General features: G+C 43.5%; 1 protein-coding gene across 1 annotated transcript; it reads right to left on the minus strand.

Annotated features, from left to right (window-relative positions):
* Positions 1-10,061: 10,061 nt before the first annotated feature.
* Positions 10,062-59,232, minus strand: DIO2 (iodothyronine deiodinase 2). The gene is made up of 2 exons (XM_082275295.1): positions 59,001-59,232; positions 10,062-11,710 (listed from the first exon to the last, which is right to left on the minus strand). The coding sequence occupies exons 1-2, from the start codon at positions 59,220-59,222 to the stop codon at positions 11,132-11,134; spliced, it is 801 nt and encodes a 266-aa protein (XP_082131421.1). The 5' UTR covers positions 59,223-59,232; the 3' UTR covers positions 10,062-11,131.
* Positions 59,233-72,089: the final 12,857 nt, after the last annotated feature.

Raw genomic sequence — 72,089 nt, forward strand, 5'->3', positions numbered from 1 at the left:
ATAGTTCTAAGTGTAATTTCTTTCTGCTGCTTTGTTCCTCTATCAGCATGAATCACTTCTTATGTTTTCCTGACACAAAGAGAAAAAAGGTGAAAAGGGAGGGAGCTCCAGCACACAGCCTGTGATTGACAGCCTCAGCTACATTCCTGTGTGCTCTGTGAAGGGGATGTGTCCCTTTCCTCCAATCCGCTCTCTGCAGTGTGTTATTTCAGCTCTCTACCCCCCATTTTATAAATGCACAGAGAAGCTGTAAACATTCTGGCCTTTTGAACTGTAGAGAAGAGAAGACTGCAGATAAATAGGTACAGAAAGAAGGATTTGTTTCATCTCTGTGTATTGCAAGTCCAGTCCCTTCAATGGGCTTATGTGAGGGTTTACAACCACTTTAAAGAGAGCACCCATACAGGATATAAATATGAGCGCTGCCATTGGAATTGTTTATTTTTAAAGATGGCCATTCTGCGATTGACATCCTTATCCTTGCTGTCCTGTCACTGACCTAGGACAAGTTTGGAGACAATGAAGAGTTGAGACATCTGACCTGCTTCATTTTGTTACATTAGTCAGATACCGAAACAAGGATGAGGATGACTGCTTTTAGGCTGAACATTAGAGCAGCGGTAGCTTTTATAGGTCTGCCTTGACAGATTCCACCTCCTGTAGTTTAGTCATCTGTGTAGATGGGGGGGGGAGGGGAAAAAATAAATCACACACACACTGATTTGTTGGGGGACCCCCACTGATTTTTATTAAAATACATGTAAAAACATTGGCTAACTGATACTTCTTAAAGCACCGTACTGTGGAGAGTTTGGGTTTCAGTTCTGCTTGTTAGCAATTTGTGGGGAACATGAGTGGGTTAGACAGGTTATCTGGCGCTGAGGCGGGCAGAGGGCATCTGGCCAAGAGCGGCAGCGATGTGACCCCATCCAGCCACCAACAGAGAGCATATCTCTTTCAATGGTGTCCTTCATACCTACATCACTGCCCCTCTGTTTATAAAGGCCAATGACTGGTAGTTACGGAGCCCTCTCAGGTCATTGTAGTCTGTTACCCTCTCATGTTCCACCTTCTGTGTAGATCATTTCTGTATCTTGTGGACTGGCAATGGAAGTGCCGTACAGGACCACCCTGAGCCCTGCTTGCCAGGGGCATATTGTCGGTGCAATTATATAACAGAGAAGTCTAGTGGTACTGAGCTTAAATGCAGAGAATAAATTGAGAAGGGCCTTTTCTTTTTCTACAGCTAGTTTGAAAAATACTTATAAAAAATATATAAAAATATGCACATGTCAAATAGATAAAGTTTAGAGTGAAAACAGTTTGAATAAAAAACAAACCACTAATCCAGAACCATGAGCTCAGAAAATGGTGGACGATGTCGCATCATCCTGCAGACTTGCTAACAAGACACTTTTGGTCATCACAGCGTAACTGGTTCAAGTGACATCAGAGTGTTGTATAAAATGGTAACAAAATCTGTCCATGTAATACACACATTATTTCCAACTCTTCACATCATAATAAAAATAATAAAATCTGTGAGGTGCAGCCCCAGGATCCAGGGAGTGTTAATCCACTTTAGACTCCTGCCCTGCGTGCCAGCAGGCGCAGACAGAGTGGGGATTTCCCCGGGACGCTGAAAGGGAATGATTAAGATGTGGAGCAATGTGAGTTACTGAAGATTTGCAAGTGAGGTTTGGCTGTTGGGTTTATCAATAACAATCTGACTTGTCGTTTTGCTACAGTATGACAGTATATCAATACAGTACATAATATATGGTACAGTATGTCAATAAGGCAGCAGTGGAACTGTGCACACTGATTTTAGTCCTCATGCTGGAGGGGACCTGTCCTCAGCATACAGATAAAGTGCAGCACTCTTTTCCAGGGTGGATAACTTGCACGCAGCGTTGTGTACAATAAATGTATTTCGTACGAGAATCTGCAGTGTTCATGGTTTTTCAAGACAGTAATGAAATAGGCCATAGTAGTGAGGGTCACAGAGCTGTAATGATGTGTAAAGTACAGAAGCCAATCAGACTCTGCACATTAACAATTGAGAACGACTGCAAAAAATGATTACAAATAGAACTCATTCCCTTGCTAAAGGGACCCTGTCAAGTCCAACAAAGTAGATAATAATAAGTAAGCCTATGGCTCCTTTCACACTTGTGGGACCTGAAAGTCCAGCGATTTTTATCGCCATTTTGACTGGACTTGAAGCAATGCCTGTGTAATCTTGAGGTCTGTGGCCCTCAAGTTGCATCAAAGTCAGACCAAAGTAGTGCAGGGACTACTTTGACATCACTGTGACTTGAAGTTGCACAGATATGAACAGTACTCATTGGAAATCATGGGGTACGACTTTGCAGTCCCAAGTGTGAAAGGGGCCTACATCTAATTTTCTGTTTTTTGGCATCATGCTTTAGGACTGGTTTACATCACAATTTTTGCATTCTAGAAGCATTTTTACATATGTGTTTTTGATGCGTTCCAATGCATTTTTTTCTTTTTTAACACTTGTAAAAATCTCAAGACAATGTGCATTTTTAAACTTTTCTGTTTTGTTTACATACATTTTACTGCGTTCCAGATGCATTCCATACAGAAAAGAATGCAGCAGATTCTAATTTTGTTGAATGCACTTGAACTGACTGCACTAGTGTGAACTAGGAACAGTGGAATACATTAAAAAACTGTACATGCGTTTATTATGCAGATGAAAAACGCATGGTACTGCATCTGTTGTGAACCAGCCCTTTTCATGTCTTGCTAATCTACTCCAAAGTTTCTTAGAGAGATCCTGCGTGGCACTTCTTCTTGCAGGCTGACAACGCTAAAGCCTAGTACACACTGCAATTTTTTTGTTTTTTTTCGTTCAACCTAGCGGGCTGAACAAAAAAAAAACTGACCGCTCAGGTTGGAGCCGTTGTACTAACAATTTCGATGTTAGAACAGTGATCTTCTCTGCTGGGCTATTGTGTCAGTCAGCCAGTTTTTGGGTCATTCCTCTTCTGAACGGCCAGGTTCTGTCAGACCGGCTGCAGTACACAGGCGACAAATGTCGGCCAGTTTCTATTGAAACGGCCAATGCCGCTCGACATTTGGCCCATGTGTAAGGGGCTTAAACCACTGTCTCTCAGTAAAAAGTCGATGCGTCAGTAATTATCAGATGAACCTTCATACAAATATTTGTAGGTAAATTGTCATCAGTACATTTGTTGATTTTAGAAATGTCATTTGAAAGCGCTGCAAACCTCCTCGTCTCGGGTCTCCCGCCGAGTGTCCACCAAAACAAACCACTTGTTTTAGGGGCATTTGTGCAGGCTCGCTCCTGAGAAAGCTCTGAATTTCCATTGACACACACACAGTGCGACTCGGCCCCACTCCCTCCTTACTGGCTGTGACTGACAGCAATGGGAGACAATTGCACCCCCTGCCCTCTCTGAGCCAATGAGGAGTAAGAGAGCCGACAGAGCAGCTGCTTTTGTGCACATTGCAGGATCCAGAATGGGCTCTGGTATAAGAGGGGGGGGGGGCGACTTTTTACCTTTAATGTAGAGAATGCATTAAGGTAAAAAGCATTCAACCTTTAGAACCACTTTAACAAAAACCGAATTCCCCGTTAGAAATGTGTTCGTTTGAAAAATATATCCTGCCCTTTAAAATTTTCCTATCACTTCTAGTGTATGGACAGTTTTAGTATCTGCGTTGTTAGCCCTCTGTGTGTGCTCCTTCAGTTGTCTAGCGTGCGTATAGAACTTATATGCAGCTCAGTGGCTAAATTATGCACCTTACGGGGGGGGGGGGCTGACAATACTGTCGCTGATTGGGAGGCAGTGGCTTAGCTTTTTTTTTTTTTTTTTAGGCCTGCAACAGAAAATGCTTGTAGGATCGCCAGGAAAAAACTTTGTAACAAACATGCTGAAAAATAGATTTTGGGTTTGCATACTATTTAACTTTGGTTGAGATTAACAATGCCTAATTTGTAAAAAAAACTTTTTGAGTTTTTTTTTTTTTTTTTATACATTAGATTTAATTTAAGGCCACAAATTTAGAGCAGTAACCTATAATAATAGGTGAGCATGGCTTGCTATGGTCATTAAACATTTATACAAATGGGACTTTGATGGTACACAAACTTCCAATCTTGTAAAAGTAATAAAAATAAAAATATACCTCATAAAAACCTTTAAATTTGTTTATAAGGCTGGTAATGTTTATCGCACACAGAGATATCCTACATGCAATGCTGAATATTCTACACATTAAGGGCCAGTTCACACCAGAATACGGTATGGCAAACCCGTGTTCCATGCACGTTTCCCGCACCACTTTCAAAATGCACTGCAGTAGTGATCTGCAGTGGATGTTAATATATAAAGCAATTAACACCACAATTGCAATACAATTACCATGCAGTGAATTTCCAAAAGGAATGCATGCACTACTTTTTGGTGTGGTGCGATTTGAGCCCATTCAAAATGAATGGGTTAAAATTGCACCGCACAGAACTGCATGTGAATTGCACAGGTGTGAACCGAACCCTAATAACATAATACAACTGCATATACTGCATCATTCTTTACTGGATGTGTAACAGCTCTACACAATTTGTGACCAACATTCCACTTTTTCAGAAGAATGGAATTATGTGCAGACCATAGGGATAAAGCCTTCACTCAAAAAGTTAATGTGTAAACGTGCTCCGCCGATGCTGAATTGGGCAGCCAAATAGAGGCCACAAGGGATGTTTCTTAGTGCCTTGATGATGTACACTGTCTGTCTTTTATCTGTTTATTCTATACCACCCTCATTGGCCACTGTCTCAAATAGCATCCAGTTCACCCTGTGTATGAATATTCCGACAGTGAGGGTGTTCAATTAGGTCTACATCTGTCTGGATATTCCCATGGGGATGGGGTGGATATACTGTGTGGTTTAATATTAATGTTGCGCTGTTTCTCCTAGGCCACTGTTAACATTGTGACTTCCAAAAATTGGGCTAACTTCCACAGATAAGAAGAGTCCTATACCTCTTGTGAGCTTTTTGTATCTTTCACATGAAGTGTCCTCCTCACTTCATTGAATACCAGCCTAAATGTCATATAGAGCTCAGAAATGTAGTGGTGCACCGAAATGAAAATTCCGGTGCCAAAACTGAAACCGACAATTCAGGATGAAAAAAAAATGGGACTGTTTTTCAAAATGTTTTTTTTTTTTTTTAAATGTAATTAATGTGGGTGGCCTTTTTGCATTTAAATCAATAGGACGCGATTTTGCATTCAAGTCAATGGTACGCAATTTTGCATTGAAGTTAATGTGACACAGCATGTCATTATCGGCACTTTTTTTTTTCTTTCCGGCAAAACGTCTCTAACCCTATTTTTGCCTGATAATTTTCGTCAGCCTATGAATCTGTGCATCCCTACCAAAATGCGTAAAGAACTGTTTCACTTCCTGTAAAGAATGATGCAATATATTCAGTTAAATTAAATTACAAGCTGTGTACGTTATATAGCCCCTTTTCTATGTATAAATATTTGTTAAAAGTGGCAGGAATGGTGGTCCAAAGAGGGTATAAGCTCATGGAAAGGATTTAGGAATTGATGCCAGTTCTAGTTGGGTAGAATTGTGTGGCTTGCTACAAGCTGCCCTCTAATTGTTCTAGGTTTTGACTCTGCTTTGTCGCATGCATCCTATCTTTGTGAAACTTTTGTTTGAAAAGGTAAAACCAATTGGCACATAATGACCCCCCCCCCCCCCCCCCGTTAGCTTTCCTTCATATATTGTGGGATCTGGACTGTGGAAATAAATAAAAGTTGAGCCGTTGCTAATGATTGCTATAGACAAGTGTAACCGTTCAATTTAGTTCACTTTTCATATGTCGGGCCCTAAACATTTTCTCATTATCCAGTATATAAATTGTGAAAATTGCTTTATACCCAACATGATATGAATGAATGAATCTGCCATTAATACATTTGTCTGCTTGATGTGATAACTGAGACATTCTTACAACACAGGCTTCCAAACGGCATCTTATAAGATGAGGGCGACAATTGCTTAGCATGTACGCCATGCAGGTTTGTTGAGTTTGTGAGTTTGGAGTGTCATCATTGCGTCTGCACTGGAAAAAGTACATTTAAAGTTTTTTAACATGTTTAATATAAATACCTTTTCCAGTGCAAAGGATCACAAATGCCTGAATGTACCTGAGTAAAAATACACAAAACACCTCTGACAAGCTGAGTACACAATTTAAAGGGCCCCTCTATCCAAAACCTTTCCGTATTTGGTAGGTCCAATTCCCCTGGCCTTTTATCTCTTCTTAACCAGTGGAGTCACATCAAGAGTCTAAAGCTGGATACACACTATACAATTTTCTTTAAAATTTTTCCTTTAGATCTACCAAAACCATATAATATGAGGTCAGACCTAAACACTCTCAATTTATATGCAATCAGGCAGACCCTTGCACTAAATAGTTGAAGGTAAATCTAAAGAAAATCTACCAACAACAGTTGTATAGTGTGTAACCAGCTTTAGGCTGGCTATACACAGAGCAAATTTCTTTCCTGCAACCATGGGCAGGGGAAGCTGTCCCCGCTGGGAGAAGACAGTGATTATCGCTAGTGGCTGTAGCAGCCGCTTGATAATGGCAGGAGAGTCTGGCAGGCTGGCTGTACCCAAGTTGATTGATCGGTCAGCTTGGTACACCCATCTTGTGCCCATTAACGGTTCGAATCTCAGCAGCTTCCTGCTGAACTGGCTGAAATTCGAACCGTGTATGACCGGCATAACTCAGCTTTTCTTAACTTTTTTTTAACACTGTGGAACTCTGTAAAAAGCCTTCAGGTCTCAGGGAACCCCTGCTAATATTTGATTTAACTACAACTCACAATACATCGACCTGATGGTGAGTGGAAAAATTGTTCCTTATATTGATGGGAAAAATTGCCCCCTTTTACAGATAACTAAAAAGATTATTTATCCAAGTGATTATTTAAAAGCAATTGCTCATTACTTAAGGAAATTCTAGCGGGTAAGAAAGTTTGGTATAAGTTCTTAAGTTTGTAAAATAAAATGGAAAAATTCCAAAAGAGAGAGATGTTTACAGTTTATTGCAGGTGAAACAAACAATTAAAAACTCACCACCAAAGGCCCTGGGATGGACTGTTTTACATGCTTGGGGGATATTGAACCATTTTCCACCAAAAACAGAAATAACAGCTTCATATGGACAGACCCTTTAATTTGTGGTATTGCCTGACAAAGAGTGTTCATAGAATGCCAGCAAGGAAAAGGAATGCTTAAAGCCCAATTATGGGCAATTTTTTTTTGCTATTTCCCATGAAGTAGGGCTGTGCCCACATGGCATGAGTTAACAGCTCGTATTGTCTAGAGGTGTACGCAGTACCTATACTCACCTGATCTCCCAGAAAACTGCACTCCCCCACATCCAAAGGTGGACTGTTCCCCACTTCTTCACGTCCAGAGCCAGTCTATGGGCGTGAAAACATCAGGAACAGTCCACCGCGCAAGACCGCTGGACTGTGGTGGGCAGGAGCCAAAGGGATGGCTCTTGTGCTGAAAGGATTGGAGGATTAGGTGAATATATCTCGGTTCTCCAAACCCTTAGACCAAAATGAGCAGTTCGGGCACAGCCCCACTGCATGTTAAAAAAAAAAAAATGCGTGGAGTTGGGGTTTAAATTTTATACACTGCTTTTCTCACAGAGATTTATGAATTCACTCAATGGCTCTTAAGATGATCTGAAAACAGAATGAACGAGCTGTATGTTCTATGACCCCAGCACTTTCTCTCTGCAAACCACAGGGTCCCACTCCTGTCCCTGACTTTCTGTAATCTTGTTACATTGTGCCATTGAAAAGTCTGTGAGCTCAGTGTATGACATGTGTGGAGAGCTGTGAGAACAGTGTGAATACAGGAGCAGATCAGTGAGACAAACATATTATCAATCTCCTGAGAGTTTGTTTTTGCAATTTGCCTACAGAATTCCTTCAGCCTTTGTTTTAAGACCTTTGCCAGTGCTACCTGGGCTTTGCAACTGTATACATGGTCCTTCTAACTGAAACTTCCTGCACGTAGAACACATTCTTTTCCTTTTAACGTAATTTCTAAACCTTACTATTAAACAAAAACACTTTCATAAATATTCTCTGTGGCACTTTAAGGTCTACTGTGTTTGATGATTTGATTTTGCCTCCTTTGATAACATCAGTGTTTCCTAAACTTCCTTGCAACTTTTCTGGTGTTTTACATTGGAGAATAGTTAAAGGATGAGAGTGTTACAATACTTGAATGTGTCCAGTCAAATTTAATTTTTTATAGCAAAGGGTCAGAGGGCAAAGCCAACACATTTTGGAGGCTCAGAACTCCCCTCTTTATCACAAATGCTGGCAGTGATTCAAATTAATACTTGACAAACGTTGCACAATATAAGGATAGGGAGATAATGATTAAGGTAGCAAGTCTTACACCCAGTCTGAATTAATATCTTCCTATCCATCAATTGTGCAACTGTTGCCTGGTATTATTTTGACTCTCTGCCAACATTCAAGCCTTGGTGGAGTTTGGAGCCCCTGGAATGTGTTGGCTCTATCCTCTGATCTCTGTTATAAAGAAAAAAAACGTATACTGGATTTGTTTGTTTTATGGCGCTCTCACCCTTTTTGCTCTAGACAGGTAACCTCAGGGATACCCGAGTAACAAATAGCTGCCTCTAAAACTTGGATTCCAAGTTTGATTTTTGCTTACTCTGGAGTCCAGCACTCTACCAGCACTTTTTCTGTCAAACCGGTGATCATATCGATGCAGTTTGAAGCTATCGCTGATTAAAGTCACCAAGCCAACAATTTACTATTAACTTTACCTTCAGAAGTCTGCATGGCTACATTGACTTCATCCTTTTTTTTTCTTTTGACTGTCAGTTTATTGTATTATTTTATAATGGAGAACCAGTGGCGAATTGGGAAAGGAGGGTTGATTTCATTGTGTCTGGGCGGATTTGATATGCATAAAATGTTGTAGGACCCTCTATCTATGGCATTTCTTCTGCAAAGGTGCTCCATCCTTGGCTGTTGTAATGTAGCAGAACTCCAGAACAGAACAAGATCATCCACAGGGCAACTGAAGCAGAAACCTAGGGCCAAGTGGATACTGGTGAGGTGGGGGGCAGTGCCAAATTACAACCTCCCCTCTTCTGTAGTAAACTAAGGGAGCACAGTTAACCTGTAATAGCACATAGAGCACCGCTCAAAAGCTAAGCGATGAGCTGACTGAGTCCTCAGAGGTAGGTGTGTCGGCATGTGTGTTTTACTTATGCTTCACTGTTGAATGCATTGTCTGTTAAGAAGCTGCACTCCCAACTCAATCACAATGTAGATGTGGATATGAAACGGCCTCGGACAGCTCTCCTTCGCAGGCCGCACCCTACTGATGCGTTTCGTCCTGCCCATAGAGGTCTCTATGACTAAGCCTCGGAAGGGTAAGGAGTAATGCATCAGAAGGCATGGATTGCGAAGAAGAGCTGTCTGAGGCCGTTCTATATTTACATGTACTCTGCTGTTGGACTGGGAATACAGCTTCTTAACCGACAATTCATTCATCATTAGGGGAGCACAGCTGGTCAGTCTGTCACCTCACAAGGAAAATCTTCATGTATGCATTTGGTGGTCTGATGAGGCTGTGCTATTACAGACAAGGCAGATGGGGTAAAACAAGAAAAGGGGGATTGGGGGTGGGGTTCAAAATTGATACCTTGCCTAGGGCCCATTCTGCCTTAACTATTCTCTGATTCTGAGCACACAAATTTCTCCATTATATATATTTTTTAATTTTTAGACTAGTGGGGCCATGAAGCCCAATCTTGGTTAGCTATATCCATTTTCATGGGATTAGTTCAGTGGGTGCCAAGAGCTGCCCTGCTAATAAATCTATCTATATTTATTGTAATTTCCTTTTGACTGGAAATAACAAACCCAGTTCCTATATGTGCCCAATAATCTTTCATATTTTTTATGCAGAATATAATACTAATCTAGAGGCTAGTTTGGGGGCTTTTTACGTTTCATTGTAAGTCATCCTGATTAGATTCTGTGAAGGAGTTTGTGTGTAATTCTAGATGGACAGAGTTGTTGTAGGTGACCTTATGGCTGTAGACTGGTCCTTCATCTATAAACAAGGACTGTGCCAGACCATCCAGATTGTACAGTGCTGGGAAGGCTTTTGTTTTGGGGTGTGCCCTGTAGACCGCATTAGACCTCTAATGGAGTGTTAGCGTTTTTTTGTCAGAATCTTGCCTAGAGCATGTATCTAATTGGTGCCACAGTTGTCACCGCACTGGCCTAGGTAACCTTGAGAGGCATATTTATGATAGCATTTATGTTCCTCTGGGTTCACACATGAAAACATTTACAGGTCATGAGTGAACTCTACTGCAGCTAACATAATTAGAACCTGCAGACCTTTTTTTTTTCTGCTGGAATAGCAGAGGACATCCTTGTTGAGGTAACTGTGTCATTCCTGGATCTACAGCAACAGACATCCTGCAGAATCATAACACAATAAATAACATGCGCTACACCTGATCACTGAAAAAACTGGAATAAATATGCAACAGAGGGGGTATGTGGACTGCACGTTCCTCTTCAAACTTGATGTCATCTCCCTACAAACGTTTCCCAGGAACAGCAGGAATTCCAACAGCTGTCAGATGTGAGCTCTGTTGCTTTGTTAAGATTTTTGAAACGATTGTGACTTTTCCCTTCTTATTTGTATGTATTTTTTTGTGTGTGTGGCTCATCGCCGTGCAGCTTTTACCACACCCTCATCTTCCAAAATTCAGCCTAGATTCTGCTGTGTATTGTTTTTAAAAGAGTGAAAACACAGCGGTTTGAGGTCTGCCAGAAACAAGGGTCACAGTGAGGATAATTTCACACATCTGGGTTGTGGCTTCTTGCAGTAAACGTATTGTGGTTATTTTCCTGCCTTTTGGTCCTTTTTAAAGTTTCCTTCTGAACATCCATAACTTTAAGTTCTTCTATAGTCCCGTGTATGTACTATAAACAAAAATAGACTGGTTTTCTGTCTTATTCCTTCCTCATCAGTCATTTCTCTGTGCCAGTTTGTCTCCACTTCCTGCTTTCGTTCCAAATGTGAGTTCCAACCATTGCCTTACTTCCTGGAGGTTGTAGAAGAATGGCCCTTTACCTCCAAGGTACACAATTTTCTGCCTCTGTACAATGCAAACTCTTTCAAAGGAGACCCCATAGGCCACGTTGGTGTTGTTGTCCATTGAGTCTGCAACCACCTGGCACTGTGGGGGGAGGGAATATTGCTCAAGAAGCTTGTTGGCAGCAGCACAACGATCTTCTTGGTTCCTGTGCTTCTTTACTTCATAAGAGGAGATGCCAGGAGCCGCCCAGCCGTCTGAGGGATGAGCCTCATCGATATAGACCAACAGGAAGTCGGCTACACCAGAGAACTCTTCCACCATCTTGCTGAAGGCTGGCAACTGGCTTATGAAGGGAGGTCAGGTGGCTGATCCAAAGTTGACAACAAGAGGGCGCTCTGAGCTGGCAAAGTCTAGAAGGTGACATGGCGTGCCAGGCTTTCCTGAAGAGCTGTTTTTGTCAGTAACGTGAATAACATTCGAATTTGGAGCATCGCCTCCTAGCTTCACCTAAAGAGAAATATAAAAAAAAATGTTTTTACTTACATTTTACAAAATGTACCCTGCAAAAATGACTATTGCTGTTTATGGTAAATCTTTTTTAATTGGCAAGGTTGAATAAGTGTGCATTCACTGGTTTATATAAATTGTATTGCATTTAGGGCTGACCTGTAGGTAAATATAAAAGACAAAATCAATGCAGCTCTGAATTCCCTAATACACCAAAATACAGTACATTGAACGATGTAAGTGTCTGAATCTGACCTAGCTTCAGCCTCATTCAGTCTCTGTACAGCAGGGCTGCAGTGTGAGAGGAAAAAAAAACAGTACTAAAAGCAAATCAGTTCATGTACTGACAAGCATGCTGAAAAGAGGAGAATGCAGAGTGACAAGAGGGATGAGCTAATCTCTGCACTATTTCTCCTTTCACTGTCCAATCACGGGATAAGGTGGATCTAGGATGATCTGGTTCCAGAGAAAGTGGGTTGAATTATGCTGGCCATCAAACTGAGGACACTTAGTGGCAGAAAAAAGTACTGTGGGGGGAAAAAAATCTGGATTGAAGGTGAAATATTGCAGAAAAGGTTGGTTTCTTTATTTTATGTTTTAAAGGGCTGTTCGTTTTTTAAAGAGAAGTATGGGTCTTCTAAAAAAAAAAAAAAACATTATACTCACCTAGAAGGATGCAGTATTGATCCAATGCTGCATCTGTCCCCTGCCACCTCTGCAGTGAGGACTTGGTGATTAAACACTGCGGATCGCAAAGTTCTCCCCTCCGCTCTGAGCAGAGAGCCGTGACTGTCAGTAACTGGAGCGTTGGGCTATGCAGGGGGTGGGATCGGCTGGCTCAGTCTTGCCAGGTGGGTCCCGACTGTATATTCAGGGTTTTTCCCCAGCCTGGACTGACGGCTGAGAATGGGCCACTGGAGTGCAGAACAAACTGTGATCTATAGGAGAAGTTTGGCCAAAAAAGCTTTGGCCATACTTCTCCTTTTAAAGTGTTACAAAACCCAGGACCCTGCATTCACTATATCTGGTCTCCCATAGTACACAGAACATGGAAACACAATAGTTTTGGTAAATACAAACTGCTAAATACCTTTTTTTCCAGTATATAACAGCCTTGTGACTTCTATCAGTGTCTTGTTAAAGCTTGTAGGAGGAGTTTTCTTTCTGCTCTGACTGTCCTTTAAGGCTGCAGGACCCCTGACGCTCTGTTTGGACAGTGCTGATTGGCCCTGTGCTGATCACATGCACTCTCCCAAGAAAAAAAAAACTCTCTAGCAGCACACACCAAACTGAGCATGTGCAGCTTATCCCCTACCCTCTGAGGAACAGAAAATACAGGATCAAACAGCCTTTTTACACAATGCGGAGAAATAACCCCTTAGGTTCTACAGTGAGTATACAGTTGTGCTCATAAGTTTACATACCCTGGCAGAATTTATGATTTCTTGGCCATTTTTTAGGGAATATGAATGATAACACAAAAACTTTTCTTTCACTCATGGTTAGTGTTTGGCTGAAGCCATTTATTATCATTCAACTGTGTTTACTCTTTTTAAATCATAATGACAACAGAAACTACCCAATTGACCCTGATCAAAAGTTTACATACCCCAGTTCTTAATACCGTGTATCGCCCCCTTTAAAATTAATGACAGCTTGAAGTCATTGTGGTATTTGTGGATGAGGCTCTTTATCTTCTCAGATGGTAAAGCTGCCTATTCTTCCTGGCAAATAGCCTCCAGTTCCTGTAAATTTTCGGGCTATCTTACATTCTGCTGTAGCCAATGACAGGTCGACTTGGCCTTGTGTTTAGGATCATTGTCATGTTGGAATGTCCAAGTACGTCTCATGCACAGCTTCCGGGCTGATGAATGCAAATTTTCCTCCAGCATTTTTTTGGTAACATACTGCATTCATCTTGCCATCAATTTTGACCAAATTTCCTGTGCCTATGTAGCTCACACATCTCCAAAACATCAGCAATCCACCTCCGTGTATCACAGTAGGAATAGTATACCTTTCATCATAGGCCTTGTTGACTCCTCTCCAAATGTAGTGTTTATGTTTGTGGCCAAAAAAGCTAAATTTTGGTCTCATCACTCCAAATGACTTAGTGGCATAAGGTTTGAGGCTTGTCTCTGTGCTGTTTGGCGTATTGTAAGCGGGATACTTTGTGGCATTTGCGTAGTAATGGCTTTCTTCTGGCGACTCGACCATGCAGCCCATCTTTCTTTAAGTGCCTCCTTATTGTGCATCTTGAAACCGCAACACCACATGTTTTCAGAGAGTCCTGTATTCCACCTGAAGTTAACCTTTTATACACACACTAATTACAAGCAAACAGATCACAGGTGAGGATGGTTACCTTTAAAGAGGTTGTAAACCCATTAAATTTTATTTTTTTTTCAACCTGAAAGAGAAACACATAATGAGCTAATATGCATCGCATACGAGCACATTATGAAATACTTACCTTAGAACGAGCCCCCGTCGTGCCCCCCCGCTTACCTGTATGACGGGCGACATGTTCAGTCGCCCGTCTTTCGGGATCGCGACATCCGGCCATCTGATTGGCCGGAGTTGCGGTGACGTCACTCCCGCGCACGCGCGCGGGAGCCGACGGTCACGGCACGGGGCTCTAAAGGAACGGCACCAGCGGCCGTTCCTTCAGAGCGCATGCGCCAGTGATGTCACTGGCTGCATGTAAGGTAAATATCTCCTAAACCAGGGCTTGACAAATTTGCCTGAAATCTAGGAGCCAGCTAAAAAAGTTAGGAGCCAGTTTTTTTTTTTTTAAACTAAGTGCTGGTTCACACTCATGCGGCTGCGGCGATTGCATGTAATATCGGAGCGCACTGCTCCTTCATTACATGCGATCGGCTGTGCGGTGCGAGTTTAGCCATACACTTTGTATGGCTAAATTCGCACCGCACCCGCAGCAAAGACGCTCAGGACCCTTTTTTGCAGCCGCATCAGGATCGGATTGCACAGCGGTTCACATTTGTGCGATCCGATCCTGTGCGAACTGCAAGATCGCACTGCGATATGCGATCAAACTGGGGGTGTCATTAAGATTACATTGACACCCCCAGCGTATCGCATATGGCAGTGTGAACTGCCAGGGGCGCGCTTGCGATGCGGGAACATGCTGCGAATTCGCAACGGGATGGATAGAAAATAGAACCTCCATCCGTCTGTTTTTGGCGGACAGGATCAGATGGCGGCAGATTACTGCTCCATAGAGGAGACTGAAGGGTCCGATCAGGTCTGCCTGAAAAACTGACAGGCGGACCTGATCAGACAGCCCGTGTGAAAGGGGCCTTAGGCTGTGGTATGGCGATGAGGAAAAAAAAAAAAAAAAAAGATTGATATAATATATATATATATATATATATATATATATATATATATATATATCAATTTTTTTTTTTTCTTTTTTAAATAAGAATTGGAAAAAAAAAACGTATTTTTTTTTAATAATTTAAAAAGAAAAAATTATTTAATTTTTTTTACATTTAAAAAATAAATTAATAATAATAACCATACTCCCTGTCCACTTACCTTTAAGCAAAGGTAGCTGGACAGAGAGATGAAGCCTTAAAAAAACTTTCCTCTCATTTCCTCTTTGGAAGGAGATGGAAAGGCATTAAGAACATGCATTACTCCCGGCCACCACAAGAGGGCGCCAGTTCCCCTAGCCTTTCTCATCTCACAGAAGAAGGCCGAAAAGCCGGGGCCTCAATTTTTGGACAGCGCGGAAGTCCGTGCACTCGAGGAGAAGGTGGGGGGCTCAAAAGGGACAGGACACCCTATGCAGGGCACCCCAGGCGCCAGGTCGCTAATTCTAGTCGCAAATGCGACCTGGCGCCCGGGTTTGTCGAGCCCTGTCCTAAACGGTACATGTTTAGGAGATATTTACAGTACCTATAGGTAAGCCTTATCATATGCTTACCTATAGGTAAAAGTTGCAGAGGAGGGTTTACTTCCTCAGTAACCACTTAAGCCCCGGAAGATTTTACCACCTTCCTGACCAGGGCCTATTTTGCAATTCGGCACTGCGTGACTTTAACGGACAATTGCGCGGTCGTGCGACGTTGTACCTAAACCTAAATGTCCTTTTTTTCCCACAAACGGAGCTTTCTTTTCGCGGTATTTGATCACCTGTGCGATTTTTTGGATCATGCGCTATAAACAAAAAAAAGCGTAAATTTTGCAAAAATAACAATATTTTTCAAATTTTTTTATATGAAATTCCCCAAAAAAAAAAGTAAAAATCAAAATTTTTTAACATTTTAGGCCAATTTGTTTTCTGCTACATATGTTTGGTAAAAAAAAATTGCAAAAAGCATATTTTAATTGGTTTGCGCAAAAGTTATTGTGTTTACTAACTACGGGAAAGATTTTTGTCTTTTTTTTTTTTTTAACGGCGGCGATCTGCGATTTTTTTTTTTTTTTTTTTTTGAGGGACTGCGACATTGCGGCAGACAGATCGGACCCTTAACTGACATTTTTGACACTTTTGGGGTTACCAGTGACATTACTACAGAAAAAAAGTTTGTTGGGCGCTTCTTACCAGGCAAGAAAGAAAGGAGTCCACCACTGTAGGAGGGGCGCGGGGGATGCTCCAGATTCTTATTTCGGGACTGTCCCAAATGGCTGGATACAAGGCAGCACTGACAGGAAAACTCCGAAGAATCCGCTGGCAGAAGTGAAGAAAAAGGACAGGCGCCAATGTAGTTAGCCAGAAAGGTTTATTGCACAATATACATAATAACTTACACATAGGTAAGCTCCAGTCCGTATGGCAGCGTCTCCAGCGCACGATCCGGCCGTCCACCGGCCCGGAGGTGACGTCACAGGAAGCTGGTCAAAGAACTTGGTTACACCGGAAGCCGCAAGTGGAACGCAGGCTCCCGGAAATGACGCAACGCGTTTCGGAGCATGCGCACTCGGCTCCTTCCTCAAGCGTAAGTGACTGCCACCTGGTGCCAGGTTTAAATACAGCAGTCTACAATCAATTAACATGGAAATCAATACAAGGGGCGGCGCAATACTCTGCAGGACCAGCTACACCGCCAGCACTTCTGGAGAGTACGCACAATACTTTATGAATAATACAATGGATTTCGTACTGGGGCTTATTCATGTACAACAGCTTTAGACAAACAATATACACTAAAAATATTAAAACTATTGAAAAGTCCTCAACGATAGATATATTGAAACATGACTTACATGCCACAAAACTAGGAGGGAAAATAAAATAATAATATATACACATATATCTCTCTGTACCCAGGTTTTCCTCTGTACCTGGGTACAGAGAGATATATGTGTATATATTATTATTTTATAGTTGGATAGGTATAGTAGCAATTTCTCAAGGTGCCCATCAGATGTTTTTGTTTTTATTTTGCCCTTATGTGCTTAATCCTTGAAAATAGTTCACAAATATAGGTGCTGCCGAAAACGGATGACATGAATAAGGCGTGATTGTGAAGAGTGCAATATTATTTTTCTTTGGGAACATAAAACTTCTAAAAGTCCAGTTAAAAAGACACGATCAAATTTTTCTTCTTCGTCTTCATGTGTTCGCTAAGTGTAAATGCATTTTCTCTTTCGTTCATTGACAGACACAGCTCCTGGCCTTCTTAACCATTGGGTTATACTGCCCCTACAGGAGTAGGACACTAGGCAGAAAAAAAGTGTGGCTACTCCTACAGGCAGTCCCAGGGGGTACACTCCCCGTCTCTGCTATAGGTACTTTTTTTCTGCCTAGTTAGGATTCCTTGCAGGGATCTCTGTTCCTGGCATTTTTTTTTTTTTTTTTTAGATAGAATTTTTTCCTTCTGCCTTTTTTTCCCTGTGACATCTACAATCAACTAACGGACTGAAAAATCTAGATCCAGTGGTCTCTCCAGTCTGGCCATCGAGCGTGAGCAGACCTCAGCTCCCCGCTAGGTCGACTGTGACATAGCCCCACCGGACGGGGGCTAGCATGCGAGTTAAACGCCTTGCGAGGTCACAGCGTTCCTCCTGGCCAACAGCCCCCCCCATTTCAATGGATAGGATGATCTGTCTGGAGCAGTGCCCGTTTGATTCCTGGTACCCCCCCCCACCCCTCTCCCCCTAGACGGTTTTGGGGGGGATGTGGGCCCTTCCATGGGATGGTCTGACCCCTGGGTTCCCCTCCTTCCAGTTAAGCACCACCCTCATGGGTCTGGTGGTCCCTGTGGGCCATATCGCCCCACCCTCCTTTGCATGGGCTGTGGGGCGGCCTGGTCCACCACTTGAAATGGGGGCGGGGCGCCGGTGATTGGCTGGGGGGGGGCTGTACCTGGTGGGGGCTCCTGCCAGGGGCCCCCCTTCCTACATGGTCCATTTTCTGAGGCCTAGGGGTTCCTCATGGGTTACTGGAAGCCTCGTGGTGCTGCCATTTTGCTATAGCCTGTTTGTGTAGTCCGGCCATTTTGCAGTGGTTTGCCTTGAAAATAGCGGCGGCCACGACAGATTATGGCATATGGGAGCCCCTCCTCATCCCCTGGTGCTGACTCCTGAATCTTTTCACTTTCTGATTGCCACACGTGGTGTGCAGATTATCCTGGTGACTGCAGATGCCTGTTTCTGCTGGGTGGTGAGTCTGGTGGGGTTTTCTCCCTCTCTGCTGACGAACGATTAGGTGCTCTGTTACAGGCGACCAAGTGGTGCTGCCGAAGCAGTGGGGGTGTCCCTTTGCAGTGTTTTTACACCTTTTCTTGTGGGATCCACCTATAGACTCATGGAGTCTTTGGAGCAAATCCCCCCACCTGATTCCCCTCTCAGGCTGCAGGGCCCACCGGGTTCCAACCAACCATTGATGCACTGACGGTGGTCCTGGAGTCCTTTTTTTTGTTTTAGGCGACGGGCTAGCAAAAAGCACCCCCTACCTTCTCCTGCCTCATCTGTCTCCTCAGATCCTGAATCTGATTTGGCCGCCTTGGACGTGGGTCACTCTGCTGGGTCTGCAACCACACACCCTGAGTCCTCAGATAGTGAGGATGATTCGTCCACTTCTGCAACCACGCACAGAAAGTCACTGGTGGATGCACTGATTGTATCTGTGCGTTGGACCTTAAAAATGGAGGACACAGCTGAAGCTGCAACGGAGGTGTTGGTTCCCTTTGGCACTCTCAGCTGGACTATCTGGGTTAGACTCTGAAATCTGCCTTAGCCAGAGTGCTCCTTCCTCTGTACAAACTCCAGAAACTGCAGGCTGCGATTCGTCTCCTGCTTTCCAGCAGATGGTTATCACTCCGGACTTGCATGTGGGTGCTGGGCCTGATGTTGTCTACCTTCAAGGTGGGTCCAATTGCACAGTTCCATATGATGTCCCTGCAAAGGGAGATTCTGGCCAAATCAGATCTGGCTGAGCCAGGGAAGGAAAGAGTCCCTGATATGGCGGCTTTGTTTTCCTGTGCTTCGGCTGTGCAAATCCTTCCTTCCCTTGTACTGGACAGTGGTCACAATGGATGCCAGTCTGTCCAGCTGGGGAGGCATCTTCGGGAAGAATTCTGCTTAGGGGGTTTGGAGTCCAGACTACCGATCAATGTCTTAGAACTCCGAGTGATCAGATTGTGCCTGGAACATTGGACAGATCATCTTCAGGGATGTCCGCTGCACATTCAATTGGACAGTGCCACGGCCGTGGCTTATGTCAATCACCGGGGGGGGGGGGCACAAGAAGTATCCTGGCAGCTCTGGAGGTAGCCTGCCTTTTAAGGTGGGCAAAACGGTTCAGAACAGAATAGTCAGCAGGCGTTGGACCAAGGGGAGCGGTCCCTTCATCCGAAGGTGTTTCATCAGTTGTGTCTTCGGTGGGGCATTCGCGAGGTGAATCTGTTGGCGTCCCCGCTCAACAGAAAGGTGCAGAGGTTTGTGGCTCGGCCACGGGATCCTCTGGCCGACACCACGGACACGCTGGTGGCCTCGAAGGGTTAGTATCTTCTAATTTACGCCTTTCTTCCTCTCAAGCTTCTGCCAAGACTTCTATGCAGGATCGAGGCAGAAGGGATTCCGGTCATCTTAGTGGCCCAGGACTGGCCTTGTTGGGCTCGGTATGCCGATCTTGTGCGGCTGGTCACCGACATTCCTTGGAAGCTTCCTCTCAGAGAGGATCTGTTGTCCCAAGGACCAATCTTCCATCCTGCTTTGCAGTTGCTAGATTTGACGGCTTGGCTGTTGAATGCTAGGTGCTGATGGATAGAAGTTTATCGGAGTCTGTGATTCCAACGCTGTTAAAAGCTAGGAAATCTACTTCTAGGAAGATCTACCATTGTACGCGGAAGACGTACATTGTGTGGTGTAAGTCTCTTGGGGTTCATCCTGGTTCTTTTCCGGTGGCTCGGATCTTAACCTTCCTTCAACGGTGGCTTGAGCAGAAACTGGCCTTGAGTACTATCAAGGGCCAGGTGACGGCCTAAGTGGTCTTCTTTCAATGGCCCTTGGCCACACACTCCCTGGAGCGTACTTTTCTTCAGGGAGTTCGGCACTTTGCTCCTCTGTTACTGCCTTGGAACCTCAATTTAGTGCTCTGTCCTCCAGAAGCATCCCTTTGAGAATTTTCAGAAGATTCCCCTGCTTACACTGTCCCTGAAGGTGGCCTTTTTTAGTGGCTTTCACCTCTGTGCGCAGGGTTTCCGAACTAGCGGCAGTATCCTGTCATTCACCTTACTTGGTGGTTCACAGAGATAAGGTGGTTGCCTTCCCTGTGTTCCAGGCCAAAGCATCCAAAGGAAATTGCTTTGCATGCCTTGGATGTGGTCCGGGCGATTTGGGTGTACCTGGTAGCTACAGAGTCTTTTTGGAAATCAGACTCACCATTTGTGCTCACGGATGGGCCTTGGAAAAGGTTGTCCGCTTCCTTGGTGACCATTTCCAGCTGGATAAGACAGACGATGATTCAGGCCTATTCTATCAAGTGTCAGGTTCCCTCCTTTCCCTGCCAAGGCGCATTCTACCCGGGCGCTTAGTGCCTCCTTGGCCTTTCCGTCATCAGGCGTCAGTGATGCAGGTTTGCAAGGCGGCCACCTGGTCGTCAGTGCACACTTTCACAAAGTTTTATAAAGTGGATGTGTTGGCATCTGCGGATGCTTTCTTCAGCCACAAGGTTTTGCTGGCTGCTGTTTAGAGGACCTGGCCCTCTTTGAGGGTGTATTGTTCTTTTCAGGTGGGCTCCAGTTGTTTTGGTTGAGCTCCGGTTTACCTGGTCGGCTATAGTTTAGCCTTGGGAATTTCTTTTTTGCTTTTCCCACTGCTTTGGGACATCCCAATGGTTAAGAAGATCAAGAGCTGTGTCTGTCAATGAACGATGTACTCTGATGTTCATTGACTGACACAGCACCCATCCCTCTGTGGAGTTGTAATTCTTCTGACACTGCTTGTAACAAAACTGAGTACCTATAGCAGAGAGAGGGAGTATACGCCCTGGGACTGCCCATAGGCGTAGCCAGACTTTTTTGCTGCCTAGTGTCCTACTCTTGGTAGGGGGCAATATAACCCAATGGTTAAGAAGATCAGGAGCTGTGTCTGTCAATGAACATCAGAGAAATAGATTTTACGGTAGGTCATAAATCCCATTTAAAAAAACAGCATTTTTAAGTACATTTCATATTTTGTGTTGGACTGCATTCATAGCTCTTTTGTGCCGCAGGATGGATACCCTTGCTTTAGATTATTAGCTCATCCAGCTGGTGTCACCCTATGGTCACCTGTTTTTATAAGTGGAAGAATCCAACAGATTTTTGTGAAGTTTCCTCTCCAAATAAATTGAGAAATTATACAACCCCCCCCCCCCCCCCCCGTCCCTTTTTTTGCCTTTGGTATACACGTACACAGTTGGGTGAACCAAGATGGAAAGATCTTTCAGATAAAATATTTGTATGTTATCTGTAGCTTGAAGTCCAGCTCCCAACAGCTTTATTTTTTTGGATAGAGAGGGAATTGTTACATCTTGTCAAGTTTTTATCACTATCTGTGTTCACATTAGGGATTTTCCCCTCACTTCCTATCCCAGTGTCAAAAAAAGGAATGACTAAAAGTATGCTTCGGGACTTTGGTTATTGCTTGACTTCAGTTACTCTTTGTTTAGTACTGAACAGAATAAAATATTAGCCTGAATGTACAGTTGGCTCATGTAAAGACATTCAAATGAACATCTCTTGAGGCCTGGCTTGTTTTCACAGGTGACTTCCAGCGCTGAGTTGTGTTGGGTATTTCTTTAGTGTGCATAGCTAGATGTGTGTATTTAGTATCCATAGACCTCCTGATTGAAATTCTATAAGTTGTGTATTAGACAGCCAGTTTGATTATCTCTTTTTATAAAGATCAAGTGCAGAGTGAAAGTTTTAAGGGCAAACTGATTGAAATAGGGGGGGGGGGGACCCTTCCTGTGCTCTTATTTTTATTTCTTGTCAAATATTTTTTTTTTTGTGGTTATAGTTACAACAGAACTGAGCATTTCTATACTTTACAGAAAGAAATCTGCCATCTAAGCGTCTCTTTGATCTGCAGTTGCCATGATGCTGCACATTTGATCAGTTCGAACAGTCAAGCTATCCAAGCTGGTGTCCTATCACAAGCGTCTGTGACAGTTATTCATAACATGCCTTGAATGTAACTGTTTAGAAAACACAGTTAAATCAATGGGTTTAAGCTGGCCATAGATGGATTAAGGGGCTGGCTGAATTTCGTTCTATCTATGGCCATTCCTGCTCCACAGAACCGATCGAACGATCAACTTCTGTTGAGCGGGACTATTAGAAAACTTTTCTTCAATCAGTGGCTGCAGCGCTAATCAGTGTATTCTGACAGCGGAGGAGTTCCTAAAATCATTTGTCCTAAAATCTTGGAGTTTGCAAAGACTTACAGCTAAGTAGGCAGAGTTCAACTGTTAGGCTTATTTTTTTTCATGCTTTGACCAAGTGTAGGTCAAATTAGGATTATTCTGAACACCTGGCTTTAACGAAACTGCATAGCTCTTCAAAACCTCAGATATACATACTATTGATGATGTATGTAAAAGTGTATCCAGTGTGTGGCTTCAGAACACAGAGGGCAAAGGAGAGCAGGAATAAAATTATTGGTTTCAAATATGGAAACCTCTATTTTAAAGCAACACAATAGGAGGAAATTGCCAAAGAATGGTACACGCATAAAGCTTGCACCATTTATCAAAACTGAAAAAGAAGATTAGTTCCTGCTTTATTTTAAACAAAAGGGGGGAAAAAGTGTTACTTCAGTGGTCTCCAAACTTTTCAAACAAAGGGCTAGTTTACTGTCCTTCAGACATTAGGGGCCCGGATTGTGGCCAGTAAAGATAGAAAATGTCCCACACCCAGCATCTGTGGGAAGAAACATGGCCGCAGGATTGGTGGTCAGTAGGAGGAGGAGTAGTTCCCCATCATTGGTATTAGTGGGAGGACTAGTACACCATAATTGGTATCTGTGGAAGAAATAGTGCCCCATAGTAGGTGACAGTGGAAGGAACAGTGCCTCATATCATTGGGAAGAATTGTGCCCTAAGGGCCAGATAAAGGCTAGCAAAGGGCTACACTTTGGAGACCCCTGGTTTAGAGCAATCTGTACCGATTTCTGTGTTGTGTTTGTCCCAAACTTGGTATATGCAGCAGGACAGCTGGAGATGTCTTCCTTTGCCCACCCCAGCCTTCCGAATCAGCTAAGAGCAAGAGGAAGGCGGTTACCCCTATTTACTGGAGTTAATGGCCATGCATAAAGTCTGGTAAAGAAGTTGTCCCTGCTATATGCAGGCTCTGCCCGTGTATGTGTTCATTGCATGAGCAGCGAGAGGCATGTGTGCTTTCTGCTATGTTCCTGGCAGACAATTCACATCTCAAACGCCAGGCCCAATCTATCTGCAGTGATCCCCTCTGTTAATTAGGCACAGAACCCATTGCAGTTTCCATTTTAATCTGAAATACAGACAAGTGCAGCTGGTCCAGAAATACCTGAAACATGTTTATCTGCTTTTCTTTAATGTGGTCTACTCCACTTGCATCAGTTTCCCACATCATTATAAAGGCGCAGGGAGCTATGTTAGTTCCCCTCAATGCATTTGACCAGTTCTTGTGTGGATTGGTCCATCTGGCTGAACATACGCTCCATCTACAAACCCAAATCCAAAAAAGTTGGGACACTGTACAAATTGTGAGTAAAAAAGGAATGGACTAATTTACAAATCTCATAATCTTATTTTATTCACAATATAATATAGATAACATTTCAAATGTTGAAAGTGAGACATTTTGAAATGTCATGCCAAATATTGGCTCATTTTGGATTTCATGAGAGCTACACATTCCAAAAAAGTTGGGACAGGTAGCAATAAGAGGCCGGAAAAGTTAAATGTACATATAAGGAACAGCTGGAGGACCAATTTGCAACTTATTAGGTCAATTGGCAACATGATTGGGTATAAAAAGAGCCTCTCAGAGTGGCAGTGTCTCTCAGAAGTCAAGATGGGCAGAGGATCACCAATTCCCCCAATGCTGCGGCGAAAAATAGTGGAGCAATATCAGAAAGGAGTTTCTCAGAGAAAAATTGCAAAGAGTTTGAAGTTCTCAAGATCTACAGTGCATAATATCATCCAAAGATTCAGAGAATCTGGAACAATCTCTGTGCGTAAGGGTCAAGGCCGGAAAACCATACTGGATGGCAGTGATCTTCTGGCCCTTAGACGGCACTGCATCACATACAGGAATGCTACTGTAATGGAAATCACAACATGGGCTCAGGAATACTTCCAGAAAACATTGTCGGTGAACACAATCCACCGTGCCATTCACTGTTGCCGGCTAAAACTCTATAGGCCAAAAAAGAAGCCATATCTAAACATGATCCAGAAGCGCGGGTGTTTTCTCTGGGCCAAAGCTCATTTAAAATGGACTGTGGCATAGTGGAAAACTGTTCTGTGGTCAGACGAATCAAAATTTGAAGTTCTTTTTGGAAAACTGGGACACCATGTCATCTGGACTAAAGAGGACAAGGACAGCCCAAGTTGTTATCAGCGCTCAGTTCAGAAGCCTGCATCTCTGATGGTATTGCGTTGCATGAGTGCGTGTGGCATGGGCAGCTTACACATCTGGAAGACACCATCAATGCTGAAAGGTATATCCAAGTTATAGGACAACATATGCTCCCATCCAGACCTCGTCTCTTGCAGGGAAGACCTTGCATTTTCCAACATGACAATGCCAGACCACATACTGCATCAATTACAACATCATGGCTGCGTTGAAGAAGGATCCGGGTACTGAAATGGCCAGCCTGCAGTCCAGATCTTTCACCCATAGAAAACATTTGGCGCATCATATAGAGGAAGATGCGACTAAGAAGACCTAAGACAGTTGAGCAACTAGAAGCCTGTATTAGACAAGAATGGGACAACATTCCTATTCCTAAACTTGAACAACTTGTCTCCTCAGTCCCCAGACGTTTGCAGACTGTTATAAAAAGAAGAGGGGATGCCACACAGTGGTAAACATGGCCTTGTCCCAACTTTTTTGAGATGTGTTGATGCCATGAAATTTAAAATCAACTTATTTTTCCCTTAAAATTATACATTTTCTCAGTTTAAACATTTGATATGTCATCTATGTTGTATTCTGAATAAAATATTGAAATTTGAAACTTCCACATCATTGCATTCTGTTTTTATTCACAATTTGTACAGTGTCCCAACTTTTTGGAATCGGGTTTGTAGTTCTGGCAGTGGGGAACTCTGTTCACACGAGAAATGGCCTTCCAATGCCCTTACACTGTATATAGTGCCTAAACTGAAAGGTCATGAAAATGTGTAGACCATTATTAGTTTGAGATCGGAGCTCTTTTTTCATTCTTCCTTTGGAATTGGGGAATTGTGGGTCTGGTTTAAATTGTGCTTTGTTTCTTTGGACATCCACAGCATGGCCAGGGTTGGGATCCTTTCTGCCACAGAAAAGGTGAATAGGTTCCCGAAGCTTCGAAAGGCAAATGCCTTACAAAAATACTGATCACATTCCCCACCTGCTAGCTATCGTCCAAAGAAATGGGAAAAAGTCTTGAGTCTTGCAAAAAAAGAAAGGATCCCCAGTGTTTTAGCTACTTCTAGAGAGTCCGGAGTGCTGTGTGTAGCATCAGAACACATTTAATTGCTGCTTGTAATAAATCCTGCTAAATGAATGCAGTATGAATCCTGCCCATGTTCTCTTCATTAGTTTGAGGAGCTGATCGTGCTGGTAACATAGGATCCCTGAGCATAGGTGGAGGGGCTTAGAGTGTCAAAGCTTCTGTCACACAATAGGTTAATATTTATTACTGAAATCAAGCCAGAAATTTCAGCTAGTAAATTCACATCATTAGTGAGAACGACAGCCCCCCTAAATCTGCCTCTGCACCTGGATTGTCCCAAGCAGCCTCTATTCTAGCCCAAGGTAAAATTATAGAGTAGTGTGCACAGGCCCAACTCCCCTCTCCTTTACCTGTCATGAAAACTCTGATCTGCCTGTGCAACCAAATATAAATTTGGAAACCGTAAGCAACATTTGGCCATTTCGACTTTGTAGCTATTTTATAGTATTTAATGTTTTTAGTGTAAGAAATAATGTGTTTTGTATAGGTTTGTGTTATATAATTAGGAGAATGATTAGACAGCAGAGCAGGCATTAATGAATATGAAAAATCAGCTAGAGAGGAGAGCAGGCATAGATAAGAGTGGGGACAAGTGACTGACTGTAGAGGAGAGTGGACATACAGTTAGGTCCATATACATTTGGACACAGGCACAATTTTTTAGTTTTTTTTTTTTTCCAGGTAGTTACCCAAACATATTCAAGCTATAGTTCTTTAATGGATATGGGCTGAAAGTGCACACTCTCAGGTTTAATTTGAGGGTATGTACACCAAATTGCAGGAAGGGTTTAGGTATTATAGCTCTTAAGAATAGCCACAATTGAATCAAAAGCTGTTTCATGGCCAGGTGTGGGCTACTTCATTATTTCTTCATCAATTAAGCAGGTAAAAGGTCTGGAGTTGATTCTAATGCCCCGTACACAAGTACCGATCGTCGGCCGAACGATCGGCCGTCTTTTGTCCAGGGCTGTTGTGTCTGTTGAAAACTGCAAAAGACTGCACACGAATTTGTCGGCCAACAACAGCCAACTGCAGAAGTGATGTCATGTGATGGTTAACTTTCCTTGTCTTTTTTCTTTTCTGAGCATGCCCAGTCTTGCTAATCTGCTCTCTGTCGGCCAAAATCTGTACTGACTGGCGAACAATCAGCCGTTCTGGTGTTGGCCAACAAAAATTTTAATGCCTGCACGATAGATTCTTTTCGGCCAAAAGTGCGCTGTCGGAAGCATCATACTAACAAGCCTACAATCGGCCGATCAGTCGTCGGCCGAATATTTACAGCCGACAATCGGTACGTGTGTACGGGGCATAAGTGTGGTATTTGCATTTGGAATCTACTGCTGTGAACCTACATCATGCGTTCAAAGGAGCTGTCCGTGCAAGTGAAACAGACCATTGAAAGGCAGGCCATTGTAAAGCAGCATTAGGAGTGGCCAAATCAACAGGTTGATATTTTCTGAGGAAAGAAGAATGCAATGGTAAACTCAGCAACAGAAAAAGGCCTGTACTCCTACGCAAGACAACGTTGGTGGATGATCGCAAGATCCTCCTCTATGGTAAGCAAAAATCCACTCACAACATCCAGACAAGTGAAGGACACTCTCCAGAAGGTAGGCGTATCATTGTCAATGTTTACAATTAAGAGAAGACTTCACAAGAGTAAATACAGAGGATTCACCACAAGGCACAAACCATTCATAAGCCTAAAGAATAGAAAAGCCCGATTAGACTTTGATTTAAAAAAAAAAAATATCTAAAAAAGCCAGACTAGTTCTGGAAAATAATTATTTGGATGGATGGAAACTATGATTAATCTGTACCAGAATGACGGGAAGAAAAAAAGTGTGGAGAAGGCTTGATGAAATGGCTCATGATCCAATGCACACAACATCATCTGTAAAACATGGAGGCAGTGTAATCGCATGGGTATGCATGGCTTCCAGTGGCATTGGGTCATTGGGGTTTATTGATGTGACCGAAGCAGCGGGATGAATTCTGCAGTGTTTAGCGATATACTGTCAGCCCAGATTAAGCCAAATGCAGTAAAGATGGTTGGACGGCACTTCACACTACAGATGGACAATGATCCAAAACACACTGCAAAAGCAACCCTGGAGCTTTTGAAGGAAAAAAAGTGGAAAATTCTGCAAGGCTGAGTCAATCACCTGATCTCAACCCAATTGAGCATACATTTCAATTGCTGAAGGCAAAACTAAAGGCAGAAAGACATTTAGTTTTAGGTTAGGCACAAAAAAAGAACAACTAAAGACAGCTGCAGTTAGAGCCTGGCAAAGCATCAGAAAGGAGGAAACCCAGTCTTTGGTAATGTTCATGGGTTCCAGACTTCAGGCAGTCCTTGCCAGTAAAGGATTCTCAACAAAATATTAAAAATTAAAACTTTATTTATGATTATAGTTATTTGTCCAATTACATTAGAGCCCCTAAAAAGGGGAGAACTCAGTAAAAAATTGGTTTCAGTTCTTAAAATGTGTACTTATATTTATGTTCACCTCCATGAATTGTGCCTGTGTTTAAATATATATGGATCTAACTGTAGATGGAAGAGGTGGAGAATGACTGGAGGAAAGTGGGCATGAATAGAAAAGGAGGAGAATGTGCAAAAAATTAGTTAATAAACTAGTAATTGGGGCTATAGCGGTGCTGTATACTCCCGTCCCTGGAGACAAAGGATAGCAAGACAATATTATTATAAAAAGTCGCTTTATTTCAAATTACAAACATTAAAATGACAATTAACATATAAACATAAATACAATCCCCAACACATATCAACCAGACCATAAGTGTGGGCCTCTATAGGTCACCTTACTCACACCCAACTCCACATATAGATAAAGCTAGCCTATAGTGGTGCAGGGTACGGGTTACCAATGCATTTCGCCTCAAATGGCTTCTTCAGGGCAAAATAGGTGCCAGAGACTCGTTGAGGTTCATGGGGCTGTTAGTAAAATCAACTCAAAGTGTTGTCACATAGATACAAGGGCCAATGGGGCGTCCAAAAACGATTGTAGATTGAATCATCCACAGATGGAGTCCAAATATCTCAGAAGGACTTAATGTATGTCACCAGAATTATAGTAAGTTTAAATCCATGGCTGCCCAAAATAGCAAGGGGAAATATAGAGAGATGGCCGGGGTTAGTTAGGTCAAAATGAATTGATCCACAGAAAAGAGCAGAACCCCAATCCTTCTGAGGACAGCAATGTCACTGGAAGGTCCCAGTTCAAACTATCATAGGGTAATGGGATTGCTAGTGTGGATAGGAATGTCCCATGTAGCAAGTCATTCCAGCCAGTCCAATAATCAACGACACATAAGAGTTCTAAAAGGAGATAATGTTAGGGGAGCATGTTAGTTAAACGTGCCCATTCTCACCTCCGAATAATCCATTCAGGAGGACAGAGAAAGCCCTACATATATGTACAAACTTTAAAGCCCGTCTGGTCCGCTTGCACAGCAATCTCGCTGTGCTCACAGATCCTCAGGCTAGGAGGAGAATGACTAGAGAAGAGAGTGGACATTGGAGAAAGTGGAGTAAATTGTCTAGAAACGAGAGCAGGCATGGATGGAAGAAAAGGAAATTGACGAGAGAAGAACAGACATGGATGAAAGTAAACAGTGGAATGTGGCCATTGAGGAAAAAGGAGGAGCATAACTGGACAGGATAGTGGACACAGAGGGTATAAGAGGTAAAGGACCAGAGCGAAGAGTTGACATGGAGGGAGGAGAAGGAGATTGACTATAGAGGAGAGCAGACAGACGAGTGGAGGAGAATGACTGACTAAAGAGGAGAATGATTGCTAAAGAGAGAACTGGTAACTCACAGAACTAAGAGGAGAAAGGTGAATGCCAGAATGTCAAAACTGTCACAATGAGAGCAGGGAGTTGAATAAACAGAGAAGAAGTTGGTGCATGCTTCCAGGGCATATATAGCTGAATGTGAGCCAGAATGTTCCTTAAACATGAATTCTAGGTATGAATATTTTTTTACATAGTTACATTGGTCCAGTCAATGGACCTGTAGCAAGGGGCTTGGCTCGAGACAGAGAGTGATTTAGGACACTGCTGTAGTGATTTCTGTGTCTCCACTGGACTTTAGCTGAATGGGTTTACACTACCTCGCCTCCATCAACCTGCGGGAACTGAAAAGCAAAAGGAGCTCAAGAAACTTGATGGTTGGCATTGATTCATGGGAGATTAAATTCCGGAAAGAAACGTTACTATAGCAGGTAATCGACTTTTTGACTACAATTCCCAATGTGAGCCCGGTATAAGGAGCGAGAGAGAGCTGTATTTTTCAAGGCTGAAAACTGAGGGATTTCCTTCTTTTGTTGCAAGGAGATTGAGGTGTGCAAATCACTGCTCTTGTGTGCACATCAACCTACTACAAGCCTGCGATCGTGGGTTGGGGGCCGCTCCAGCTAGATCCAGAAGTGAGTGGACACCTGAACAGTGGGACCCCTTTTGCCATATGGCTGGGACTGGTGAGAGGACACTGCTTCCATTAACCTGTTGCTGCTAGCAGAGATTGAACACATAGGGATGGGCCTAATCTAACTAGCAACATTATTTACTGCATGCAGACTTTACTGGGACTAAAAGCATTTTCATCACTGTAAAGACCGGGCCCCAACGCTAGCTTGCCGAAGAACTAGGAGCAAAAAATGCTCACTCAGCTGCTTCTCAAGAAAATTCATATAGAGTGGATATAGCCTACTGTTTACAGAGGAATTTTTGCAGTATTGATTATCATTACTGTTACTGTTTTTCTAATGCCATTGCTTATTGCTGATTTCGTCGACTACAAGGTTTACTCTAATTTAGCTGCATACAACTTATCCTATGCCACTATAGCCTACTGAATGTATATAGTGAACTGTGATTGATCTACTCCTTTACTTATGTACAGTATGTGCATACTGCAATTTACTGCAACCAGTGACAATATATTGGGTTAATTTACCACTTACCAGTCTGTTTACTTTTTTGATGTTTAACTTAGTTGTGTACTCTCAGTAGCAGTGCAGCAACCATTTGCTTAACCTGGTGTGTAAGTGGGGCTGAGGTTATTCCCAGAGTCAAGCCAGAAGAACAAAAACCCAATCTAAAAAGCATCTCCTTGGGGGGTCGTTACATACTATACCATTGGTAAATATACCATACCTAGCTGATTATCCTTAGAATAAGGAGATCACCGAGGTACACTCCACTACTCCAGTGGTCTCCACTCTTGCTTCCAGGTCCCGCACAATTAAGAAAATGCTAGGCATTTTCTGATTGAATGCAGAGTATTCTCTGTTTGGATGAGGAGGAGAGGGAGGTGGTAACTTCATGCTCTCCTCCACCAAAGCATTTTGTGAATGGCGCCCATGCCGAGCGGCTGAAGCAATTGATAATCACTGAAGTACTGGTGTCTCCTTCAGTGACTTCTGATGGGCATCAGAAAAGTATGGTATATGCATCCAAACTGAACTATGCATAAAATATCCATGCCTGGAATTCATGTTTAACTGTTGACCGGTTAATCCCTTCACTGTATTCTAGAGAGACGATGGTCAAATTAAATTCAAAGCCAATTAGAATTCTAATAACTCAACATTCAGCAGAGGAATAGCTGTATTAGTGGTACTGGAACATTATTACACTTTTAGGAATTGAAACATTAAAAAGCTGCTATACTGTTGCATCCTAACTTTTGGGTGCAGTTTTGGGCTTTAACACTAGTTCACTCTGAATTGAACTTTGAAATCGTGCTACTTCACTTGAAGAAACATGATTTCAAAGCCACAGGTAAGTGCAATACCAGGTCTTGCAAGTCGCACCTAAAATCGCAAATTGGTGCTGCACCGCAGAGTCAGAGTCGCACCGATTTTCAACGGTTCCATTGCCGACAATAGGGTGTGATTTGGAACTGCACCGGTGTGAATGGGGGCTTACACTTGCTAGCTAACTCTAACCACCCTTCTAAAAACGAACCACCCTTATCAAAGCAAAAAGAAAAACAGACTACTGCGCGTTCAGTAAACTATTCAGACAATATTTTTTTTTTAAGCGTTGGCATTATACAGTCATTGTGGGGTTTGTGATGTTAATACATGTGGTTGTATTATGATACTATCAATGTATACACTGTACAGTATATATGTTTGTATATCATTAATCTCATCATAGCACCAGTCTGATTTCTTTCATGCTCGTCCTTTTGTGTGGGAATATGTAGGGCGCCCTGCTTGCTGCTTTCTGGCCTTGTTCTGAAAGGTGCAGATTGTATAATTTGTTATGCACTTATGTACTTGTTTATATTCATAATAGAGTGTCTGCAATATAGAATTTTGTGGTATGTTTCACAGAAAAAAATAACTTATTTTTTTTGCTTATTTTATTGCAATGTGTTTTACTGGTTGGAAATTTTTGCTGCAAGACAGTGCATGACTTGGAAATGCAAACTGATAAAGTAGCAGCATTCTTCCATCATGTTCACTTATCACAGATTTGTTTCATCTATTTCTTTATCTCTAGTTTAGTGTGATGATAGAAAATGTATTTTATTTTGCCTAGAGCAGTATTCGTTGGCTGGAAGCTCTGTCTTTTAAGTAAGATTTCTTTATTGTTTGATTAATTTTTTACATCCAGTAAAAGACCCATTTCTTCTACCGTTAAACATGCTATAAAGACCTGTGTGTGCAGTGCAGATGGTAATGGTGCTGCCATTACTGACTTGAAGTTATTTGCCATATTCCTGACAGATGCATCATTTATCCATGAAAGATTTGAGAAGTGCTATTGCTGCTTTGGATGCCAAGAGAGCAAGTCCTGCTTCTTGCTGGAACAACTTTGCATCTTAACTGATCATATTGGAATGCGATTTTGGTTACTAGGTTGGTCAGTTCTTTTTGTTCCATTTAAGAAATCTGTTTTTAGCCTGTCATAAAGTAACAGTGAAGGTCAGTGGACAATTTCCACTAAAAGAGATTCCTCTGTGAAGCAGACCCAACAGCACTGGCCCTGTAGTAGTAGTAGTCTTTTTTGCTGCTTTTTCGTACAAGGCAAACAGTCGTAGGCGGCAAAATCCCTGGGGGTTCCCCCTGGCACGAGAATGGAGCTCTTTACAACTTTCCTATGGAAGTGGAAGACACTTGTAACTCTTATTCTGTACAGTTATTATAAGTAACACTTGAATCTGTCACATCACTTGTGAAAATCACAGGGTGTTTGGCCACAGTCCAGATTTGCCATACAAAGTCTAAGAACATGAAAACGCGATCAAGGATCTCTCACTTGGGGTATTGTGTGAGGGTTGATCTGCTGAAGGGTATATTTAAAGTGGTCTTTACTAAGTGTCCATAGTGCATATGAGAGAATGTGTACTTGGGAGTCTTATCTACAAGGCACAATTCAGAACAATGGCTCTTTGTTGTTAAGATATTTGTGATGGCTCTTAAAATTTTACTTCATTCAGATTTCTCTTTTCTAAAGCATTCATGGTATTCCAGACTGGAGACCATAATTCCTTTTGGGCCCCTTCACACATTTTGTGGTGTGTTGTGGTATGCATGTCAATGTGTAGCATGTTGTGTTAAAACAGACCTTAACATAAAGTGGTATTAAAGCCAATCATTAAAAGAAAATAAAAATAAAATAACAAACATGGTATACTTACCTGCTCTGTGCAGTGGTTTTGCACATAGCAGCCCCGATCCTCCTCTTTTCGGGTCCCCAGATTGCCCCTCCCTCCTGCCCCCAGAGGAAGCCGCTTGCATTGGGGGCACCCGAGCAGGCTCACTCCCAAGACCCTGCTCTGCTCGTCCATTCATACACAGCCATGGCTCGGCCCTGCCCATCTCTTTCCTCATTGGCTCACTGCTGCTGCCTCAGCCAATGAAAAGGGAGAGTCCCCGGAGAGCCAAGGCTCTGGTGCACATCGCTGGATCACCATAGGTGTCAGGTAAGTTCTGGACTAGAATGCACTAGAATGCATGAATGTAAAAAACCTTGAGTACCACTTTAAAAGTGAAAGTACCGATAATCTGCCTCTCTCTCTCCCCCCCAACTTATGACTTCAGGGCATGGTTTTAAAAAATAGCATGTGTAAGTCTTTGCATACCTTTTTGTTTTGATGCACCTGGTCCTGGCAAAGTTTTTTTTTTTTCTAGATAACTTTTTTTTTTTTTTTTTAGTTAGCTTTTCTCTGGATTTTTTCTTGTGAGATGTACAAGCAACTATGCCGGATCTGGGAGAAGGGCCCCCCCTTTTCACTGCTGGGGGCTATTGGGCCTACTCCCGGGGGCTAGGACCATGCGGCAGGCCGCATGTGGGGTTGGTTTGGGGGCGCCGCTGGCGACAGACGAACGTTCTTGCGGAGGGGAGTCTCTACCTGTCACTTTAGGGCCCACATTCCAATCGATCCCGTTCTGGAGTCTGGGGGTTCCCCAGGAGGGTCCTCAGTGCTCTGCAGGCCGCGCAGGGCTGCCATTTTCTTGTAGCCTCATGTGCTGAGAGAGATCGGCGGCCATCTTGGTACACCCGGCACAACCATCTTGCGGTGGCTTTTTCTAATAAGAATCAGGATGGGAGTTCCTGGAGGCGGTTTTTGTGGGCAAAACCCCTCCCACTACCCTGGGCTGCTCTGCAGATCCTCCCCTTTTGGATCGAGATTGTATTTGACATGTGCTGTGCAGCCATTCTGGGCCTCCTGGTGCATCTTTGGTACAGTAAGGGGTCTCTCTCTATCTCTGCTGGGGGTCTCCAGTGTGCTTTGCCTGACCTCCAGGGGCCGCTGTGGTAGGGTGGGACGCTTAAATAAAAAAAATAATAATAATTTTTGTGTCACTTTTTTCAACTTTGGCTGACGGGTTCCCCTGGTGCAACATGGACATGTGTCCCCATCTGACCCCCTCAAGGAGTACTCAGGGCCTTCTAAATCTCAGCTGTCTACAGATGCCATTTCAGCGGTCCTGGAATTGTTTGTGTCCCGGTTGGAGGTGGCCTTGAAAGAGCGAGGTGCTGAGAAATTACCTCCGCCTACCCCATGCCTCATCTGATGTCTCAGATTCTGAGTCTGACACCGCAGACGTTGGTCTCCCTGCTGGGTCCGCTACCTCACGCCCTGTCTTCTCTGACAGTGAGGATGACATTTTTCTACCTCCACTGCCGCGCAGGATAAAGCGCTGGTGGACGCACTGGTTCTGTGCGTGAGACCCTGAAATTGGAGGATGCGGCTGGTTACATTTGGCACTCACAAGCCATCCAGAGCGGCAAAGGTTTTTCCCTTTTCCCGTGTATTTTGACAACATGCTCAAAAATGAATGGGACCGTCCAAAGCATTCCCCTGGGATGCCTAAGCAGATTGCTAGACGCTACCCTTTTGAGGAGTCCTGATAAAGAAGTGGATGGTGCCACCCTCGGGTCTCGAGACTGATTAAGGCTACCGTTATCTCAGTGGAGGATTCCCTGTCCTTTAAGGATCCGGAGGATAGGAAGGCGGAGGCTGTGGCCCGCAAGATGTATTCCCTGGCGGGATCTTCACTGGGAGACTGGTGTTTACGGTTGCCCTTGTCACGCAAGCGTTGACTGAATGGGCTAAGTTACTACGCCGTGACCTGGAGGGGAAACAAGTTCCCTCTGCCTTTTGAGGAGCTGTTGGACCAGCTGGTGCAGGGGCTGCAAATTGTTTGCAATGTCATGCTGGACACTGCTCCCATATTGGGCTGACTGTTGGTTTCGGCAGTGGTCCTCCGGCGTATACTTTGGCTGAAGTGCTGGTCTGTGGATCAGACTTCAAAGAATGCCTTGACTGATCTTCCTTTTAAAGGACATCGCTTGTTTGGAGCTACCCTGGATGACATCATTAAGAGTCTCACAGGGGAAAGAGTACCTTTTCTTCCACAGGCTAACAAGGGTAAGGACCCTCGTCGCTTTCAGCACACACAAAGTGTTTTCATTCTCTCAGGGTCAGTCGGTAAGGCAAAGCCCTTCAAGACTCCCTCGGGCGGTTCCAAGCGACCCTGGTCTGGCAAACAAAAGCCTGCTTTCTGCAGACCTGCGGACAAGACCTCCGTGGGCCTGAAGGTGCGCCCTCACCCGTATCTGGGGTGGGGGGGCGTCTTTGCCGATTCCCGGACCTGTGGCTATCCAGGATACCAGACAAATGGGTTCAAGAGGTCATACGGTCCGGTTACAAGATCGAGTTTCGATCCGTCCCTCCAGTAAGGTTTTCCCCTTCTAATGTGCGACTGTCCCCGGATCGCTTGCTGGCGCTCTCTGGGACAGTTCAGGACCTGGTTCAACTGGGGGTAATAGTTCTGGTCCTGTGTGCAGAACGTTTTCAGGGCTTTTATTCAAACTTGTTCACGGTTCCCAGGAAGGAAGGCAAGGTGCGTCCAATTCTGGACCTGAAAGCACTAAATTTCTTCATGCGAGTTCAAAAATCCAAGATGGAATCGGTTCACACTGTGGAAGCCTCCCTACATCAGGGGGGTTTCCTGGCCTCCATAGACATCAAAGATACCTACCTTCACGTCCCATCCTGTGCAGGACACCAACGGTTTCTCCGTTTTGCTGTGGGAGAGGATCACTAGCAGTTTGTGGCATTGCTCTTTGATCTCGCCTCTGCTCCTCGGGTCTTCACAAAGGTGTTGGCTCTGACCCTGGCACTGTTCCGGCAGCGGGGTGATATCGGTCCTGGGTTTCCTGGATGATCTGTTTCTCCGTTGCGGAGTATCCTATGGTGCTGGAAACAAATTTGGAAAACACTATGAGAACTCTGGAGGAGTTTGGGTGGATTCTGAACCTTCAGAAGTCGTCCTTGGTCCCTTCCATGAGACTGGACTACCCGGGCCTGACTTTGGACTCATCCTCAGCCAGGATGTTTCTGCCTCTGGAAAAATTCCAAAAACTCCAAACTGCGGTTCAGCTGTTGCTGTCCAGCAATGGTCGTCCCTTCGGACCTGTATGAGAGTTCTGGGACCGATGGTGTCATCCTTTGAGGCGGTCCAGCTCGCTCAATTCCACATGAGGATCCTCCAAAAGGAAATCCTTCTCAAATGGAACTAGAATCCAAATTCCCTGGACATTCATGTCCGGCTGAGCCGGGTGACCTAGGAGTCCCTGGTCTGGTGGCTTCGGTCCCCGAAGCTCAAGCAAGAAAAATCCTCCCTCCCTATATATTGGACAATTGTCACCACGGATGCAAGTCTGTCCGGGTGGGGGGGGTGGAGTTCTCTGAAAGGTCATCTGCTCAGGAAGTCTGGTCCCTGGAGGAATCCAGGTTACCAATCAATGTTCTGGAGCTGAGAGTGATCCAGCTTTGCCTAGTCCACTGGACCGAGTACTTAGTAGACGTGATAACTTTTGCGCAAAGCAATCAAAATACGCATATTGGAATTTTTTTTAACAAAAATATGTAGCAGACAACAAATTTGCCTAAAAATTTAAAACTTTTTTTTTTTTTTTTGGGAATGTTATATAGCAGAATGTGAAAAATATTGTTTTTTTTTTTTCTTTTCAGAATTGTCGCTCTATTTTTGTTTATAGCGGAAAAGATTAAAAATCGCAGAGGTGATCAAATACCACCAAAATAAAGGTCTATTTGTGGGGAAAAAAAAACATCAATTTTATTTAGGTATAGCGTTGCTCGATTGTCCGTTAAAGTAACGCAGTGCTGAATCGCAAAAAATGGCCTGGTCATTAAGGTGGGAAATCTTCCGGTCCAGAAGTGGTTAAATGAAAAAAAAAATTAAAAAATCTGATTTTTTTTTTTTTTTTTGTTTTTTAAATTCATTGATTTTTATCCACCCTGGTTAACGCTCATGTTTTCACATGTAGCCACAACACACAAGTGTGAATGGGACCTAAAAGGATATTTGAAATACGTTAACCCACAACAACAAACCAGAAATCCTCTTTTATTTCTATCACTGCACTGGTTATTTTTCCATACATCAGATTATCCATTCTAAATATGAACATCTGTTAGTGGTAAGCGGAGGCTTATTCCAGCTGTTTTCATCACAGAGGAAAGTTGATTGGTCAGTATTTCTTTATGCCCCATGACTATGGGTCATCTAATACTGTCTGCATTGTACAGCTTGTACATGACCTCAATTCTCTTAACTATAATTTCCACAGGCTTGGGAACAATACAGACAGATTATCGAGGCCAGGTGAATCATGTAACGGCTGGTTTTGCAGACCCAGCAAAAATTTGTTTACCTAATGTTGTATTTTGTGAATTTTACAAGCCACAAAAATTTCTGCATTAAAAGTCTATGCATTTGTTATTTTCATTTTTGGCAGCTTAGATCGTATTTAGTCTCCCCCCACCTTCCCCCCCACCCCAATCCTGTGCTGACTTGACTGACATAAGGCTCCCCGAACGTTGGGTCCTGGGTGAGTGGATGAGTAGTGCTGTCCAGTGTGACTCAGTCATCAGCTGCTCGCATCCTGACCCCGCACCGTGGCCAAACCATTTCCATCTGACTCTCCCTTTTTGGCTAGCGAGTGACGCTCTGTTCTCACGCTCCACATGGGCTTTGGAAAACTTTTGTGAGAAAAGTACTTAAAAGTTTACGGCATCGTGAACACCAAAGCTGTTGGCACGCACCATTTCTTGTTCATATTTTCCTCCTTAGGCAATGTTTTCCTGTATCGTTATTGGGCTAGGCTTAACCCTACGGCTACCACGCTTACAAAATGGTCCACAGTTGACATGATGGCTTACAGTTGACCTCTTATTTAACGTGGACCTCATCCTCCTTTCTTAAAAGCTGCATAACAGTCTTAAAACGGACCAGTGGAGGGAAAAATAGTTGCACTTATTGTTCCAGATCTCTGTAGTGTATGGACTGACTTAATCCTCCTTGATAAGTTCCCTGGGAATGCTGAGTAAATCAAATCACGCCAGAGGATGCTGCAGGATCATCTTCTTGTGAGATTTGGGCTACTCCACATTTTCTGAGATATGGATGGAAGGAGAATTGCATTACCCTCACCTAGGCGCTGCAGGAGGAAGCTCAGGATATTTAGGAATATTAGCTAATGTTTTTTACCCCACAGTTTTTTTTTTTTTCTTGTGCACTTTCTTCAATTTTTTTTTTTTTCTTGTGCACTTTCTTCAATTTTTTTTTTTTCTTTTGCACTTTCTTCAATTTTTTTTTAGGACAGGGAGTATAGACCTTGTCTATTGTCATATTTTTACCAGGCACAGAGGCTTCCTATCTGGCCGCATAATGGTTTTGTAACCACTTTCTAAAGTTTACTATGTACCTGTGCCTCTTGGGGTCCAGCACATAGGGGAGAGCAGTTGTGAACCAAAAAAAAAAAATGTTTGTCCTATGACACAGTGATCTGTCCTGTTTTGCTCTGTGTAAGCTGTAAGGCACAGACACAACATTTTCTAAAGAGACCCGGTCACCAACCAAAACCATATTTATTTTGCTGACTGTGTGCATTACTTTGCACTTATGTGTGTGTTTTTTCTCGGGATGGTAGGGTCTTTGGGCCTGTCCTTCAAGTCTAGGGGGAGATTGTGTGGTTCCTTCCTCCCCTGCTTTAAGGGTTCTCTCAAGGAGAGCCCCCCTCCCACAGAGCACTCATTGGTTGGTGTTAACTGATCATGAGAAGCGGAGTCTGCCAAACCTTTGGCTAGGTGTACCCGAGTGTGCCATGCTTCTTTCAGGTGTTTTGCACCCTTGGGGGTTCAGTGAAGAGTCCTCTACTGGACCGGAGTATTAGACACATCCTAAGCTCACTTATTTGGTTCAGTTATGTTGTTTTGTTTTTTGCGCATTGTGGACTCAGGAAAAAGAAAACTGCAGAAAAAAGAAAACTGCAGGCAAATGCACAGAAAAAGTATTTATTTAAAGGCTCCATGCACATTCTAAACTTAAAAAAACAATGCCAGAAAAACATTTATAATATTTTTTTGCAGCCATTGAGCAGCAGTTATGAGCTTTCAGCTTTTTTTTTCTGCAGGCAAATCGCTCCCAAAAAACTGCTCCTAGAAGCTGAAGCTTAAAAAAAAAAAAATGCTTCTAGGCTAAAATAGTGTGCATGGACCATAGGACAACACTATTTGCTTCTAGAAGCAGAAAATAAATGGTCAAAAGCTGCTGCCAGGAGCATTTTTTTTTTCACCTAGTATGCATGGAGAGTAAATGCTTACTTGCAGCGTTTTGTTTTTCCTTTCCACAAATTATTTTTTTATTTACTTGCAATGTGCCTCTGATCTTTCTAGAAAAACGACTTCAGAAGGAGTCAGTTCTATAGCACAGCTTCTTCCCATCTTGTATGTCATAGTCTCCTCCTCTTCTGGGAGTTTTTAATTACCGTGTTTGCGCTTGCCTAACTCCTCTGCCCATCCCTAAATAACCTTTTATGTAGCTGTTGGGTAGAGCAAAGGGGAATGCTACAGAATGGCAGCTTAAGAGCCGGTTCACACTACTCCGACTTGGGACACGACTTGTGTGCCCTCAAGTCGCCCCAAGTCTCTTGTCATCACAAATTCAATGTAAATGAATGAGAGCCGTCTTAATATGCACTAATGAAGTCGCTCCGACTTCAGAAAAGGTTCCTGTACTACTTCAAGGCGACCTCTATCCGACTTGTGCACATAGACTTCAATGGAAGTTGCCTCTAAGTCGGATCCTTATCTTATTTCAAGCGACTGTGATCAGACTTTCCAGGAAGAAGAAAAAGATTAGCCAGGCATTCCCCACAGACAAAGTCGCCTATCATTTAAGTCACTTCAAAGTAGTGCACAAGTCTCTTCCAAGTCTCTTACAAGTCTCTAAACAAGTCTCTTCAAAGTCACGCTAAAAAGTCGCTCCTTCATGGGGCGACTTTCTGGTCGCGGTAGTGTGAACCGGCTCTTAAAGTGATTGTACAATCTTGTTTTTCTTTGTTACAATAACAAACATGTTATACTTACCTGCCCTGTGAAGTGGTTTTGCACAGAGCAGTCCAGGTCCTCCTCTTAGGTCTTTCTTTGGTGCTCCTGGCTTCTCCCTCCTGTTGAGTGCCCCCACAGCAAGCAGCATGCTAGGGGGCAAACGAGCCGAGCAGAAGCTCTGTGTATCAAATTTGATATGGAGCTGCCGTTCGGCCTGACCCCCTCTCTCTCCTGATCGGCTAACATTTTGATTGACAGCAGTGGGAGCCAATTGCACGGCTGCTGTATCTCAGCCAATCAGGATCGAGAATCCCATATGGCTGAGGCACTCATGAACAAACATTGCTGGATAGAGATGGGGTTCAGTTAAGTATTAGGGGGGCTGCTGCACACGTTTTTTTTTTTTTAATCTTAATGCATAAAGATAAAAAAAACCTTCTGCCTTTACAACCCACTTAAGTCTGCTAGGGCTGCCGATATCTCATCCAAGGTGGTGGTGCCCAGCAGCAGTCTCTGGGCTTTTGAATGTCTCCACATAAGAAAGGCTTTTAAGGGAAAATAATATGCATAGCATGGTAAATACTCCTTTAATCTTACAGGTAGATTGTTGATAGAATGAATGGTCGTCTGATGACAGTCTCTTTAGCGAACAGGTGAAACTTTGGTACAGGTTTTCCTAATGTATAGGACTCTGCTAGAGTAAATTACAATAATACTAGGCACAGTGGTGTGCAGGAACACAGCAACCAATCAGAAATACGGTAAGTATTTTGGAGCTGCTCATTCTGCCCTTTTTTCTATATATTGGCCATTTCTTTGATCACTACACATCTGGTCTTGTGGATGCAAAGAGTGTTGATGGGCTGCCATTTGAGGGTCTGGAGTTATGTGAAAATGCTGAACGTGTCCCTGACTGCTCAGTCACTTCCATACCAGTGGATCTTCTCACTTTGGAGTATGGTCACAAAATGTGACCAAAAGTGCAAAGGAGTTTAAAGTACACATAAAAGCGGAGGACATTTAGTTGGCTCAGCGCACTGCATATCATAAACAATGTTTATTTTAAGAATAAAATGCATGTTTTCTACTGTTTTATTATCCTTTGTTGCACATGTTCCTGCTGATATCCTGCAGCCGCTTTCTGTCTACATACACTTCAGCAAATAGATGTATAATGTTTCATTGGGTGGGTAGTCTCAATGGGAAGCCCATGTGACAGGGTGACACTATATGGACACAATTGGGGGACAGGGATAGTGCATTGTATAACAGAAAGTGCCCGAACAAGGGCCTTTTTGGCAGGATTGCCAGGGATTATTTTAATGAAAGCTGCAGATTCAAAATAACTCTTACATGTTTACACTTCTATGAGATTTTAGTGATTGGGATTACATCTAATTTTAAAGCTTTAAAGTAGTTGTAAAGGCACAAGGTTTTTTTACCCTTATACATTCTATGCATGAAGGTAAAAAGCCTTCTGTGTGCAGCAGCCCTCCAGACCTCCCTAATACTTACCTGAGCCCCCTCTTGATCCAGCAATGTCCACGAGAGCCTTGCCTCTTTGGGGACTCACACTCCTGATTGGCTTTTGGCAGCAGCGGGAGCCATTGTCAGTCACAACCATTGAGCCAATCAGGAGGGGACAGGGCCAAGCTGTGGCTCCATGTGTGAATGGACACAGAACAATGGGTCGGTTGTGTGCCTGCTTGGATGCCCCCACAGCAAGCTGCTTGCTGTGGGGGCACTCGGTAGGAGGGAGGAGCCAGGAGTGCCGACGTGGGACCCGAGAAAGGAGGATCTGGGCTGCTCTGTGCAACACATTACACAGAGCAGGTAAATATAACACGTTTGTTAAAATAAAACAAGGCTTTAAAAAGCTAAAAGCTAAAAACAAATTTAAAGTTTATTTTGCTCATTTTGCTTTCCCTGTTTCCTCCTTTCACTACATTATTTTAGACCCAGTGACATCATACCTTGGTCTCTGTGCTTCTCTATGTAATGCAGGCAGATCCTGGCCAATGCGAGGGGCCAACAAGGTGCTGTAGCTAGCTTCTTGAAAGAGCCCTGGTGCAAGCAGTGGGCTTGATCTTGGGAGGAAATATGCAGATAATAAAATGCTTTGATGGGTGGGTGTCAGTTTGGGGGAGTGGTTGGTTTGAGCTAAGGACCGCTCTAGACAAATTTTGTTATTTTAGTCTGTATTAAAGTGGTATTAAAAAGGAAGTAAACTTCCTTTCCTGTTTTTTACCTATACCTATATGTAGTGTAAATATCTCCTAAACGCTGCATGCATTATTCCTCCTGGCCAACAGCCCCCCATTTCGATGCAGAGGGGTTCTGTCTGGAGTGGGCCCCTCCTAGGGATGGTCAGACCCCCGGGTTCCCCTTCCTTCCCGTCAGGCATCCCCCTTTTTTTATCTGTCCCCCATTCAACCCCCCCCTCCACATATGTTGGGGCAGTTTGGGTGGTCTGATGCACCTCCTGGGGTGGGGGCAGGGCGCCATGCTGGCGATGGGGGCCAGGGGGCGCTGCCAGCGACCGGACGATTGACTCTGTGTGTGTTTGGGGGGGGTTGTACCTGGTGGGGGCTCCTGCCAGGGCCCCCCGTCCTGCCTAGGTCTGTCCTTGAGGCTTGGGTTCCCTCCTGGGTCCCTGTAAGCCTCGTGGTGCCGCCATTGTGTTGTAGCCTGTGTGTTTCTATGCACGGCAGCCATGTTTGTGTAGTCCGGCAGTCATTTTACAGTAGTTTGCCATTAAAAATAGCGGCAGCCATGACAGTGGAGCCCTGTGGGCGGCGATTTCGGCGTTGGGAGCCCCTCTTCATCTACTGGTGCTGACTGCTGCATCCTTTCACTTCCTTATCGCCACGTGTGATCGCCACGTGCAGATTATCCTGGTGGCTGCAGGTGCCTGTTTCTGCTGGGTGATGAGTCTGGTGGGGTTCTCTCCCTCTCGGCTAAAGATCACTTGGTGCTTGTGTCTGGCGACTGGGTGGTACTTTCAGCACGGTGGTGGTTGTCCCTTGCAGTGTTTTACACTTTTTGTGGGGTCCCCCTGGTGACTCATGGAGTGTTTGGAGCACTCTCCCCACCTGATCCCGTCTATGAGACTGCGGGACCCTCCGGGTCCCAACCATTCATCGATACACTGATGGCGGTCCTGGAGTCCTTTGTGTCCCGAGTGGAGGTTGCTTTCGGGCGTCGAGCTAGCAAAAAGTGCCTCCGCCTTATCAGATCCTGAATCTGATTCGGCCACTGCGGACGTGGGTCACCCTGCTGGGTCTGCGACCATGCGCCTGGAATTCGGATAGCGAGGATGATTCCTCCATGTCTGCAACTGCACACGAATAGGCGATGGTGGAAGCACTGATTTGTATCTGTGCGTGAGACCTTGAAGATGGAGACTGCAGCTGTGACAGACTATTTTGACAGAATTGATACTAAAGAGTGGGGGCGCCCAAAGCGTCCCCTTGGGGTCTCTAAGCACTTTACTAGGCGTTACTCCTGTGAGGAGTCCCTTATTAAGAAGTGGACTGTTCCACCGGTCTCACGGGGGGAAGAGTACCTTTCTTCCGCAGACTACTAAGGGCAAGGGACCTCATCGTAGACGCAGGCCTTTCTTCTTGGCTCATAAGAAGTTTTTTCATCCCTCGGGGTCGACTGACAAGGGCTCTAAGCCTTTCAGGGCCTCCTCTGGAGGATCCAAAAGAACCTGGTCTGGCTAACTGAGAGAGGGCTTCTCCAGACCCGCAGACAAGGCTCCTTCAGCATGAAGGTGTGCCCTCACCTGTATCGGGTGGGGGGAATGCTTTGCTGGTTTCCGGACCCATGGACTTCCTTGGTGGAAGACGAATGGGTCCACAAATTCATTCGGTCCGGCTAGAAGATCGAGTTTTGCTCTTGTCCCCCGGCAAGGTTCTTTCCTTCCAACTCGCGCCTGTCCCCAGACCGCTTACAGGGTCTGTTTGGGGCGGTACAAGACCTGTTGCACCAAGGGGTGATTGCCCCGGTTCCGACTTCGTAATGTTTTCAGGGGTTTTACTCAAACCTGTTTACAGTTCCCAGGAAGGAAGGGAAGGTGCATCCAATTCTGGACCTCAAGGCGTTGAACTGCTTTGTTTATGTTTTCTGCCTATATTGTCCTACTCCTGTAGGGAGCAATATAACCCAACAGTTATGGAGATCAGAAGCGGTGTCCGTCAATGAACATCAGAGAAATGGATATTGCTGTAAGTCAAAAATCCCATTTTTGTACAGACCAGCCTCGTTTCTCTTTTTCTCGGGTCCCCCGCCGGCGCTTGTGGCTTCCTCCCCTTGACCAGTGCTCCCAATAGCAAGCCACTTGCTATGGGGTCACTGGTGCGTGCTTGCTCTATAAGATACTTAAAACCGCTGCTCTGTCCGCCCCGACTCTGGCTCACTTGCTGTGATGGACAACAGTAGGACCCAATAGCTATTCTATCACTGCTGTCTCAGCCAATGAGGAGTGGGAGTCCCTAGAAGCCGAAGCTCTCATGCATATCGCTGGATTGAGGGGTCTCAGGTGAGTATAGAATGCATGAAGATAAAAAACCTTTAGCTTTTACGACCACTTTGGGGATTACCGTGGATAAATGGAGGTCTATGACTCCCTTTTGGAAGTATAGGTAGCTACCTAAACTGGTTTGACCATGATGTCACTTGAGTAGGAGGGATATATCAATGAGAAAAGAAGTGCACTCTGTGTCTGGTGCGATGACATACTTGATGTAAGGATATACATTTTTTTTTTTTTTGAGAATCAGGAGTAAACAAATCGCGCTAACGCGTTTTGGGGCACTGCCTCCGGAGGCCCTTATTCAGGGCTATTGGTCCGTATTACTGGAGATAGATTGGCTCCATGGTGGTACTTGTGTCTCTGTAAAAAGCCAAACGTTAATAATCTCCAAACGATAAGAGCTCAACAGCTCAGAAATCATCCAATTTGAGCGGGGTGGGCACAACTCAGGGTACCACTGACTTTACTGCCTCCATGTCCTTCACTGGTCATCGAGGAGCAGACATTCCTAGGCAGGCTGTATTTGCATGCAGACCATTCTAGATAACACCCACATGTGATGCTGAGCCTCCATTATCACCTTCACGCCGACCATACGCAAATAAGCAGTCTCACTAGACTGGGCCTTTTTTCCGTGGGGCAGCATGTTTGCGTATCTATATTTGTGATAGGAGCGCACCACACGGCGCATTCCCAGCATAGAGACTGGGGTCTCACAGAAAGCCCCCGGGCCCCACATTAACGATCGGGACCCAGATCTCCAGATTCTGGGTCACCTGATTGCTGTGATAGTTTCTCATTGGATATCACAGTGATCAGTCACTGTGAAGCCCGCCCCTGTGTTTTCTTTATCTGTAAATGGAGGAGAGAGATGCAAAAAAAAAAGTGTGTAAAAAAAATAAATAATAAAAAAAATACCTAGATCAAGGTTTGATCTAGGTCAGTGCCAGGGTTAGTTTTTGGGTCAAGGTCAGGGTCAAGAATCGGGCCAATATTTTTATTTATTTTTTTTTAATTATTTTTTTGTTTTTAGTGTGAGTGTCAGTTAGAGGGAGATTTACTAAAACTGGTGCACTCAGAATTTGGTGTAGCTGTGCATGGTAGCCAATCAGCTTCTAACTTCAGCTTGTTCAATTAAGCTTTGGCAATAAAATCTGGAAGCTGATTTGTTTCCATGCAGAGTTGCGTGTGTTTTAGGTAGGATAAAAAAAAGCAAAATGGGCACTATTGTTTTTGGGCTGTACGAGTACAAACAATGTATCGTTACGATTGTCAGGAGCAGGAGAATCTAATTTGGGTTGTTCTTTGGTGGAAGGTTATGGTAGTAGGAAGAAATATACAACTAAATTAAAAAAAAAAAAAAAAAAAAAAATATTTTTTTTTTTTTTTTTACTATTTTGGGCCAGTTTTCCTTTTGATAAAACCAAATAAAAAAAAAAAAATCTGAAGATTTTCATTACTATTTACCACCAAGTAGAAGCCCAATTTGTCCTGAAAAAAATGTGCCATAATCCACATGGATGCACAAAGTAGTGGTACGATATGTACGGTTTTACAAACACATGTCAAAGCTTCAAAATTGTGCTTAGGCATTTAGATTTGTTTTACCCTTAGGCGCAAAGGGGTTAATAAAAAAAAAAAACTCAAATCCGTTGAATGAAACGGGCCATATCCTTGACATCCTCCCAGCCAGAAATGAGGCAGGGCTCTATCTGACTTGCTGCAACTTCTAATGCACATGGTGAGAAGCTCACAGTGTGCAGTGAAATCAGAGTAAGCCATTTCAGTCCAGGAGAGGAGCCGGTACAACTGTGCAAGACTGAATAGAAGGACGGAGGTCAGATTAAATATTTTGAGATTGTGAAAATTCACAATGTAGCTTAGTATCTATCTCCTATAATGTTCCATTTAATATAAAACTGCTGCTTAATTCAATTTTAACATTTTAGTAAATAAAATAAAAAATTATATGATTAATAAAAAAAAATCACTAACTTATATTCTAGATTGGCAGAAGAAGGTAGAACGGCACAGTCACTATTGATAAGGAATCTATTTGCCCTTTTTGTACAATGCTGTGCATGCCGACTGCACTCTGGACTGAAAGGTTATACTGGTTGTTTTTGCTCTTATCATTGTGTAATGGATCTTATCTATCTGAACTGTTTCCCATTGGGCAAGGGTTTAATATACAGGGCTGGCTTTTTATAGAAACAGACGTTCCACTGAGAGATGACTGCATGTTGCTTTATAAGAGTGATTTGGCTGGCTGCATTTTTTTCCATGAGGTTAGCGGTTGGTTGTGCCCAAAACCAAAACTGCTGTCTTTTCACTTGAGAAAGACAATTGAAATGAACTATGCTAGAAGCGTAAAGCCAAGCCAAATTCTCCCTCTCTCCATAACTGCCGTCCAAGTTTCACAGCTCCGTACAGTAACCGCGCTGATGCTGCCAGCGTGTCTGCGATTCTTCCCATCAGCAGTTTTTATATTGCCATCACACTATGGTACAGCGCAATGCACTTCACCCGTTTCCACTGTTTCTGGTATAGGGCACGTCTTTACATCGTAGAGTGTCTATTATGAGGTCTTGGATTAACCAGCATGGTGCACCTGTGCTCATTAAGACCCCTTCAGCACTGGTGTGCTTTTGCTGTGCTAAAACGCACTTTTCCAATACAACAAAAGCCTATGAAAACTTTTCTCTTTAAATCATATTTAACTGTTCACATTACTGCACTGTGGGTGCACTGTGTTTTGAAAAATCCTACATGCAGCATCTTTTGTGCAGTTTTTCATAAGTCCATTGAGAATGTATCAAAAACGCATGAAAAATGCACTGCATCTTTGTTTTTTATTTCGTTTTTTTTTAGATGCATGCTGGGAGTCAGGAAACCAGAAAACTCACCTGAAACACATTTTTTAGGTGCACCAATTTAATAGGACTCTAAAGCCGAACGCCAGGAATTACAAAAAAAAAAATGACCCTTGCAGTGGATTACCCCCCGTCTCTCTTGCACTGCTAGGGTTAAATTCTCTTTAAGGGGTAAGTTCACTTACTAATTAACACAATTCACTTCCCCACACCCTGGTCACCGCTGTACTTACCCCTGTGCAAGGCCGCTGATAAGGCAGCACAGCCAGTCCTGTACTGGGCCCAGGCCTCATCAGTTAAAAAGGGGGGCATGGGCACCTGCGAGTGCCAGGAGTACTGCCTTATTGCTGACACTTGTGAGTCTTGTGCAGTGCTTCCAGCTTTTACTTTTTCTTTTCTTCCTCTGGCTGCACTGCAGGGGGATCGGCTTTAATATCTGCACCCCTTTCCCCGTTTTTTTATCCTAATGTATATAATGTATTAAGTTGAAAAACCTTCTGACTTTACAACCACATTAACACTAGTGATCAGGTGTAATGCTTACATTGTTCCTTCCTGGCAGGCTCCCTCATATACAAGGTGCTCTGGGCTACATTCACATGAAGACTTCATCAAGTATAATGCAGAACCATGTCCCCTGCATTGTACGTAATTGGAGGATGGGGAGGGTCCACCCACAATCCAGAAGAGATCGCTGGAGTAAGGCAAGAATTACTACTAAGGTCCGGTTCACACTGCTGCAACTTTCGGCATGACTTGTGTGATCCCGGACTTGCGGGTATTGAGCATGAGTGTGCACCACCAGTGGCTCGCTCCCGCTGTGATTTTGCGCAGCGGGAGCCAATCAGCAGGTCCCGCGGACCTGCTGATCGTTTGGTACACAGGCAGAATGTCAGTCTGTCTGTGTAAACAAGGCAGATTGCCGTTCTGTCAGTACAGAAGGCATGGATCCTGTGTCTCTGCAAAGCAGGGGGATCGATCCATGCCTTCCTTTGGTAAAAGCACCTCCCACTCTACACTAAAACACTGGCTAGGCACACAGTTAACCCTTTTATTGCCCCTGATGTTAACCCCCTTCCCTGCCAGTGTGATTAGTACAGTGACAGTGCATGTTTAGCACTAATCACTGTATTAGTGTCACTGGTCCCCAAAAAAGTGTTAGTATCCCGACTGTCTACTGCAATATCGCAGTCCCGCTATAAGTAGCCGATCGCCGCCATTACTAGTAAAAAACTAAAATAAAAATTCCATAAATATATCCCATAGTTTGTAGATGCTATAACTTTTGCGCAAACCAACCAATATATGCTTATTGGTATATTTTTTTACCAAAAATCTGTAGCACAATATACTGTATGTTGGCCTAAATTTACGAAGAAATTTCATTCTCTACATTTTTTTATTGGATGTGTTTTATAGCAGAAAGTAAAAATTGCCCCCCCCCCCCCCCAAAAAAAAATTGTTGGTTGTTTTTTGTTTATAGCTCATAAAAAAAAAAGCAGAGGGGATCAAATACCACCAAAAGAAAGCTCTATTTGTTTCAAAAAAAGGACAAATATTTTATTTAGGTAGAGCGTCGCATGACCGCACAATTTTCAGTTTAAGTAATGCAGTGCCATATCGCAAAAAATGGCCTGGAGTAAATCTTCCGGAGCTGAAGTTGTTAACAGAAGTCAATTCAAGTCGTGCCAAAGTCGGACCAAAAGTAATGCAGGAACCTTTTTCTAAGTCAGAGCGACTCAAGACTCTCCTATAAAAACTGTTCTATTGCACCTAATGGGGTGCGACATGCGCTTTCAAAGTTGGAGCGCATGTCGCACCACTATAAACTGGGCCTTATTCCTCATCCCCTAGAGGTAATAAGCATTTATTGCATGCTCTGCAGTAAGAAGGGGAGGAGGGACTAAAGGTAGTTTTTCTTTTTTTGGCTTTAAAGTAGATGTAGCCATATACTGGGTGACATTTAGTTAACGCCAAGTGCACCTTCGCGCACAGTACATCATAATCAATTTTCATGTCTTTTTTTTGTTCCAATGCTACATCTACATGTCGATCCTGTAGCCTCTTTGCATCCTCTTCCTGTTTAAACCCCCCCCCCCCCCCCTGTTTGAAGCAATGGCTGGATGGCTTTTTTTTGGATGAGTTTTCAAATGGTGACACCAGTAGGTCTTGCTTGCAAGACATGAGACTTGTAGTCTCCATTACAAGCCAGTGTGAAAGGGTGATAATGCAGAAGCACAATAGGGAGACAGAGTAAGAGTGTTGTCACCCTTTAACTGGAAGTGCCTAAACCGGGAACCTCATGGCAAGATCAACAGGGATTATTTTATTGAAAGCTGCCGGTTTATTAATAAAAATGGCTTTTGAAATCACATTAGCTTATTGTAGTTATATCAGATTTTAGTGTATGTCTTTTTTTTTACATTTGTTGAGCAGGATAGTAGCAGTCTATACTCCTAGCAGCATACAGGTCCAGGCGCACTGCGCAGTGCAAACCAGCGAGAAAGCACAGCCTTGCAAAACGTCTTTGCCTGGCGACCGCATAATGAGCTGGAAATGTTCCCTCCGCTATGGAGACACACCTGTATAAGCTACAAATCTGTATTGGGAATACGGCATAAAATAAAGCGTGTTATTCTTGGGAAAATGTTACATTGCAGCGAGTACCTTTTGTGTGGAAATGAAGGCTAAACTGTCTGCGGCTTTGTGGTAACGGATTGTTCTGGTCGCATTGCCGCTTGTCCCCTCCGTAGGCCCAGGCTGAGATTTTCCTGCAAACGAGCCCGCGCTGTTTTTTTTTTTTTTTTTTTCCTATAATGTAACGCAGACGGCTCTGCCCAAGGGGAGCTCTTGCACAGCTGGCAGGTTCAGCACGGTTTATGTGTTCCCTGGAGACACCCTGGATCTCACCCATTAACAAATGCCAAGATATTACTCGAAAACAGAGTCACCGCTCCACCCATGCTCCAGCACTTTATGAGCCAGTTTCTTTTTATTTTTTTATTTTTTTCATTTTGACCTTATTCAGCAATAATGTAATAAACACACAGTATCTCAAAGTCCAAGGTAGGAAGCCATAATCGTGCCAAGCAGACGTGTTATCTCTTTACCCTCCAATGCCGCCAGTTTGGGGAAGTTAACAATTCAGTCTCTCCATTTCTTTTCCACTATAGTAAAATTATGCTCCAGTGATACCAAAACACCAAGAACCAGCGCAGCGTTTGTGGCGTGTCGGTACGGGCTGGGACCACATGATATTGGCATGCAGTATGAATCTGTCTTGTCCATTGTGCGGTTTGCACGCACACACACACCGGCTGAGGATGAATGAACTTTCTTGCCTGCCACTCGGTGCTCCGCAGTCTAATGAAGCTGGTTTGGCAGCGTTTTGTGAAGTTCAGCTGTGTGACGGGACGCTCAGAGCCAGAGATCCGGAACTCTCCCAATTACATGGGAACTTCACGAACCTTACAGGGATGCCGAAACATTCTGTGCTTCAGTTTGCAGATCTGTGTGGAGCTTCAATGAACTCAGCAGAACCCAGTAGATGTGCTGATTGTTTGTCCAAGTGCCGTGTTATGGTTTCGGTCTGTCCCCCTTCATGTCTCGTACTTCTAGTTCAGCACACACAAATGTTTCCATTAATGAAGCTTGCCAGACACATGCATCTAGACACCCTGCCCAAACTGGGATAGGTTGTGTATGCCAATTTAGTGACACACCGAGCAGATTTTCAGCCCCAATTTATTTTACTTGTAATTTGAGCATGTGGCTCATCTACTTTGTACGTTGCTCCCTGCGTTGTTGAATAAGTAAGTGAACCTTTTACATCCAGGCACATTTGCTACTGTAAGGCAGTGTAAGAAAATAATTTTCCAGTTCATTGACTATTATTGGGGGAGAAAAATGCCCCTTACATTGGTGGTCAACTGGAAGAATTCTCCTTATATTGGTGGCCACTTCAAAAGAATGCTCCCTTTACAGATTGCCTCCCTTACAGACAGTTGAAAAGTAACTAATTAGAGCTAGAGATCGCACTGGAAGGGTTAAAATGGTTGCTAATAGTTAAAGGGTGGTTTCACCGGTAAGTGGTGGTGCTGATCTCCCTTAGGATGTTCGGGCTGGTACCTTACTGATACGACGGAGCCGTCGCTTCAGTAGAACCAATGCTTGAATGAAAAGGAATGAGCGCCTGGTGTCAAAAATAATGCAACACCTAGTGGGAGAATACAATTGTTTATTGAAAGTGTGAGAATTTTCAGATCGAGCCAACATGTTTCGGGGGCACTGCCACCCCCTTTTTTAGGGCTGTTGGTATGTGCTAATGGGGATGGAGGGACTCTGCGGTAGTACCAGATTCTTTGGGATGGCAAATCCCGGGTAGTGAAATGCAAAGACAAAGGCATTTTGCATCTCCGTTAGCACATACCAACAGTGCTGAAGAAGAGGAAGGCAGTTTCCACAAAACGCGTTGGCTCGATTTGTACATTCTCACATTTTCAATAAATTATTGTATTCTACCACCAAGAGTTGCATTTTTTACTGCAGTGGCCGAAGTGTGATCATTGCTCATTGGACCCAATGGATAATTTAGAAGCCTAATTTATAGACCTGTTACAAAAGAGGTAATACACATGTCTATAAAATTGAAGATTACACTGCCCTGAGAAGACAGGAGGTGCCAGTAAACACCGGGCAGTGCCTGTTAATTGTTCTTACAAACACTTTCTGGTGATTTCCAAGGTAGGAGCACATGACACAGTTTGGGTTAAGGTGCCAATAGACAATGGACAGCGCCTGGTCACACATCAGTGGTGGAACTATCAGGGTCATACTTTTGACTGGGCCCTGGCGTACAATCACTGTGAGGGGCGCTGTGGGACCATAAGGCTCGGTTCACACTACTTTGTCCCCAATGTCCTGTGACTTGTTTGCAATTTTCTTGAGACTTCCTTGTGACTTGCTTGCAACTTTAGTGATTTAAAGTGTTCCTAAACCCACAAAAGTAAAATCAGTCTGTATATGCAGTAAAGCATGCTTGTATACTCAGTGTGGAACCTTAGGATTAATCCTCTGCATTGTGTAAAAAGACTGTTTGATTGTGTTTTAATCCTCCCCATCTTCCACTGTCCCCAAGCCATCTCCTTATAAGACAGAGCCTTTGGAGTCAGTTTGGTGTGTATTGCTAGAGAATTTTTTTTTCTTTTTCTTGGGAGAGTGCATGTGATCAGCACAGGGCCAATAAGCACTGTCCAGACAGAGGGTCAGGGACAGGGTACCTGCAGCCTCATAGGACAGTGAGAGTAGAATGAAAACTCCTCCTACAAGCTTTAACCAGACACTGATAGAAGTCACAAGACTGCTATATACTACTGATGAGAATAGGTATTTAACAGTTTATATTTACTAAAGTAATTGCATTTCCATCATTTGTGTACTGTGGGAGACCAGATATAGTGAATGCAGGCTCCTGGGTTTAGTAACACTTAAACAATGCAGTCTATGGCACTAAAATCACACCAAATTGGCAGAAAAGTAGTGTAGGAACCTTTTTGTTTTTTTTGTCGATTTAACTTGAGTTCCATTGAATGTGTTTTGACCTGTCATGCGACTTTGTGTCACCGTGTGAACCGGATTTTGTTAAGGACCCCGCCATGGGAGTAAATGGCCCCTGAGAACAGTGGCAAGGGCCCTGGGCTTGAAGGGAAGGGCCCCTGGACCAGAGGAAAGAGCCCTGGGTCTCCGGGAAAGGTGCCCGGCGATCAGGCGGCCCTTCATGGTTTCTTGCACTGGGGTCCTGAAGGTTAGAATTATGCCCTTGTCACACATAGTCCGACCCTCAGTATTATTTTACAAATGCTCATGCAAGGCAGGGTCGCACTGCTCATGAGGCCAGTTATGCAGCACTCATTGAAGCATTGTGAGGGATGGTGCTGAAGTTGGAGTGTCAAAAGCAGCATTTTTGGCCGTCTGAACCATAACAGCAATGCAATGCAGCCTGGCCATCTACGCCCTTGCAACCAGTGTTGTTGCACAGTATTGACCACCAGTAACTTGGCAACTAATGATGGAGGGTGAAACAAATGGCCTTCACAGGTGGCATCCTCCCCTTGTGTGGCTCTGATACAAGGTATACACATACTACATGCCCTGTGTACTTTCCTGGCAGCCAGCTTTCTACAAGATGTGTACAGGGGTCCACAGTTTGGTGCTCTCCATATGAGAAGCTTTCTGATGATTTCCCAGGAAGGAGCACTTAACACAGTTCATATCAGGTGCCAATAAACATTGGACAGGCCTGGCCAGACACGCATGGTCCCAACCGCCCTACCTCCTGGTGACTGTTCTTATAAACGCTCATCATACAAACACAGCATACGCGTACTGCATGTCCTGTATGGTTTGCTGACAGCTCAGCATTCTCTGTCATACAAAATTTGTACATGGGTGCCGGGGATATAGTTTGGTTCTTTTTATATAAGTGTTACTTTTTGACAAAGTTTTTTAGTATCTGAATTCACGTGTACTTATTATCTGTACAACAAACACTCTGATTTTGGTATGAGAATGCACATGTATGTACTTTTTTGACATTTGATGTCTATCTACGACTCAAGCCCTCCCCATGTTGTAAGCACATCCTGAACATATGGAATTGTGTGCTGGGGGTATAGAATTTCTGCACATCTGCCTTGCCATCACATTAACAAATTATCTTCATAAAAAATACTCTGTTGTATTGTTCGGTTCGTTTACATTTCTCATGATATTTGACTACCCATCCTGATCTGCTAAATGGTTATATTTGGAATCAATCCGCACTCTGTTCATATGTCAACAGTTTCCTGAGCTGTGAGAAGCTGCCAGCAGAGGGCATCATTGAGGTACTTTGCCCCTGTGCCAAGCTACAGGTGCTTCAATGACTTGTGCCCAGGATTGTTTCTATCAACACAGAGTTACAGATCTCCTCCTCTAACCTGCAGAGAAAAACTCTGCGTAGGTTTAAAGGGCCATACCATTGGTTGGGGGTGGACAAGCCTGGGGCATTTCCACAGCTTCCGACCTTCATGAAATATGATAAACGTGGTGTATTAACACAAAACAAGTCTTTATATGCCAGTTTAGTCAACAAAGAGGTCAGACGAAGTGCAAAGTCACATTTCAATTCAGAAGTCCAATCATAAAGATGAAACTGGGTTACCGCACTTTGTGAAGAAGATTTATCCAATACGTTGAAACTCTGGGCAAGAACGGCACACAAGATGCAGTTTGTCACTAGGGCTTTTTTTTTTTTTTTTTTTTGTCCTGAGTTCTCCCTGCGACATAGTTATATTGCCTCTTGATTCCTGCCAGTAGATGTTTTTTCCATCTTCCTGTAACAAGCCAAGCTGTCCAGCAAAAGTGACAGTTACAGGGATTGGGACGAACCATAGAACACTGCTAAGGGGGGGTTCATAAAAGTCTGCTTCTGTTCTGTAGAATTTTAGTTGTTTTTTTTTCCCAAACCAAATAAAACTGTTATATTTAATTTTAAAAGTATTAGCTATAGTTGAGCTTTAATTGTTTTTGTTTAGTACTTAGAATCCATTTCAAACCCACACATCCACCTAGGGCTGGCCATACACTCTTAGATTTCTTAACAAGTGTTGATTTCCCCATCCTCACTAAACAAGAGTGGCTGGACAAACCTCTGGCTGAAGGCTGTTGAAGTCTGACAGCTGGTGGCTGTCAGAATACCCAAACAGCGGCTGCAGTCACTGTTTGGTCGACAGTTTTCTTCCTAGCTTCTTTAATTTCAGAGCAAAGGATGTCGGGTGGAGTGGTGCCAATGGAGCCACCCACAGCTTAAATTCCTGGTGAACTAGACAGAATTTGCGCTGCATGTAGGCAGCTTTAAGCTTCCAGCAGGGCCACTGACAGTTAGAATTTTAGGACTAAAATTTCACAGGAATTAGTCAAAATTCTAACCATTAGTGACCGTGCTTGCAGCACCCATCTCAAACTTATTTAAAAAAATCTTAGGAGCTTGGTAGAAAATTGTCGACCACACAGTGACTGCAGCTAAATGGCTTCAGTCACTGTTCAGGCTCTCTGAAAGCTCCAGACACGGCTGTCAATAGCCAACAGAAGAGATTCAGCCATTCACACTGTTTAGTGGGGATGTGGCAATTAAGTGATTGGTAAGTGGGTACGGCCAGCTTAAAAAGAGAAGTATGGGAATTTTTTTTTAATCCTACTGGATGCAGCATCAGTATGATGATGCATCTGTGCCCCACCGGCTCTAAGGCTGAGAACCAAACGATCAAACACAGCTAATCGCTTGGTTCTCAGAGCTCCCTGAGTCAGCCACTGGCTCTCTACTCTGCCCACCCACACTCAATGGATCGCTGGGCTGTGGAGGGGGCGGGAGCGGGCGGGTAGGGGGAGAGGCTGAGCCAGGTGCCAGTCCAGGAATGTGGGCAGATCCTGACAATATGGTCGCTATTTTTCCCGAGCCTGGACTGGCTCTGTGACATCAGCTGACAGTAGGCTTCATACTTGGATTGAAATTCAGCCAGGTCGGCAGGGACCAATCAAATTTCAATCCATGTATGGGCACCCTGGTTCTTCACAAGTCAATCCATCGACTTTTGTGTACAACTAACTAGCCTGTTGGGTTTTTCCCTAACAATCTTTGCCATTGGCTATAGCCGGCAACACTGGTCATTGTTTACTGCCAGCAGGGAAGTCTCCTTGCTGGCAGAACATCATAGCGCTGCAGGAGGGATTGCCAATGTTGATGGGGATTCCACTCATTTTCTTTCCTTCCAACTGTGGTGAAAGGAACGAAAATTGCATAATCTAAGATTCCCTCGTCCACCGGTAGTCAACGCTGCTGTGTGATTTCATTGTAGGACGAACAGCATTGTCGCTGAGTTACAGGAAGTGTCAAATGAACAGATCTACTGGCAGGATCGACAGGTAGTAAACCTATGTTACAGGGAGGACTTGGAAAAACAAACTGACAAAATGCATCATAAATTTTTATTTCTGCCCCGAGGTCCTCTTTAAAAAATGTTACCTAGTGCCACTTGTAGCAACCAATCATCACCTAACCGCTCTGGCTGCAGTAATGCAAAACTAGGTTGGTAGGTGTATGACACTGGTCTATTAAGCAATCTTGTCCCTGTATGGGGCTTACTGTATTAGGTTCCGTGCAGCTTTAATGAGATGAACTGACTAATGATGTGAATGTCCCCATTCCTGCACCGTCCCCTCCCCCCAATAAATATCACCCCAGCTGCTCTCTCCTCGCCTTTCCCAGGCACCCACTAATCCTTTCCAGCATTTCGGAGGTGCTCGTTGTCTGTTTAGAGCACGCGGGACACACATGGTGCAAGGGGTAAAACATCCGCTTAGCTCCACATGACAGTCTTGTCTTAACAATCTGCACGAGTAGTTATCAAAGCAGCGGGGAAAACAAAAAAAAACGCAATTAAAAAAAGCAGAGCTGGAGTCACGGCACTCATCACAAACTACTTATTACATAAACTACACATTCCTCCGGGCAATGAGCTGCCTTTTATGCCTAATAGCCCAAGGAATGTACAATCTCTGCTCAGCGGAGGGAATGCTGATTATTATTATTATTATAATGTCGAGAGTTTTATGTGTCACTGTGGCTTTAACGTGCATTCTCATCTTTTGTGTAGCTGCTGCTACAGAGGGAAAGAGCCCATCAGGAGCACCTGGGCTCACGTGTATATAACCGGAACTCCGCACTCTTCTATGATTTTTTTGTTGTTTGATGGTCACTGCTTAGGTGTGAGTATAGAGCAAGGTCATACATGGTGAGATCTGGTGGTGGTGAGTGATCACTTGACAGCCGCAGTGCCTCTGTCCTGTCCCATAAATGCAGCTCATGAGCATTGAAATATTCTTACCCTTCTCTCTGTTGGAGGGGAAGTAATGCTGCTGTGCAGAGATTTTCCTGAATGCTGGTAAATCTCTGCAGTAACAACCATTTTATCACAACTGTCTATCTTCTCTTTTGCTTTTACCACCTAAGCTATGTGACCACACCATGGATGCCAAGTGTGCACAACAACTGCCCCATAAATGTATTCAGCCAGCTCGTAAAAGATTTCACTTTTCACCTGGTAGCCATCAGCACAGCTCCGTCATCCATAAAACACTGTACTGAACTACTGTCCACTGCACTATATGTTCAGTCTATCTCTATATCATAACGATTATCAGTTACCATATAATGTCTTCCTTTTTACACTGACACAGTACAATGTTTGTTAAAACTATTGAGTTAATTTACTAAAGGCAAATAGACTGTGAACTTTTGCAAGTGCAGGTGCCCCAGATCTGCGTAAATGAGGGGTAGCTCTGCTGACTTCCATCATCCAATCATGTGCAAGCAAAAATGCATTTTTTTTTTCTTGCCTTGCATGTGATTGGGTAATCTAACCTCTGGAGAAACTGCACTTGCAAAGTACACGGTCTATTTGCCTTTAGTAAATCCACCCCAATATTTCAATCTTTGCATTTATTTATGTCTGTTGATCATAAGTGAAAGCTTGCAATGGAAAAAAACAGGAATGTTGCTTGTAAAATGAGGCACCTGTGTGAGAAAGCTCTGACAGAAGCAGCTTTTCCCCTTCTTCTGTACTGCCCACTACTGTCTGGATATCCTCTGGTTTATTTTGGCTGCTGTGGGACTAGTATGGGGAATGGCTCCTTCCGTCACAGCCTTCTCACACAGGTGTTCTGCAACTTTCCCTTTAAAAGTGGCGCCCTTTTTTTTCATTCCCCGCTTACCTGTTTGTAGGCGTCCAATAGGAAGCTGTTCCAAACACAGCGCAGTCCTTCAGGGGTGAGCATCCGGCGCCACTGACCCTGGCTGGATTTGGACCGGTTCAGCTGTAGGAGCACGTGCTTCACCAACACGACAGAGTCATAGAGAGCGAGGAAGAGGCAGTTTGAAAAGAAGCCGGGCAGGATCTGCAGAGTGATCAACAGGTCCACGCTAAGCAGACCCATGTTGGCAGCGTGGCAGCACCTCCCTCCCCTTCTGTGCCCTCGGTGCTGCCTCTCTCTACCTGCCCCCCTCTTCCTTCATTCAAGGGGAATGAATGTCTTGCAGTATAATAGTGGGAAGCTGCTAGGACAGGTGTCTGCACGCTGCTCTGCTTCTAGTAAAAACTTCAGCTGGTCTTTCATCACTCAAAAAGTTTGCAAAAAAAGAAAAAAAAAGTTTCTGAGAAGCTGCAGAGACCAAGGTGGACTGTGTGACCTGCACTGTCCCCCCTCACTCTACCTCTGCCTTCCTGTCTCTGCCTCTCTCCGCTATCTCTTTTTGTCCCTAGATCTCCCCTCTGCCTCCCTCCCCTCTCTGTAGCCCTTTTATACAGTCCCAGGCTAATTGCTGCAATAAGAGAAATGAAAAACCCTAATCTTGCCTGTGATCTGCTGTTTGACGTCAGGGTAGGAGAGGGCATTAGTTTGGCTGGGGATGCTCTGAATAGGGAAAGAGCTGCTCAAAAAACTTGCAAGGCGGGACTTTCTTATTAAAGGAGAGGATAAAACCGACTCCTCCCTCCATGCATCTCGCAGTCCTGAACAACTTGCAGGCAGCTGGCACGCTGTACCTGACGAGGGAAAGAGGTTGGCTGCAGGAGGGGGGATCACCTGTGTGCCCTGCCACTAGGTGTGAACCTCAGGCAATCTGCCTGCAGCTCATGCAGGACACTGGTTGGAGCTGAGCTGCTCCTACTCATTACTACTGGGCTTTGCAAAAACTTCCACTTGCTTTGGGTCAGTTAAAATGTATTAAACCCAAAAGCAAAAATGTTGCAGCTTACCAATTCTGAGAGGGTTGAGGAAAAAAATGTTAAGACTGACAGGATTGTGTACAATGGTCAGCTTTTATTCATTTATGTAAAACCTTCGGGACACTCTAAGACAGAAAGCGTGTTACTGGCTGGATCACCATGTGAAAATAAACAGAAATGAAGCCTAAAAAACCTAATGCAGCCACTATGTTTAAAGTGATTCTAAAGGTAAAATAAAAACAAACCTGTTATACCTATCTGTTTTGTGTAATGTGTTTGCACAGAGCAGCCCTGATCCTCCTCTTCTTGAGTAGCCATCCAGTGCTCTTTGCTCCAACCCCACCCCCCTCACCCTGCGCTCAGTGCCCCCATAGCAGCCTGCTTGAAATGTGGGCACTCACGTGTGCTCGCTCCCAAGCTGGCCCTGTGTGCCCCTAAGACACACAGCAAAACTCAGCCCTGCCCTGCTCCCTTGTCACTGGCTGTGATCAACAGCAGCAGGATCCAATGGCTCCCTCTGCTGTGTTTGAGGCAATTAGGAGAGAGAGTAACGCTGCCTTCATACACATTGCTGCATTGAGATAGGGCTCAGTTAAGTATTTAGGGGGAACTTGGGGTGAAGCTGTTTGTAGAAGGTTTTTACCTTAATGCATAAAACCACTTTTATGGATTTGCAAACTGCAAAATGTTACATTTGTAAAGGTTTAAGAAACTTTAAGTACGCTAATCTGGTTTTCTCATAGATTATGGGTGAGCTTATTTGAAACTGTGCTTTAAAGAACTGAAAAATATTTAAAGCGTACAAAAGCTGAGAACGAAAATGTTCTTAGATGTGGTAGTTGTATTTTTTTTTTCAGGCTTTTAAACTTCTTTATTTCCACCTAATGATCCTGGCAGTAACAAATTTCCTTTTTAGGGTGATAACACTCACTCCCTGTGACCCAAAAGAAACTTGTATGTGAAACGCTCAGGCTTTTTAGGAGGGGTGCAAGTCCTCAGTCCACTGAGTGCCAGTTTGGGAGGGACCTCGTCCTGGCTCCAGACGTCCCTATGTGTAGAAATTGATCTCCCTGTGCCGCTCATCGAAACTATCCCCCTGGTAGTCTCTGTGCCACACATCAAAACAATCCCACTGGTAGTTGGTGTATGTCAACCTCAGCCTGGGCTCCAACCAAGCTACTCCCCCAAGAAAAGTACATGGCCTGGTTGGAGCCCAGGCTGAGGTTGCCATTCACCAACTATCAGTGGGATTGTTTTGATGTGTGGCACAGAGAGATGCATTTCTTCAACACTCACTCCCTGTATAGTATCTTTGAAGAAACAGCATTGTCCCCCTCAGACAGTGACTGAGATAGGAATGCATCTCAAGAACATAGGAGGAAAGGGCACCGTTGTCCTCAGAGAGAGAACTGAGAAAAAGATGCATAGTGCACAGGGCTGCACTGGATTGTTGGAAGTACCAACAGCTGTTTTTTGCATTTAAATCTTTACTCAAAGAAAAAATGATTTAATTTAAAGGATAAGTTCACCTTTCTGAACATGCTACGTGTTACACCTATATTTAGGGTGTAACATGTTCAACATCTGACCCCTCGATCCCCCCCCTCCTTGTGACAGCGAGCGAGGGATCTTCTCCCTGCACTCGCTGTCACAGTTCAAAGAGAGCACAGCAATACAGCCACTTAACTGTTTAACAGATCCCTGTGAATCAATTACCATGTACCGTCAGCCTTTATAGCTGCCGGCTTGTACTTCTCAATTCACTACCAGGGCGCTGATTGTTGTTTCATTTGTGTTTATTAATGCAACGGGCATATAAACATATAACCAGGGCGCTGATGAGTGCTCTAGGTAGTTCATTCCTCTCATTTAGTAACTGCCTGTCTGTATCGGAGGTACGGGAGGACCACTACACAGACAGTCTGCAGGAGTGTGGCATTTAACCCATGATCTGCTGATCTTTGGTGCAATGCTTTACAGGCTCCTTAAAAAAAAAAAATAATATACCTGCAAAAATATGTGCATTTTTTTTTTTCTTTTTTGTAAAGTGGAACTTTTTTTATTTTCTTTGTTTTGAAGTGGTTGTAAACCCTTACTTATACGCACTGAAGTGACTAGCTGTAAACGATAAACCGAGATTAAACAAATCTTCCTACATAAGGTATATCTGTTTATCTGCAGCACTTTCTTCTCCAAAGCTGTTCAAAGTTAACACATCCAAGGCTAAAACAGCCCATAGATGACTTGATTTTCCTTTCTTTCACCACAGGTTGAAGAAAAGAAAATCGTTCAATGCCTCCCGTAGCTCTGTTGTGTTCGACTGATGGGGATCCTTCCCCGTCGGCAGAACACAATAAGTACTGCTAGTAGCTATAGCCCCTAGCAGAAGTCAAATGTAAAAAATCCGTCAGGCTGTTTGTACCCAGGAAGATCGATAGAACAGGCTGGCTTTATTCTGAGCCTCCAGCAGTCAAGGAGCTCGGATCTGCACACAGCACAGAGCGATTGAGTGTAATCTCGGAGACATGAATAGATAGAATGGACACTCCCCTCTACACAGTCTCATAGGGAAACATGCATAGCCGAGACTGTCAGTCTCCTGTGTGTCTGCATTTCCTGGGGCTACCTGGTATCCAGATTAACTGTCAGAAGTGACACATGTAAATAGCAGAGGAAGGAGACAGCAGAGTGGTATCATTCAAAGAGCTTTGGTTTTAGGCAAGTACACTCTATAGAAGGGTATGCTTTGTTTATTTTTTTGTTTCAGAGGATTACAACCACTGTGATATCCTCAAAAGATTTAAATACACTTTGTGCGCATTAAATGGCTTTGCAAACCCAGATATTACCATGTAAAAGTAACAGTGACATCATCACTTTGTACATAGGACTCTTAGAACAGAGCTGTGGGAAGAATCCAGCAGGACCCAACCACTACATGCTGCATCCAGAATGCTACAAGAGAGGGAGGAGGCAAGACCAACCACTCTGCACAAGGAGAGCGAGCAGCAGTAAGCAGTCTTTATTACAGGAAGCTGCTGCATAAAGAAAATGTCTCACCCTGGATTACTGCACAGATCTGGGAGAAATACGGAAAGCACACCAAGATTCAAACAAACCTGATTCTTTTATTTAGACACTATTTGCATATCCTGCAGTTCTGCTTTAACAGATTTAACAAAAATGCTTTCAGTGGTATTTTTTATCAGACCAAAGGGAATAAACGTTAGGGTTTACCTTTCATGTTTTAGTGCTTGTTTATTTATTGTGGACAGTGTGCCATACAGTTACCTGCAATGTGTAGACCATGTTCATTGTTTTCCATAGGATCTGTTCAAACCAATTCTTCTGTTAAAGTGCAGTGGGGAGAAGTCCTGCAGTGGGTGGACTTGCCTACACTTTACATTACAAAAGTACACGCCTATATTTGTGTCAACACAATTTTCTTTAGTGCATACCATTCTGGTATGTGCTTTAGATTGCATGGACCTGCGCTGTACGGAGTACCAAAACGGTTCCCCATTTATCACAATTTCTGAGCTGCCCGCAGTCAGTTGTTAACGTTCATCTGAAATGATGATGTAGATAAAGATTCTCCAGCTGGATTTCCAGAGCGTTATGACAAGACATCTGTGGCATTGATTGGTTGCAGACAGTTGTTTTGGTCAGACAGTTGTTTTGTTTCACGGATTTCAACAATTATTGTTTAGTGGAACAAGGAATACCGCTATCTACTCCCCGAAGCCCCCAGACTACCCGTTATTTACCAATTACCAAAGGTCCACAAGAATCCCGAAAAACCTCCGGGTAGACCTATAATTAGCGGGATAGACTCTCTGTATTCACGTATTGGAGAATACTTGGACGTCTACTTAAAACCTCTGGTCACGCAGTATCCATCTCACCTACGAGATAGTAAGCACCTCATCAACTTGATCAAAGAACACACTTGGGATGAAGATATTATTTTAGCAACGGTGGACGTGGAATCTTTATACACCAATATTGAACAGAAAGATGCCTTATCAGCCATTAAATGGGCCCTGGAGGACCAATTGGATTTAGAATTGGAGCAAAAGGAATTTATTTTAAAACTTTTAAAAATGGCGATGAGAAGCAACTATTTTTGGCACCAGGGGGAATATTATCGCCAACATAAAGGAGTCACAATGGGGGCACGGTATGCCCCCAGTGTGGCTAATATATTCCTGAGCAAATGGGAGAACGAGGAAATTTTTGGAAAAAAACGGAACGAATTGGTGATGTATCGAAGGTATATAGATGACGTGTTTATCGTGTGGAGAGGCTCGGAGGAATCCTTAAAAGAATACATAGAAGACATGAATAACAATATTTATAAGATAAAATTCAGTGGCACATGGGACAGAAATGATACATTATCTTGATCTCACGGTATTTAGGGGTGAGAATGGACTATGCACTAAAACGCACTTTAAGCCCACAGACAGAAATGGGTACATCCCCACCCATAGTGGGCACCATCCTAACTGGATTAGGGGAATACCCAAAGGACAAATGATGCGGTTAAGAAGGAACTGCACCAATGAACAGGACTTTGATTCCCAGGCAGACATGATTATCAAGAGATTCCATGAAAAAGGCTACAAAGAAAACGCACTTTTTAAACTTAAAGAAGACGTCAAAAATATGGATAGAAATATGCTTTTAATGGACAAACCAAAGGAAAATAAGGATTACTTGCTAAATTTCATTACCCAATATAATGTAAGATATAAGGAAGTTGAGGACATTATAAAAAAGCACTGGCACCTTCTACTGAGGGATGAGAAACTTATCCCAAATCACCCCAAGTTCATTTATCGAAGGGGGCCAAATCTAAGGGACAAACTTGTAAAAAATGTACCAGACCCCCTAAACGCCTTTTAACTTTTTTAGATTACAATGGTTTTTACTCATGCGGAAGGTATAAACCCTGCAGAACGGTCAAGACCAGAAAACGTCAGACACTGGAATTCCAATCTAACGTGACCAAAAAGAGATATAAGATAAAAAAGTTAATTACATGCAATAGCACGCATGTCACTTACCTTTTGACCTGTCCTTGCGGGCTACAGTACGTAGGCCGTACTACCAGAGAGCTAAGAGTTCGCATTGGAGAACACATTACCAACATCAGAAATGGATTCAAGAAACATAGTGTCTCCATGCATTTTAGACCAGCACATAACAGAGATCCCACCCTGCTATCTTTCCAAGGTATAGATAGAATAGAAAAAAACTGGAGAGGGAATAATATGCGGATCGCAGTATCTCAAAACGAGACGAGATGGATTTTTGAACTGTCCACCCTTCAGCCCAAGGGCATGAACATTGACATGGACATTAACTGTTTTATCTCCAATCCTTAAAATAATATCCCCGATCCACATTAATAATTTTTTTATATAATACCTTACTACTGTATTTATTTAAATTTTAAAAGATCACATATTTATAATAGAATTAACAATGTATTCATAACAATATATCAATGGTATTTATAAAATAATAATAATTATAATATTTATACTATTTTTTAATAATATATTTATCAACACCAATATTTCTCTGAAACAGTATGTATGTCCACTGCACAATTACTAGATAATGAATATTATTTAATAAGGTTTTAATCATGATTAATAAAGGGTTTTAATTTTAAATTTTTACTTTTAATTATAAAATGCAAATCAAATGTAATACTTTATATTAAAAGTTATTTATGCTTTACAGTAATTTGATAATGATAATATGATCTCCAATGTATGAAATTTATGATGACTGTAATCCGATATTATATATGGGCATTAATGCACGTAGAATATGTAATAGAGTCAATATTATGGGTATTTGATGAGACACATTGCGGAAGGAGCCGATATACGATATATTTCTGTTGGAAGCGGAAACTGCACGCATAATGTGAAGTAAATGTTCCTTCCATTGTGTTAAGGAAATAAATTTAAAAAGGTTCTAGCTCCACTGTATCAATCGCCAGGATGGGGACACTGATATCGGGGCTATTTCCGGTTAGAAAATAAGGGCGGAGTGAAGAGCGGTAGCTCCAATATAAATAGACCTGGATGGACGTGCTGGCTCCACCTCTGAAGACGTCTAGCCAATGATGAAACGCGTTAGGTGGAACGCACGTCGTGACGTCATACGGGCTTAGTGGAACGCAAGCCGGAAGTACCGCTCTCCACTCGGAGCCCTCGTGTATGACGGCGTTTTTGTGCATGTTTGATGGATTTTAGTTACGTTTTAGCACTATTTTTGGACTTTTTTATCACGCTGTGATGTTCCCTGTTTACAGTTGACTTTACAATAACTTTTTATTGAATTATTTGGGACTGCATGTACTTGGAGTGACCGGGGGTGTGCAATAAATCTACTACTTATACAGTACTGCACTATCCAGGTTTTTATTCCTTTTATACCCTATGGCTGGAGGTGACCCGAATCAGGAGGACCACAATACTATCTGAACCCTTTGGGACCGTACCACCTCGGAGAGGGCTGGTAGTGGAAGTGGTATTACAGAGGGATATCCTTTTTCGCCAGGAGGGACGCACCCATATCTGGAGATTGTCTCCAAGGCACGGTTGGTCTTAATGCCGTAAGGCATATAGGACCCACGTTTTCTGGTAAGTTTGCAATTTATTTATTCTTCACGGTGAAGGGCCACTTGGGAGGAAGAAAAGGAGCACTGGCACTTTATCTATCTATATATATATATATATATATATATATATATATATATATATATATATATATATATATATATATATATATATATATATATATATATATATAATTTTTCACAACACAATTTTTTGGACTGTTTATTACTTGGAAATCACAATTTTTTTGGAAGCCATCACTTTATGAACTTTTTTTATATGTTTTTTTATATGATTTAATATACTCTTGTATTCTGATTGATTGTTTATATATACCATCACCCATTTATTTTCACAATATATTATATTTTTGCATTTATACTTTTTCACCATATTGGGTTCAGCAAGCGCTATAGGTAATCAATTAGTTTGATTACTCCATTCCACATGTGCTTTAGATTGCATGGACCTGCGCTGTACGGAGTACCAAAACGGTTCCCCATTTATCACAATTTCTGAGCTGCCCGCAGTCAGTTGTTAACGTTCATCTGAAATGATGATGTAGATAAAGATTCTCCAGCTGGATTTCCAGAGCGTTATGACAAGACATCTGCGGCATTGATTGGTTGCAGACAGTTGTTTTGGTCAGACAGTTGTTTTGTTTCACGGATTTCAACAATTATTGTTTAGTGGATTGTTGTCATCTTACAAAAACTGATGCGGGACTTGCCAGCTTTGCAGAAACTGCTGTCGGTAAGCTGTTCTGTTTAGCATAACTTGGCAAGCATTTTTTACGATACGTGGTGATGTATCAATATGATCACACAGAGAGCATTGATAATCTCCTGTGCAGTCAGATTTAACCTTCATCATATGAATACAATGATTCTTTCTTAAATGTAAAAATGTAGGCCCTGGAAAGGCAGGGCTGGATTGTTCCTCATTTCCCGTACCTATGATATCATGCAAAAAATAGGGAGGGCACTTGTTACTGAGCTAGGAGGGCACAAACAGCAATAAAACCATTATCAGATGCACTAACCCCTTCTTACTATACTAAATATATTATAGTATATTATAGTATATTATATAATATTTTCTAGTGCTTCCTGTACTTAAAGAAGGGAAAGAGGAAAAGTTTATGATCTAAAGAGGTAGTGTCCCTGTCGGTGCCACTGGTTATGAAACAAGTGTTAAAGTTGATGTAAACCCCATTCATGAAATTCGACCAGGGCATATATATCTACTGTTCATCTATCTCTTTTCAAAGTCCTAAGTCCCATGTCTTTCTGCTGCTCCATTCCTCTGTTATCAGCATGATAACTTCTGAAAAGTTCTCAGACACAGGAGATAAAAGCAGCTGGAAATTTGTGTCGGGGTGGGTGCAAAGAGATAGATTGGCAGCGAGCTGGTCTATTCACAGCACAGCTCTGCATGTTTCTTCCTTCATTCCGGGGGGGGGGGGTAAACCACAAGACACCCCCGTGGGAGGTGGGCGGCCCCTTACCTTTCAAAGCAGATGTCCTGCCCAAGATGATTTAGATCTCCCCTTCCCTCCCCTATCTGAGCCAGGGAGTGCTGGATGGCTGAGCTGCTGCGGGTGGGACATCCCTAGAGACAGTGGTGGCTGGGGGGTTGCTTCTCCTTTGGGCCAATCGGGAACGGGTCTCATGACCCACTTCCTGATTGGCTGGGAGGAAAAGCATTGTGACAATAGCGCATATTCATTGTCATGCGAATGGGTGGGTTCAGGGTGCAGTGCTCTGCGCCCTGAGCCCACCCTTTCTTTAAGCCTATTAGAGCCTCCGGCTCTAATCACGTGCGTCAAAAAAAAAAAAAAAAATCCCCCATTGGAATCCATGCATCCGGCGCCCCGCATGTAGATTAGGGGGCCAGACGCCTGAATGGGGGTGCAGTGCCCCTAATGGATGTGCTGCTACTGCCTAGACCCCACACCCAGTGCTGGAACAGGAAGAAAAAATTCAAACACAATGTTCACCTTCAAAACAGTGTAGAAAGCTGAACACAGCAGATATACAAATAGAACCTATGTAGGAGGATTTGTTTAATCTCTGTGTATCATTTGAGGCAGTTCACTTGACTGGGTATATGTGTGGGTTTACATCCACTTTTAACCTAAGGCCCTTTTCACAGGTGTGGTCCGAACCTGTTCGCTTTCCATATTTCAGGCAGACCCCATCAGGCCCTCCATTCTCCTCTATGGAACGTTGGATGTAAACCGACTTGTCCATTTACATCCACCTACCTCCAATCTGAACCGCCAAAAACAAACGGAAGGGGATCTGTTCCCCTCCGTCTGGGCAGATCGGATTGGAGGGAAGTTGGGTGTAAATGGACAGCCACCCCTAGAGCAGAGTGAGCTGTGTCTGCTCTATATAAGCAGAGTGGGCACAGACCTGTCATCAATCCACTCCGCTCTACTTAGTGGGGAATCAGCGGACAGATCCCCCGCTGAGCAAGCAAGAGTCCGCTCCTTGCGAAAGGGGCCTTAATGGTAAAGTTCAACGAATTGGGTGATTGTTGTGGAAAAGAGACTTTTCAGTATACAGGTAATACTTTTGTTCAGCCCCATTTGTGTGGACTACACATTATTTGATCGCACCATAAAGATGCCATAAGGTAATGTGGGCAGCTACAAGAAGAAAGGGGTTAACGAAGACTTACAGGTAGAGAAAGGGTGTAGAGCTAGTTGTGGTTCAGGAAGGGGCACCCCCTCTCTCTCCTGATTGGCTAGCTGACCATGTCTCAGCCAATGGGGAGGGGAGTCCCAGGCAGCTGAGACACTCCTGTAACATCGCTGGGTAAAGATGGGCTCAGGTAATTGAGGGGGGCTTACTTTTTTTATCCTAACGCGTAGAATGCATTACGATAAAAAAACCTTCTGCCTTTACAATCCCTTAAATGACTGACTGGGTAGTAAAAGGCAGAGATGCAGAAGGAGTGAGTCTTTATTTTGCCTGTACCAGGTCCACAGAAGTCTTAGTTGCTTGGCCCCCTTGGCACCACACAGCCTCCTGTGTATCAGCGCCTGCGACCCTTTGGCACTTACTGTCTGACTTGCCTGGGTGCTTACTCGGGGACAAATTACGCATTCAATTGCATCCTATTAGCAGATTAACGGTTTCATTCTTTCACACTCACTTTTTCTGTGTTGCCCATTCTTTTTTCTCTTTTTGTAAATTTTTGTTTCTCGCTGAGAATAATATCGTATATGGTGCTATTTTTTAAAGCAGCTGCTTGGAATGCCCCTTTGTAAATGCTGTGATTTCTAGTAGTTTCTTTTAGTGTTCCCAGTCTCTGACATTTTTTTAAACTATGTCTGTAGTCTCCAATCAGACCTGTAGCATAGTGTGTAATCTCTGGCCACCTACTGTAGTACAACCCATTTCCAAAAAAGTTGGGACACTGTACAAATTGTGAGTATAAAAGGAATGGACTAATTTACAAATCTCATAAACTTATATTTTATTAACGATATAATATAGATAAAATATCAAAATGTTAAAAGTGAGACGTTTTGAAATGTCATGCCAAATATGGGCTCATTTTGGATTTCATGAGAGCTACACATTGCAAAAAAGTTGGGACAGGTAGCAAGAGGCCGGAAAAGTTAAATGTACAGTTGTGTTCAAAATTACTCAACCCCCACTGAAATTGATTGTTTTGGCCAGTTTGACATTGATTTTGATCATTCAGTCATCCTGCTTACAATTAAATCAAAGAGGCACATGTAGGTCAGACAAATATAACATAACATTTATAATGAAATAACCACAAATGTCTTTTCTGTGCTCACATCATTATCAGTTTTATTCAACCCCCAAGTGACATTCAATCTTAGTACTTAGTACAACATCCTTTTACAGTTATAACAGCTTTTAAGCGTGAAGCATAGCTTGACACAAGTGTCTTGCAGCGATCTACGGGTATCTTCGACCATTCGTCATGGGCAAAAGCCTCCAGTTCAGTCACATTCTTAGGCTTGTGCACTGCAACTGCTTTCTTTAAGTCCCACCAGAGGTTCTCAATCGGATTTAAGTCTGATGACTGTGATGGCCACTCCAAAATGTTCCAGCCTTTAATCTGCAACCATGCTCTAGTGGACTTGGAGGTATGCTTGGGATCATTGTCCTGTTGAAAGGTGCAACGTCTCCCAAGCCTCAGGTTTGTGACGGACTCCATCACATTGTCATCCAATATCTCCTGGTACTGAAGATAATTCATGGTACCTTGCACACGCTGAAGCTTCCCTGTACCTGCAGAAGCAAAACAGCCCCAAAGCATGATTGACCCCCCCGCCATGCTTCACAGTAGGCAAGGTGTTCTTTTCTTCATAGGCCTTGTTCTTCCTCCTCCAAACATAGCGTTGATCCATGGGTCCAAACAGTTCTAATTTTGTTTCATCAGTCCACAGAACACTATCCCAAAACTTCTGTGGTTTGTCTACATGACTTTTGGCATACTGCAGTCGACTCTTCTTATTCTTTGGAGACAGCAAGGGGGTGCGCCTGGGAGTTCTGGCATGGAGGCCTTCATTACGCAGTGTGCACCATATTGTCTGAGCAGAAACTTCAGTACCCACATCTGACAAATCTTTTCTCAGTTCCTCAGCAGTCACATGGGGACTTTTCTCCACTCTACTTCTGAGTGTCTCTCAGAAGTCAAGATGTGCAGAGGATCACCAATTCCCCCAACGCTGCGGCGAAAAAACAGTGGAGCAATATCAGAAAGGAGTTTCTCAGAGAAAAATTGCAAAGAGTTTGAAGTTATCATCATCTACATTGCATCATTTCATCCAAAGATTCAGAGAATCTGGAACAATCTCTGTGCGTAAGGGTCAAGGGCGGAAAACCATAGTGGATGCCCGTGATCTTCGGGCCCTTAGGCCGGCACGACATCACATACTGGAATGCTACTGTAATGGAAATCACAACATGGGCTCAGGAATACTTCCAGAAAACATTGTCGGTGAACACAATCCACCGTGCTATTCGCCGTTGCCGGCTAAAGCTCTATAGGCCAAAAAAGATGCCATTTCTAAACATGATCCAGAAGCGCAGGCGTTTTTCTCTGGGCCAAGGCTCATTTAAAATGGACTGTGGCAAAGTGGAAAACTGTTCTGTGGTCAGACGAATCAAAATTTGAAGTTCTTTTTGGAAAACTGGGACGCCATGTCATCTGGACTAAGGACAAGGACAACCCAAGTTGTTATCAGCGCTCAGTTCAGAAGCCTGCATCTCTGATGAATGGGGTTGCATGAGTGCGTGTGGCATGGGCAGCTTACACATCTGGAAAGGCACCATCAATGCTGAAAGGTATATCCATGTTCTAGAACATATGCTTCCATCCAGACGTCGTCTCTTTCAGGGAAGACCTTGAGTTTTCCAACATGACAATGCCAGATCACATACTGC

Source organism: Pelophylax lessonae, assembly GCF_965119305.1.
Source record: "Pelophylax lessonae genome assembly, chromosome: 13".
Taxonomy (NCBI): domain Eukaryota; kingdom Metazoa; phylum Chordata; class Amphibia; order Anura; family Ranidae; genus Pelophylax; species Pelophylax lessonae.